Source organism: Propithecus coquereli, unplaced genomic scaffold (assembly GCF_000956105.1).
Source record: "Propithecus coquereli isolate 6110/MARCELLA unplaced genomic scaffold, Pcoq_1.0 Scaffold160, whole genome shotgun sequence".
NCBI lineage: Eukaryota > Metazoa > Chordata > Mammalia > Primates > Indriidae > Propithecus > Propithecus coquereli.
Window position 1 is genome coordinate 1,915,970 of NW_012140525.1, and position 71,797 is coordinate 1,987,766.

Below are 71,797 nucleotides of genomic sequence, written 5' to 3' on the forward strand. Positions count from 1 at the left end.
TAATATCCGAGATGCTAGTACATCTTTCATCCCTTTAAAGGACATAGTCAAGAGGTACAAAACTTCCAAGAAAAGAAATGAGTAACTGATTTTTAAAAAAGAAAAAAGTCGTGTATAATCTTGCATAATCATATCAATAGAGGTCTTCTTATAAGTTTACACTAATTAGCAGACCAATATTCTTGCATTTCAGTGGCACTATAAAAAGCTTCCAAATTTAGAAACTTTTAGAAGACTGTCTCAGGGAGGGAGATATTGGAAAAAATGCTAGTACATTGTCTTTTGCTCAGATAATCCTTTATTTATCCAAGCTGCTGCCCTCATTTTCTAGCCCTTTCCTTTCCTAATTCCTTAAATCTATCTTTCTCCCACTTCTAAAATCAGAGAGCATAATTAGAGGGCATGCGGCTCCACCTTTTATGGAAATAACTATATTCCTTATTTGCATGTGTTTGGACCCATTGCCAGCTGTCCGTAAAAGCAGGAGAGTGACTATATCTCCTTGTTATCCAGACAGATTTTGTTCAAAGCCAAAGATTAGAACAGTGCAAATGGTAGAAAATAGCTTTTTTCTCTGAAAAATACAAGAGCAGTTTAAAGTGAATAGAAATTAGTAGATCGGTGAACTGGAAGGAAACGTTATTGCCTCTGAAATAGCCTTGCTCCCACCCAGCTTTGCATGACAATATTCAGTTTGCTATTATGCACCATGACTTCCAGCCTGCTTTCCAGTCCAAATCAGTAAAGTTCCCTTCTCCACAGTTGGATTTGTGGGAATGAAATGCACAATGCAACCAAACGTAGTTAAACCTACCAGAGAGGACCTTTTTAAAAAAAAAAAAATCTAAGCAATTATTTCTGCCATTAACAGGTATAAAATGTCTTCTAACAAGAAAGTGCAAAACAGCAAATGTGCTTTTGAAATATGCAGCACAAGTTGCATATAAATAAGACATACTAGGAGTCTATCCGCTTCAATTTTATAAAGCAGATGTCTGCTGTCCTAAGCAAATAGTTCAAGTTGTTTCCAAAATATGAAGGCAGAAAGCAATAGAGGTACCATTTACACACTCATTAGTTAGAGAGGAAATGCATCTGCTTTGGAAAATTGCTGCTCACTAAAAAGCAAGTTTCCCTAGCAACGGCTACATCACATAACTCTCAGACCTCTTCTAAGCTATGAAAAAAATTATAGGGAGATATATAAAAAGATTTTTATCAAATATTTTTTATTTTTGTCATGGGAACATTTCCTTTAAAACTCAGATATGCCTAGGGAAATTGAGACTTGCCTCACACATCCCACCCCCGCCCCCACCCCTGAAAATTCAATGTATTAATATCTAGAATTACCCCTCCTTTGGTAAGGAGGGGGTGGGTATCAAGGGAGGAGGTAGGCATTTCTGTTGTCATCCCTCTGTCTGAAAGCTTTCATTATGCTGAAAAACATTTAAAATTCTCTCAAAGTTCATCTAAATACAGTGGGGGAATATCTTAATTTTTCCAGGGAAAAAAACTATAAAATACGTATTTTGGTCATGAGTATTGAAATATGTCTAAAAATAAAGTGGAACATATGAATTTGCTGGCATTTCTGGATTGTTCTGATATGTACATGTTGTTTTAATTGAAATACTACTTGGGAATATAGCATATTTTTTCTCAGTGAATTGTTACATTGTAATATCATATTTGAATGAATTTAATTGCTGATTCCCGTCTTAAGGCCAAAAATAATAGCTTGTTTGAAATGTCTCTTAATTGCACCAGGTAACATTCAGTACAGTTTATCTCTTCCTAAAGGGTCATTTTCAGTAGTGGACCTGAGACAGCAAGCATGAGAGAACCAGGACAGTAGGGGCAGTCTCCATCCCGTTATTTTCATGGTACTCTGAGATAGAAGAAAAGAAACAGAGCAACAGTACATAGATTTAAATTCAAATACACCGTTCTGCAACAACCAAGATGACATTAGCAGAGGAAGAAGGAGCTGAGATAGTCTCAGTACCTGTTCTGTGCCATGCATTGCACCTGTATTTTCTCTTTGGTCCTCACATCAACCCCTTCAGGGATTATTAAAAGCCTTTTTCAAATGAGGATTTTGAAACTCAGAGATAAAGTGACTTGGCCAGCATCACATAGGAGTAGTAGCAGAACTGAGACTCAAACCCAAGTCTGTCTGAAATCAAAGCTTCAGCTCTTTCTGTGTCTCTTGCTCTGCCCCTTAGCAGCAGGGGTTATGTTAGTCAGCTCTTCTTTTTTCACCTAGACTTCTCCTTGGCAGGGGTCACAAACGGTTGAGGCTTTGTTTTCTTCAGCCAAAACGGTTTTATTTTAAAATGTGAATTAACTGCCAAGTGGAAAGCCAGATGATTTCATATAAAATTCTGATTTGGGGCTTCTCCTTAAAAATAAAAGCATAAAAGGATCTGACAGCACCAGGATTCCCTCGTGGCAACCACCAGCCAGAGCTGAGGGAGGCCCGTGCTCTTCCTTCGGAGTTGACAGCCTCCAGGTTGCCCCAGCCTGTCGCACACACGAAGTTAACTGCCTGGCTCCAATGGGCACGTGAGCTTGCATCCCCAGATGAATGGCATCAAACGAGGTCATCTAGTTTTCACAGAACATTGTCTACAAGCAGGGCCAGTGCCCTACAGCCTGGGAAGAGGTGCGGTGGGTGTGGCCAAGAGCTGTCAAACAGAAGGAAGGACGTGAGACTGAAGAGCAAGATTGAACCCGGGGATTTGCTTGTATTTCCTCGTGATCTAATTGAGAAAAGATAATGGAAAAGATAAGATGTTTGAATATTAATCAGAGAACATTTGTGAACCTGTCCTCCACTGAATCATGATGTTCCATGAATTTCAGCTAAGGAGATAAAAGGAGTACAGGTCCAAGAGTCTAAAACCTAGAATTTGTACCCACTCAGTTCCTAGCTCACCCTGTGATCTGTAAGCAGTAGTAAGCCTTAGTTGGCTTCCGGTCCCATATCTGTAAATGGAAAGAACTGGGCTATTGCATGGACCGGAGCCATGCAGGTAATATTAACATCAGTAAAGGCAGACAGTCGTGGAGCCGGGTCTAACCAGAGGACAAGGGGGCAGCCACTCCACTCCAGACCATGGTCATGGGGGGGAATCGGGGCTCTGTGTTGCCAAATTGCCCCACTTTTCAGAGTAAGCAGAAATATGTGTGAGTCTCTGTGTGTGGTGTTTTAATTTGAAGCATCTCACTTGTTATTATAATATATTAAAAAAATAATTAGAAATTTTTAAAACACCAGTTATGCCAACCCTAGGCAGGAGAAACAAAATGTCTCTGGGCTGCACTGGCCCTCAGGCTCTCAGTTTTCTACCTCTGGACTGAACTCGATTTATCGTTAGAGTTCTGTGATTTTCAGTACTGAGTAGTCATCTTTGGGAAGAAGAGAGGGGTGTAGGTGGGTGTGTTTTCAGTGGAAAAGCTCAAGAAGATGAAACGTGTGGCATTTGCTAAGTGGCCCATCTCGCCATCCTCCTTGGAAGCTTGCATCTCATCATCACGAAGCAGGAGATGTGGGCAGATGCACTGTGTGAGCATCACTCACAGAGACTGAGCTGAGATGCCGCTGGAAAGGGGAAAAGGAAGCAGAAGGTGGAAATTACTCTCCAAAGAAGTATGAGAATCACACCACTTCCCAGGAAAGCCAAGAAGGAAGTAGGTAAGGATATTCTTAAAACAGGTACTATGTGCTTTGTATATCTCATGTAGTCCTGAAATTTTTTAAGGTAGGTGCTGGCATTCCCCATCATTATAGCGACAACAATTTAGCATGCATCTTTTATTAAAAGTGATTTTAACACAGGTGCAGTGCAAAGTGATTTATCTTATGCCTTCTCTTACCAGCACTGTAAGAGAGATTTTTTTTTTTTTATGGCCAACATATAGATGAGAAAATTAGGACTTTGGCTCCAAGTGCACAGCTAATTAATTAGCAGAAGGATTCGATGTGAAGTCTCTGCCTACCCAGCATTTGCTCTTCACTCTTTTCTATTTCTCTGAGAAGTCAGGGACTGAATCGAGATTGCATTGCCAGGAAGCAGAGTCCAGATCCCACTGCAATGTTGAGTCCTCACAAGTTCTGGTTGCCTTTTCTGTTGTCTCTCCCCCAGCAGCACCGTGCCAGACACAAGTCCCCAGGGCACAGTGCACCTGAAAACTGTGCTCCCAACTTCTTCCTTGAATTCACAAGCCTCTGTCCTTTGTTTTTCCTTTCTGGAACACAGTGTACACGGTGTACATAATCCCTGGCTCCCCTAGATAGTGAAAGCAATACTAGGCTAAGATAACTAGACAACACTTAACTCTTTCTCCAGTAAGGCAAAAATATTAGAGTGTGAATGACACAGTATTTAATTTTAAAAAACCAAACAAGTATAGAACATCTGAAAAAGAGTGCTTATGCATTGAGTATATTTTCTATTCAGTTTGCCACTTGCTTCCCGTGTGAGAAAAATATTATAGACACTGTTTCCAAATATTAATACAAACAAAATCCAAAAACAAGCAAAGTGTAGAAACTTTTGAGCTAGGTAGAGCCTCTACCAACACTGGCATCACTGAGTGGATACTACGTATCAGGCACTGTCCTAAGCTCTGTATATGTATTATCTCATTTCTTCCTCACAACAGCCCAACTCTTCAGATGCAGGCTCCTTTGCCAGCGTGGATTCCTCAAGTCGGGACTGCATAACTAAAGCAGTTGCAGTTTTATTTTTTTTACAGCTTTTTTCCCCAAAATGATTTGTAGTTGTGTGTGCAGCACTTTGCCCTGATATGTGTGCTCTACACTAAAAACCAAATCTAATATAAAAAAAAAAATGACACAAAATGACCAAGGAACATGCTGAAAGTGACACAGTAAGTGGCGGAGCCAGCATTCAAGCTCAGGCACGTGCTCCCCAAAACAACGCTGTAATGGCCTTGGCCTCTCAAAATTGGCAAGTGACAGAAAGCATCGCCTAATTTGGCCAAGTACGTCATGATTTGCAGGATTTGAAGATTTCTCTTTTCTTTGGTTCTTTCCCATTCTCTAAAAGCACATGATTCACTTACAGTAAGATACTATATAAGATACTGTATGTACTCTTAGTGTTTAAACTATACCTGTAGAAATCTTGTTAATATGTGTTAATTCTTACAAATCAATAAGGCTCTATCGAATATAGTGAGTTGTTCAATAGTATACCAAACAGATGCTGAAAATCATAGACTCCTTGGACAATAGGGAGCTTAAAATTGCATATTTAATAAAGTGTTAACTTAATGGATATAGTACTAACAAATCAGGATAGGTACTTATATGAGACACAGGTACACAGTGTCTGATTAAATATCTGTTGAATGAATGAATGAATGCTGGGTGTCTTAAAATTCATTTATTTATTCATTCAACAAATATTTATTCAGTCAGTGCCAACTATGAGCCAGGTACTGATCTAAGTAATTGCAATGACGAGCAAAACAGATAAACGTCCCTGCCCTCATGAAGCTTATGTTCTGATAGAGAGAAACCAAAAATAAACACAGTAAATAAGATATTTAATGTTAGATTGTCAAAAAAAAACACAAAATACAGCAAAGGAAATGTACTGGGAAAGTTGGGGGTGATTTGCAATTTGAGATAGGGTCGCAAGGGAAGGGCATCCCTGACTTAAAAGAATCCATGCTGACCTTGGCAAAGGTTTTTAAACAATGCTACTAAACGTTGAAAATTTTAGTTCTCTTATGTGTACAGGAAATTTAGCCAAATATATTCAATTAATATATTGGGTATATTTTTGTTTTTGTCGGGTATTTCTCATGTAAGATATGAGATATGATTTTTCTACACTTTTTCAGAATACATTATAGAAAATCACAAAGCATCACAGAAAAATAGGATACATCTGACAAATCACTAAAGACAGGTCTTGATCATTATTGTTTTGCTTATCTATATCAATGTCTGACAAATGGGCTACCGTTTCAAAACTGGATGTATCTCCAAATGAAATCTAAATAAATAAGTAAAATCCCATCTGGAGCCTTCTTAAAAATAATCCACTCTTGCAGATTCTTGTTGTCCTTGTGTGACCCCTGTGCGGCCTGGGTAGCATGTGAGGTGGAGACTATATGACACGGTCTGTCACCCACACACAACCGTCCTCACAGTCAGCAAAGCAAATCATGATGCAAAGCACTTATGGCCACCAAGCAGATAAATTAGTTCTGATTTTCTTTTCCCTCTCTCTCTAAAATGTGAAGACTCACTAATCAAAAACCATTTAGTGCTAAAGTGAAGTGACTTTGCAATATCAAGGTCTTGAAAGTAGATGGTATGGAATTGGAGTTAAAATTCAGATTATCATTCAAGACACAACTATTTGCAGCTAATTCTATATGAATGATGAAAAAAAGCCCTAATCACCTTTCCAAGGTTCACCACCCTTATCAGGGCTTAGTAGTGTGAAATTGCACAATTGGGCTCAGCAAAAAGGTTTAGAGATTCTTTTGCTTAATTTTTATTATCATTTTATTTGCCCACAAACTTTTATCCAGCTTTTGGTCCATGAACTTGTCTTCATTTGTTCATTGCTTCCTACAACATGTATCCATTTTAAAAATAAATAAATATTTGAAATTAGTTTGCTTTTTAAAACCTGCTAAGCATTAGTCAATGTTTCTTTCACCCCTTGTCACATTTCACTTATTTATCTGAAATATACTATAAATTCACTTTCATACACAATATGTGGTTGCAGTCTGATAACTGAAAATATTCAACTTAGGCCTTTAAAAATATATCTCAAACTTATTTATCTGACCATTAAGCCTTCTAAATCCATCTGAATAAAGATCATGTATTTACTATTTAGGAAATCTATAAAGTTATCGTTATAATCAGACACAAATGCATGAGAAGTGAAACCACTCAAGAATTCAGCCCTCAGTCCTGCAGCTCTATTCAAGATGCTTCACTCCAGCCTAATAGCTAAATGTCACAGTTCCATGCCAAACGCATCAAGGACTTCCCTGGCACCAACGTGCCTATTGCAGAATGAGCAATATTTCAGCGTCATCAGAATTAACCATCCACTAAATTCAATCTAATAAGGCCACATATTCCTCAGTGTTTCACCTTCATGCACAATTTATTATAATTTCATATGAAAAGCTAAAGGCTCAGAGCGTACGTTCGCTATCACACTCCGAAAAAGAAAGCCCTTCTCCAGAGCAATTTTAGACCCTGGATAGCAACTCACACTGTAATTGGATGTCTTCTCAGAGCGTCTGACAAGAGTTCACATTGAAAAAGAGATTAAAGACAAAATGTCAGGGCTTACTGATTGTGAGAAATTCTCCTTCAGGCCTTCAGCAACATGATGAGAAGCCTCAAACAAGGACTCCCAGGGCCTTTCTGAATGAGTCACTGTCCCTGGCTCTCTGGAGCTCCCCACACACGCTAATGGAACCAGGGAAGACAGTAACTTCCTTGTGTCATTTCTTTCTTTTCTTTTTTTTATTTCAGAATATTATGGGGGTACAAACATTTTGGTTACATGTATTGCCTTTGCACTGCCCAAGCCAGAGCTACAAGAGTGCCCATCCCCCAGACAGTGCGCTCCCATTGGTTGTGAATTTACCTATCCCCTCCCCCCACCTGCCTAGCACCGATGAGTGTTTCTTCTATGTGTGCACCAAAGTGTTGATCGGTTAGTACCAATTTCAAAGTTAGATTGGAAATGCATCTAATCTGCATGTAGGTCTTTTCTTAACTTTTATTTTTATTTCTTTCTTCTGTTGTACAAGAAAAAAAAACCTATAGACATTGCAGTTTACATAGAAATTGAGAAAGAAAGTAAAGAAGCAAAGCGTTAAGTGGGGACTGTCAGGTAAAATCTAACACAGGTATTAGAAACATTAACAAGGACATCAGGCGCCCCTGCTGCATCATTTTGCTGGCCTCTAGTTAAAATAGTGCATGTCAGGTTATTTTAAATTCAGGATAAAGGCAAGCTTGAGACTTTATAGGAAGGTCCTAGTTAGATGGAGGTGACACAGATACAAAATTTCCACGTTTAGAAAACAAGAGCCTTAGGGATGGGGGAGGGGAGCTGAATCGTCCCCATGCTGGTCTAATTCATTAGGTCCGTCACTCGTCGCCAACTAAATGTGCTGGCTGTGTGCTCACCTTATAAAAGGGCTTATGTTTCTCACTGGAAAAGCAGAACCCAACCACAGGAGTGTTATTTTCTCAGCAGTACCAGTGTGCAAACAAGTATCTACACGGGCAAAGGCAGCGCCCCTCTCGGCCAGGTTCCCAGCAGGGCTGACGTGGTGTTATGGTACTCCCCTAGTCCTGCACACTGAACAATAACTCGAATACATCACAAGATCACTGTCAGTCCTCCTTGGTTAAATGGGCCTTTATTTTTAGAGAACAATGGGAATTATAGGAAACTGGAAGCCTTACATCGCAGAACTATAAATAGTTGCTGTTAAATGCTGCCCTATGTTTTTGTTTTTCAATCTTAAACTGAAGTCGATATTTGAGATGGGTTGGACAGTTTATGGTGCCCCAGTGATGTCATCTAGATGATTAAGGACCTATTTAGTTTTCCAATCAGACAAATCACCAGCTCTCAACAGAAATTTTAATCAGAAGGATTGCTTGCTGTGCTGAGATCGTCCCCAGCGAACAGAACATTACTGACCTTTCCTCCACAGGAAATTTAAATTTGTATCATTTGGATGGTCAGGATTTCTGCCATTTCCCTGCGGATGGAGATTAGAGATGAACTTTCAGGTTCAGTCACACATTAAAAACACAAACACATAAGCTGTGAAAAGCCAGAAGCAGAATGTCTTTCCCCTGATCCAAAGGTCACTGCTGTTTTCTCTCATTCATTCCACCTGACCGCAGGTTCCTATGCTTACTGCCCCCATTTAGGGAACTCAGACTGGAAAATAGCCACACTTATGGGTCCTCACTATGGTCGCTGCATCAGGATTATCTACTATATTTAACTTTTCTCTCTCCTTTGTACGTTAAAGGAAAAATGATTTCCCTTGTGACAGAAGAGACCTAAAATGACATTTTAAAAAATTGTGTAAATGAGGTTATATTTATCAGAATAGTTCTCGTTTGGTCTAGAAAGTTCTTGACTTCTCTTACCAAGGGAAAAAGAAAAAAAAAAGTCCTAGGTAAAGATTTCTTAGAGAAACCTGCTGCTCTCAAACTCAGCAATTTCAGGGCACAAACTCATAAAATAGCTGTTTCAGCAAATATTAAGTAAGTAGATTAGGGAATCACACAGAAAACAGATCCCTTACCCCAATCGAATAAAAAATCACCTAGAAAAGAACAGGAAAGCTGGTTACCATGATCTCTAATATTAAATTTGTAATTATTTTTGTATTTTCAAAACTGTATTTATAAATTGATGTAATTATGAAACAACAATCCCTAGGATCCTACACCTATCCATTTAATGACTTAGGACTAAGAGGGGAGAAGTTGGAAGGTCTTAGCCTAGAATTATACCAAAACATGAAGCAGATTTAATAACTAAAAAACTCAACATTAAAGCTTTACTACATCTTACTTAAAAGGTACTATATGAAACCAAGGTAAGCCTACATTTCTACCTCAACATTTATCCTCTAAATTACTTTTTAATTTAATTTACTTAGCTAAACTATAATATCTGATTTCAAAGAGCATATATATTTAATTATCACTACATATCAGGGAACATTAAAAAATATTTTAAAAGTCTAACCAGTTGTAACTAACCTGTACATCTAGACCAGGAAGCAATTTCGATATGCTTTCTAAAATGTATGTATATAAATTATATAATTTCATTAATTTTACAATCCGTATAAAGGATGCTTTGTAGTTTATCCATGGAAGGGCAAGAGATTTTTCTTTCTTTGTTATTAAAGAAATTTAAATCAGTGAGCTAGATGCTGTTTTACCTTGATAGGCAGATCTGATTATGCATTATTTTTATGAATTGCCATCACCATTAAAATGAAGTATAAATATGAGAGAGAGGAAAATTATTTCAAAATTCAGCTAGAAGCAAATGCCCAATGGCTTGACACTTTTCTTGGGAACTCAGATTTAGATCTGACATCAGCCATACCACTTCTGTTGCACAATATCAAATACAAAAGGATATCTTGAGAGAATCACTTGCTCTTTGAATCAGGAAAAAAATGCTCAAAATTATTTTTAAACTGAGTTTTCATGGTCTATGACATGCCATGACATTTTTTTTAATGAAAAAAAAGAAAAGTCAATAAAAATGAGCGATGCAAACTCCCTTTATTACTTGTCAAAGGTGAATGGATGTCTGTTTCTTTATTCTAAGTAAGCTGGAGAAAAAGGAGTAACCATTGCACCAGACACTATGCCAAGTGATTACCTGTAAACTTAGCTTACATTCGCAATGATAAATTTAAACACTGAGTCTCAAAGACAGTAGCTCAAGGTCACACAGCTAAGAGTGTCTGTGCCAGGGTTCTAGCCCAAAACCCAAACCCAGGTCTTATCTGATTTCAAGGCCCATGTTCTTTGAATTAGCATATTCTGCTTGGTTTTAGATTGGCCTGGCTCTGTCCAGTCCTGCAGCTTTCAGTGTGACAATGAACCTTAGCAGTGCTGAATAACAGAACTGCGCGCAGGCCAAAGATAACCGCTTCCCTAAACTCACATTGCTCTTTCCTGGGAGGTTTTCTGCCACAGCCCTGCTCTGGGAATTCAGGGTAGGACTCTGGTCTTTCTTGGAGTGGCTACAAGAAGTGCTCAAGCTAAACAGTGCATGCAAAGAGATTTTAAAGTCATTCCAGCATAATTGTCCTAATCAACAAAAATCCAACTTCAACGCAATCAAACTTTTCAGAAGAAAAGATTGTGTGGGAGATAAACAAATTGAAGCATAAGGTCAGGCTTTCATTACGGTGCTCCGGATCCTATCACCTTGCTCTAATTCTTGCATATTTAAGCAGTCACGTTTTTTTCTGACTTCACAGAAATAACAAGACATTTTAAAAATCCCAAGATGGTTACAAAAGCACTGTTAACACACACTGTGCATCCACATAGAGCCCACGGCACTGAGAACAGTGAGATAAACTTGGAAGTCTGCAATTGAAAAGTTATTTTTAAATCTAAACCAGGTGATAATTTAAAAAAGGGGAGGAGGTGACTGTTCCTGAACCAACTTGGATTTTTTTCTTAGTTTCCATATTGTTTGCATTGCTCCTTTCATTTCTGACACGATTGGTACCATAAGGGTTTGAACAAATCTAGAGCAATTACCCTCAAACCCTCATGTGTAGGCTGACTTGATTGTACTGAGACCTCTTATCTATAGACTTTTATAATATTAAGTTAAATTATTTATTTGTAAAGATTCTTTATCTGCTTTTAGAACAATAATTTCAGTTTCTTGAGTCGTACATCAATGATAGCACGTAACTATTGTCAAGTTGTCAATCCAATGATAAAACTGTCATGACAACCCAACTCCATGATACCTTTGCTTATATTTACACAAAACGAAGAGCATACAATACTTAACTCAGGGAAAAGTCAAAGGCCTTCTGACCACTAACTGTCATCTTTAAGAGCCATCTACTACCTAATGCCAAAAGCATTCTGTGCATACAGTAGCTTCTCAATACATCATCTGAATAAATCTAAGCACTTTTAACCTAGGAACTGGTCAAAGGAAAAATATGTGTGTTCTATAATAGTAACTGACTTCATAACAAAGCACTGATAGAATGAATATGAAGCATGGCATCTATTAACCTGCAGGCCTTAAGAAGGAGAAACAAGGCTTCCCAGGTATGCTAATACAAAGGCTGTGAATGGGCAGTTATTTATTGCACAGCCCACAAAACGAGACTCGTTAGTACAAGTTTTTGACAGAGCAACCAATCACATAGAGGGTTGTTATAAACCATGATTGCACAGCTAAATTTGTATGAATGGAATGCTCCTTTGAAAAGCTTTTAGGTACAAAATGTTTTGTGAAAATGTCTGTAATTCCAAAAACATCCAATTGCACGCTCACAAAGCCCTCCTCCACCCCAATTTTCCACTGCCTCCACTGTTTTTATTAAAACTAGCAGCTACAGAGGTGTAGTGAATGCAGATTTAAACCAGACAGGCTATTTTCCACTTGCAACCAAATAAATATTGATTTTTAAAAAAATCTTTGCCATTTGTCCATCTTTTAGCTACATCATGATGCCTTAAAGGGAAGTATTAATATCATTTTGAGACTGTCAGAACGAAGAATTCCACCGTTGTGCATAAAAAAGACAAATTTGTTTTTACTTCAGAAGCTATGAAAAGGTAAGCTGTACCAGTCACAGGAGATTTTTGGAAACAAAGATCAACAGATAGTTAATATATTTCTTTATGAAAAATGAAGACAAGCTGAATTCCCAACAGTCTTTGTCAGAGTCAGTTTACACAGTGGCTACACGACAAATAGGGGCATTGTTAGCAACTCAAGAAAACTCCAGCAGAAATAACTGAAAATTTTCCCTCTGGGTTCTCAATTTACCGTAGGCGAAAACAAAAAAATACACACTAGAAACCAGATTAGGCATTGAAATGACAGCAAAACAAGTCTAATGGAGAGATGTAAACATGTAGGTTATGGTACACAGACTAAAAAAAACCAGAAATATTTTTCTCTGTAAGAAGACTAAGGAAATGATGAAAATGGATCCCTTTTCAAATTAAGTAAAAGTAACATGAGTGCCTTACAACTAATTAGCTGTAGGTAACTGTAGCAAAGTTAACTATAGCAAATAACTGTTTCCGAGGTGCGTTACACGACCTAGTCTGATGAGAGCTGGTTAGTCCTAAGGATGGAGAGCACACTGTATGGGTTACTGGAGAAATGCTCCTTGGCCCACATCTAGCCCAGTGCCTTAACGCTGTGACAGCCAGAGCAGGCAGGGCCCAGAGGGTTGGGGTCAACTTTGTCTCTTAGAATTTGAGGCAGCATCAGGAAAAAGTGGAAGGAGTAGGCGAGGGAGAAGAGGAGGAAGCCACTTTCCAGACGTACTTTACGTCGTTCATGTTATTTATCCTTTTTTGCCAAAATTTCTGACAACAAAGTGTATCAGAACAAAGTCTCATATTTTACTCCTCCCCTGCCTAGTATAGTACGGTATAGTATAATATAGTATAGCTTAATATAGTATAATAACTGTATGAAACTTTTTTACCTGTCAGTGCAAGAGAATCGAATCAACCTCTGGAGAGACATATTCTGTATGGGTGTCATGGGCCAAGGAATAAGATTAGGAATTTTGCTAATCCTCTAAAAAAAGGTGTTAAATGATCAGAGATGGATGCCTGAAAGAACTGTATAATAAGAAGTAGAAAGCTCTGCAGGGTAAAGAGGTATTATGCTCTTAAAAGACATGACTAAAAACCATTGCCAAGAACACAACCTCACTTGAGGCACAAATAATGGATCCTGCCAATGGGATATTCAGCGAATGTTTCACTACATGGTTCAAAAGTCTCTACCTAAAAATACAATGAGTGTACAAGTGCAAACCTCAGAAACCTACTGAGAAAGGGGGTTCTGTTCTAGTATCTTTTATTTCCCAAATATATCAAGTCCTTAAAATAGGAACCAGAAAGCAAATTCGAGAAATTAAAGAATTACCGCACTGGATAGAAAATTACTAGCAAAGATATGTGGAATAAGAATCAAAATAAAACTGTCTATAAGTAGCTAAAAATGGTCATTTTTTAATCTTACTAAATCTCAAGCCTATGTTCAAATATTAAATAAAATAAAATTCCAAGAAGGTAAACTGGACTCAATGAGAAGAATTTTTATGTTATAATGGATTGTTATAAGTGTCATATTTATGTTTATGTTGTAAATGGCCATTTAGATCATTGGCTTCAAATCTCTTATGGTCATGAGATTTAAAAAGAGTTTAAAAAATTGGGTTGATATTCTCCAATACATGTATATTTACTTATATATCTTATGCATTTACTGCTATACTAGTAAACTAAATACATGATGCATAAAACAAATAAAAAATGTAAAAGAATAAGGTAAAAAAATACTTTGTAAGGAGGTCTAATATTTTCTTCCCACACCCAAGTGGATCATTTTTACATCCCTCAGGATGTCAACAGCCCACCTTAGAACACAGAATTTTAGGTCATTAATTGGGTGTGAGGGACAGCATATATTCACACACCACATACACACGTTTTATTTTATCTGAAATACTTAAATTTTAAATGCAGTACTTTTATTTTACTATCTAGAACTTTTTTAAAGCAGTTGTGGGGAGAATAAAAACACAGCAAATCAGGAGTTTCAGATTCTGGTTTTATTACTTCCAATGGCTGTACTTTATTCAGCAACTACTATGTGACAGGCATTTTACATTACATACATTATATCTAATTCTCCTAAGAACTGCAAAGTAGAAATTATTATTCCCATTTTATAAAAAAAAATGAAATTAAGGCTCATGTTAATTAGCCATATCTTACAAAAAAGTGTTGGAGCCAGGGCAGGTGAGACTTTATCTTTAAAACCACAGAATCAAAGTTGGGCGCAGTGACGCATACCTGTAGTCCCAGCTACTTGGGAGGCTGAGGCAGGAGGACCACTTGAGCCCAGGAGTTTGAGGCCAACTTGGGCAACATAGTAAGATTTCCCATCCACCATCTCTAAAAAATAACTAAATAAATAAAACCACAAAATCAAAATGGTCACAATCATAGGACACTTTATGAGAAGGGCCAAACATACTAGCTTTTTCAGTATTTATTTATAGCTGGCTCCTTAAAGGAAAGAGAGAGAAACTGAGAAATGAGTTGCTGGCTTCTAAAAATTACTTTAGATTGAAAAAAAAAAAAAGCCCCCGGGCATATCCACTTGCTCCTTCTTCTCCCCACCCCCTACACCCCCAGCAAATAGTCCTTTGAAGTGCTAGAAAGAGGCCTGCAGAGAACTCTGGGAGTGGTTAGTGACTAGACAAAGTAGGCCCAGGGTAATGGAGTCATCAGAAACCTTAGAGCCTCATGAGCGCCGTTTCCCAGAACAACATCCTCTAACCTCAAAAGAGAACTTGTTGAGTTTTGGCATTCTACTCTGCACAAAGAAGAAGATCAGTGGAGGGAAAGTTGGATTTCCTCCCCAGTCTTCTCACCAGGCTGATTTTGCAGTGGGGCACTGCTGACTTCCTCTCAGGACCCAGAGTTTCCAGCCGTGGTGTTCCCAAGTAGGGCCCAAAAGTGGACCCTAGGTCCCCAAAGCTTGTTTGTCTTCCATACACAGGTGCAACTAATACCCGTGCAAACCACCAGAGACCCACAAAAGATGAGAGGCTCCTTAGGCTGGGGAAGGTACTTGAAGGTAAAAAGATTGTTGGATCAGAAGAAATGCTGATTGTAAAATTTTGTTTGGGAGTTTCAGTATCCTGATTTGAAATTTCACTGCTAATTCTTCACCAGAAAACGTGGGTCAAACTACGGTAATGACTTGACATGATTTCCTTTTGTGAGGATTTTTAGAAATATAAGTGACAGACACACTTCTGTCCAGGTTGGTTTACACAGGAGGAAAGGTAGATTGGATGAAACCTGGAGACTTTTCCGGCTTTGTATTCCCATATAAGCATTCTTTGCTGCCTGGGAGTCCCTCACCCCTCCTACCCACTTGGCAAACTCCCCTTCACCTTTCAGGCTCAAGCATAGCTTCCCTGGTGAAGTTTTCCCCACACATAAAGTGGAATTAGGAACTTCCTCCTTCGGGTGCTCAAAAAAATCTTAAATCTATGATTATTGAGAAGCACTTATTTTAAAATTTAACTATTTGCTCTTGACTATGGCTTCTGGGTCTTACTCACCTTGTAACCCCATAACTTCTCCCTGAGGCTGGCACATAATAATATTAATATATCATAATAACACAACAAATATTTGGTGGATGAATAAATAAAGGTTGAACCCATGGATTTTAAGGAGCATCACTTCCTACAGATAAATTGAAGTACTTTGGTCTCAGTGGTTCTATTTCAAACAAGGACTTGTTTTTATACATTTTTATATCAAATCCATCACAGCTCTCTGAGCATTCCAGTTGTAGCCTCCTAATATCACTACATCTGGTTGTCAATATACAAAGGAATCTCTTTCATTACTAATGGGACTATAAATCTAGCATAACACAAATGAGGTAGATTTTACAACTTTTCTATTCACAAATTAGGAACCATTATCATTTGTAGTATTTCTTATGGTTTCTCCACAGAGTGACCTGGCCTGGTGGGGAAAGTCACGCTTCCAGTGGTTTATTTTCTGGTATCTATCCCAGTCAAGAGGCTCTTAAAAAAAGGAAAAAAAAAAAAAAAATCAAGGAAACTGAAAGAAAATCAGAAGGAAAACAAACAAACAAAAAACCCACCATCCCCATCTATTTCACTTTGAGAGCTTATCCCAGTAAACATTTAAGAAATGAATTTCTGGGTGGGGAGGTGGGGTGGAAGGTAGTTAGGCAGTGTTATACCACATGTAATATAATATGCTCTTCTTCCCTAAAAAAAAGCCAATTCGTCATGTTTAATATATCTTTTTCAACTACGGCTGGATTACCTTACCTACCCTACCACTAAAGTGTATTTTAATCCTATAGATATCCTAATCCCTTAAATTTGTCCTTGTAACTACATTAAAATCTTATTAGATGAGCACGACACTAAAAGTATGTGAAACGTTACAAAAAGAATAACATTACCCAAATTTTGTAAGTATTAGAAATCTACCAACTAATCCAATACATTTGATCATTTCAAAAGATAATCTATATTAGGGAACTTCTTGAGCAAAACACTTCCCATATAATTTTACGTCTTATACAAATTATAAGAATACACATTTTTAAATGTGCTTCTGACCTTAAATAATTAAGTAAATCTCTCTATGTCACCCGTACCCTACCCTGCCCCAGAATAAAGGGAATAGCAGTGCCAGGGGAAAAAAAAAATCATGAAAATATCCATTTATTTCTTGATTCCCTCATAGCTCTCTCCTCCCGGACTGCCAGCTCTAATGCTTCAGTTCTTTATCCCTCCACCTTAACTCTTCTAGAAAGTGGGTCAGTTCACCTCAGCAGGCTACCAAGGAGACAGATAACAACTGAACATCATTGGCATGCCCTGATGCTTCTCAGATTCAATTATTTTGTTAAGATTTTGCCTTCCCCATATTTTCATCTCTCCAGACTTCCCTATGAAGGTACTTTTGAGAAAAATATCTTTATACTTCAACTTTTATACAGATCAGCAATGTCAGTAAGCACATCCAATAAGCCGGCTAGGCTGAAGGAAAATTGAGCAAGATTGTTCTTTCTCAGATTTCAGTTCCACAGGATTTAAGCTCCCCTCTCTTACATTACTATTTATTCTACAAAACATTCACTTGATATGCGACTTTATGCTATCTTCTCCCTCTCCCCAATTAATAGGCATGTCCTTGAACCCCTCTGTCCCCAGAGTGCCTGTAGGTGCTCAGTAGATGCCATGTGAGTGACAGTGTGGGATCATTCTCCTGTCCTCTGGCTGGAAGACAGGATTCAGAATGGTCTACTCAAAAACATTCAGACCATTTTTCAATTCACACAGTAACCTGTTGCAGAGTTTGGGTATGTGGTGGGTAAAGAAGTTTTACCTCCTGTGTAGCAATGCTGATCAGTTTGGTAGCAGCTGCCTAAAATGCTAGGTTATAATGAGTTCACTCTGGACTCTGCTCTGATGGATTAGTGATGTCTGCCACATGCACAGGTGAGGAACACAGTGGTACACATGCTCGGTATTTGCCATCCCAGCTTCAACCACTTAGCCAAAATCTAAATTTCATGAACTTCAGAACTTCTTACTGAATCAATACCTTTTCCTAAGTGAAGCATTAAGTCAGGGATAGAAGATTCAAAGTCTTCCAAATATATATTTCATGTGTAATCCTTTTACATAAAAGTTTGGTGAAGAATATCCTTCCTGGTGAATCAGGCAAAAAGGTCAATTTCATGAATCCACTGTTCCCTCCTCTTTCCACTGGCACACAGTAAGAATCCTTTCTTGAGAGCATTCAGAAGAAACTTTGAAAGTGCCACTAGGTTTTCTACAATAGCAAAAACATCAAAGCTCTTTGTTCCAGAAGCTACCCCAGCCAGGATCACTTAAGGATTCCACTGACTATATACAGCTACTGTCTTCCATTACAGTAGATGCCGAGTTCCCTTTTTTCATCCTGTGCTCTCCCATAAATCTGTACATCAAACATAACCCCAAGATCAAGGGTGATGATGTTCAGATTTGGCTTCAGACTTTTTCTCTGAAACCATTTAATAAAACCTTGCACAAAGTCATTTCACAATGGCAAGAATACAAATTCAACATCTCCCCTAGCTAGGGCAAGGAAGTGTCCTAGGGGCTCGGCAAACTCAAAATAACAAATCAAACTCATTCTTCTTTTGATTTGTTTCTAGTCTTCTGGGCCAGAAAAATCCTTAATGTTTTTCTAATGTAAAATATCAAAGAAGTCCATTTCGTAATTCTTATCTAAAGAAGTACATTACAAAGTGAAGTGCATTATTAAGTGCTGACAGCCTCCACTTCTAGCTTTATAATAAGCATTTATTTTATTTCCAAGGCAATCTTCCTCATCAATTTCCATTTCCTTAATCAAATTATATTGTTTAGAAAGGCAGTTTTACTGAATACTTGCTGTCCTCTCTGCATTACAGAAATGTACATGCCTGCTCTCCTCCCCGACTCTTCTAGAGCATTTATGCCATTTATAAACAGCAACAGTTTCTCCTACTTTCTCTACATGAGAATAAACCACTTAGGCCAGGGTCATTTAAAAGATTTCTTAAAAGAAGTTCAATGATCATAATAAAATAAAATCCTTTCTGAGACAGAAGTATGTTAGAATGAGAAAATAAATAACAATATGTTGCTTTTTGTAAGATTTCAAGAAATATTTTCTTTAGTGAAAGACCAATTTGCCTTTGAATGTTAATTCGGAATCTTTGAAAAGCTTCCCAAACCCCATATATTGAAATCATTTAAATAAATATCTCAGGGAAGGAAAAAGATACTAATACAACGACCTACTGTAGGACATAAGGAGCAATGTACAGGATTACATGGGCCCAGAACAGTAGCTCAACTGCACCAGAGTCCAGAAGATCTGGGGGTTCTGAAAAGGTTTACATGTTAATCTGTCCCCACAGGCTTTTCTTCCATGACTGCTGACCACAGGAGACCTATATCCAGAGCTACAAAATGTAGCCAGATGGAAGTGAGAGGAGCAAAAAAAGCTCACCTCAGATTGAGGCTATTGCAACTTGATGTATCATCTGAGCCTCTAACACTAGGTACTTTTGCAAAAAAACAAAAAAATTCAAGTTATATGGTGCTGCAATGTTTAAAAAAGAGCACCGTAAGATAACATCATCAGGTATATTTTGACCAAAAGTGTGCCCTGTTTAGTATAGAATATTAAATTGAATAAAAAATAAAAAAAAGAGTTAAAAATAAAAACCATGTTAAAATGGATTTTTTTTTTCAGCTAAAAGAGATACAGCCTCTTCTTTTTTTACAAAAATAGGTTACTACCTACCACAGGAGCACAATTTCATGAGGTGCAGAGAAAGACAGACTGAAATGATGAAAGAGGTCTCTGTAAACATATTTTGAAAACTACTGACATAGAGGAAACCAAATTTAAAATTATGTATCTTTACTATTCAGAACATATTAATAGTAAACATGCCATATGTCATACTTTTAACCTCTTCATTTTTGCCATAGCCCTTCACCTGTCTTTAAGTAAAACAAAACAAAACAAAACAAAAAAGCTACATATTTTTATTTAGCTCAAGAAATTTAGGCACATGGGTAGGACAGATTTCACAAGTATACAGCTGTGTTTCCTAATAGACTGAATACATATCATTGCATGAATACATCCTTTATTTTAAAATGCCAACGAGCATCAAAAGGAAATGTTCTGTTAGTATTTTTGTTTAACAAAAATAGGGCCTCAAAATAAGTGCTTCGGTAGAATTCTTCAACAGTTACTAGCCTGTTCCCAGCGGACCTAGTTTAAAGCACCACACAACAATGTGTGTTTACATCACCCTTTTATTTCATAGTTAGAAATAATACAGTTCCACAGGGTAAATCATCAATAAATAATGGTGTTTAATCATTAAACGTAAAAATCCCAACTCTTTGGCATCTGACAGGATTCTATTTCTTGTCAAACTAATGACTGTACAGATACAGTTAATCTTAGTGATCATTCATCAATACAATATGTTACAAAGGTGCAATTTACTTTAAAATGTACAACAGCTAAAAATTTTCAGCCCACCAAGAAATCTGATCATTTCAGTAAGACATGGGCCAACCTCCCCAAGGCTCTTTCATATGGTTTGCCTGAATGAAAGTATAATAAACATTGATTAAGAGTTCCTAGGGTTTTCTAATACTTACTCTGCTCTAAATAGAGTTTGCCATTCACTCTGGCTAAAGAAAAATCACAATTGCACCAGGAATGACCCACTCATTAATTAAAAGGTGTTCTTATTTTATAAGCTAGATTGCTAACACCTAAGAAACTCACAGCCCCAAAATAAAACTTGAAGCAGTTCTATGCTGCCAGAAATGCCAATTCAGTAATAAATTGCACCTTCAAGAGTCAAAAAAAAAAAAGAAAAAAAGAAATAGAAATGTTTACAAAAGTTAAGTTACATACATTTTTTTTTTCCCAAAATATATTCAAGAATAGTTGAGCTGCATTTGTTACTAAAGCCAGGGCATTATTTCTTTAGCAACAAATTAAACCAGTGCAATTGACATAAATTGTTAAGTAATCCAGGATTAACCCATTAAAACTATAGAAGCACTTTAGACTCCTACACTAATCCTAGAAACTGGAATTTCCATGAGTGCTTGTGTTGCACAGAACTAAAACTGGAATGACCTGATGCCATGCTGAATGGTATCACTTCATACTTAGTTTAAGCATTCAATAGTAGAAATCATAAGATCCTCCATTAAAGCCCCATTCGCTTACAGAAAATTCAGATGCAAACAGTGTTATGCCTATAATCCACAATTAAAAGAATCCTTTCCATTTTAAAGTTCTAGATGAATTTTAAATTAGAAAATAAGCACTAAGGAGACTTTTTTCAACTTATGAAGATTTCATATTGGAAACTTTCTGGAAAAGCTTCCCCCCCCCCATTGTAAAATAAATACTTTGTATCCCAAATTTAATTGTATTAAGACACACTTTAATAACGCTATAAAGAAATATTTTACAGCCATAGAGATCAATAACTTTCCATGCGGAAATAAAAAATTCATTGCTCAATATTATTGAGGCAAGTAAAGAAAGATTATTCTCTTGTCAATCTGAAATGTTAATATTTTTCAGTGCAAAACCAGTTATAAAATATTTAAACTCAATATTTAAAAATAAAAAGTGGTCCAATTCAGCAATGTTCAAGTTCTAAATTTCATAAAACAAATCATTACATACATTGTATAGTAAAATACAGAGATTCAAGAAGTACTTGAGTACTTAAGATATAAATTTCTAATGAATCATACCAATTCAGCAACAACCAAGCAGATAACATTCCCAATTTGAGTGTCAGAATCATAAAGATGAAATTACTGTACCAAAGCCTTTTTTCCTAGCTAAACAGCTATACAAACTAACAGTCAACATTCTGTTATCTTTGCAGTTGCGTGCTCTAGAATGATATCCCCCCCAAGTACCTGTGATTTCATTCCTGTATTCAAAATTTTATCCAATTTTTATGTTCCAAGAACACTTAGCTGATATAACCATCTATAATGTGAAGAGTCATGTACAGAGTACAGCAGTGGGTTTTTTTCTAGCCAAGTGTAGGCTGACCTAAACTGGTTTAAACTCTCTGTAAGTCATTCATGTATTATTCCTAGCAAACACACGGTCCCCTCGGAGGGTTAGGTGTTGAAGCTGGTACTGCAGCACTTCTGTGTCAGCTGGCTCCTTGATGTTCATTTTATCTAGATTGAGGTAGTCTAGAGATTTGGAGTGAGCCCTCTTACCTTTAAGAAGACAGAGAGGCAGAGGCCCATGGAGGGCCTTATAAGGTTCATAAGGTAAAGATTTAGTGCACTTGTCTCCTGAGCTGGGCATGCGCCTTCGCCTCCTGCCGTTGACAGCTGGAATCTCGTATGGCTGGTAGTACCTACTTCTGGTTTTATACAAACGAGAGGAACGGGCAAGTCCTGCATCCAGCTGTTTGGAGCGCAAGGAAGGCATGGCTTCTCCCTTGCTCTCTTCACCTCCTGTGCACTTCTGGGCTAACTTCAGGAGTTCCTCACCAGTTGTGAAGCCAACCAAATAGTTAGAGTCCATATGGAGGATCTGGTAGCCTGACACAGTCCTCCGCATCGGGGAGCAGGGGGTGCTGGAGCAGCGGGGCTTCTCTGCCTCCGCCTTTCCCGGGGAGCTGGCCTCGGCCACGGGGAAGGGCAGGCTGCTCAGGGTACTTCTGGACTCTCCATTAATATCGACTTCCATTTTAGGCAGCAGTCTGCACACTCCTGAAAGTGAACAGACTCAGATTAGCAAAGTATAATGCACAGAACCTTGGGCCCAGCCAGATCCTTTTAGAAGGCTCAAGGAGTATGAAATAACGCTTGCCAGAAAGACAGCCTATGTACCATCGGCAGATTTTTATCTATGTCCATTAGAAGTTTCAGAGAAGACATGAAATGACCACTATCTCTCTACCTTCAAGAACTCAAAAGCAGGTTAAACGGAGGTCAGAAGTGCTACAAAACCGTTCAGATGGAGAAGCAAATAGAAAACAATGATACTTCTCTAAATGCAGCACTCCTTTCAATCATGCAAAGTATATTCCTTTACAGATCTCAACATTAAGCAAATAAAAGCAATCATACACTTTCACAAGAATCTTCAAAATATTTCTGGCTTAAAAGTTAAATTTTTCCATCATCTAATATTTGTGCTCAGAGCTCTTGACACCTGCAATTCTTTTCAACTGTGTTTAAGGGACATAAAATAAAATGGATTGAGCTGATCAATTTCTGCAAAGAATCCAATTTAGACGGAAAAAAATACTTTTAGGGTATGGAGGAGTCTTAGGTGGAAGTTTTTCCCAACCTTGTAAATGTTCCTCCTTCCATATCCCCAATGAATTATTTAAAGAAAATCATTTTATAGTTTAAAAGTTAATCCTAAATTCCATACATCATATTATTTTTAATATTAAAAATATAAAAAACATCAGATGTCATTTTACTTGACTATTTAATCATAAAATAAACCATTGACTTGACAATTATTTTATGTTATAATACCTCAGGCACTGTATTTTAGAATAGTTTCATAAGTGGCAGAACAATTCACAATGAATACTAACATTGTTCCTTACAATTATCACACTACACAGTTTGGGAAACTGCATTGACAAGAAGTACCAAAAATAATGGTTAGCTTCCTAGGAAACTGCAGATAAATCAAATTTTGGAAAATAAAATATTAAGGGAAACAATGACAATGTCTTTTCTAAGAAACTAGTTGTACTTGCTCTTCAGCTGGAAGTAGTTAACAGTTTTAAGTATCTCAGATTGCTAATCAGAATGATGTCAACTGATTTTAAGATGAAAAAGTTACTGAAATATTTATTAAATAATTCTTAAGAATCCTTTTGTAAAACAAAGAATCATTTCCTAATTGAAGTATTTCCTAAAGTTTGGGTATTCATTTTAATCCAAGCAATTAGAAAGCTACAAAAGAAAACCAGAACCTTATTCCTCCACTTGCTTGCTCTACTTTCCTTCATTAGAAGACTGCAGAAGTTACCAGATGCCATCCTGTCCTCACTAGGGTCTCCATCCACAGCATGACTAAGAACATTCACAACAATTCCTGAGATAAAGCAAATGCCAAAGGGATCAATATAGTTTTACTATTTACTCTATGCCTGAGACTACTTCCAATTTTTATTTAACTAAAATACTCTAGTCCATCAAGCTTTTGAGATTTAAAGTATTCAGCTTTATTTATTTTATTGATGTAAAATTAAATTTACATTTGACTGTGCAATTTATTTCTCTATTGACAGGATTAGAATAGTAGGTGACTACCAGCTACTTTGATAATACATGTAAGATTTCTCAGCTAATAATTCCAGAGAGCCATAGGAAGCCTCACCAAATTTTTATGCTATACAAACATTTACTCTCAGCCAAATGACAAATTAATCCTTCCTTTCTCACTATTCTATAGCACAGAAAGAGCACAAGAGGAGGACAAGGCCTCCAACCTACATAATGTGACTGGCAGCTACAGGCAGGAACCATTTCTCTGATACTTCATTCTGAAAGGCAAGAAGGGGAGGGCCAGTGAGGGCAAGACAACCATGGCACAAACTGGGTGCCACACTCAAGGAGAGTTACCAAGCAACCCATTTGTACTAACAGAGACTCTGGTCTAGGTATCTCCCGAATCCAGCACCCCATGACAACCCACGGATTTCCACCAAACACCTTATTGTATTCTCATTTGTTATATTATAAACTTCTTTAAATCCATGAATTCAGACCCCACTCATTCTGAATTGGTAATAATTCATACAGAAGCTAGGCTGAAATTCATCTTTTTTTTGTCTATGAGATAAAATATCACTAAGCAAGTTAATAGCATATAAAGTTACAGTAAAGAGGAGTGGCAACAGGCTTCTGTGGTCGACAGACTCATCAAAAGTTTGATCCCATACTAAGCCAATCCTACTGCATCAAGGCAAACCTTCAGGGATTCTTAGAATCTTTTGGGGTTGGGAATAAAGATGGAAGGATACAAAGGTTTAGAGATAGGCAGAAATTATGTATTTAGCTAGAAAATAAGTACCTGGAAAATTAGAAAAATGAAGAAAGTGAAGAAATGTATAAAGGTCAAATTTTGATTTTATATGAAATAGACACTATTGTTAGAGGAGTAACTATCATCAGTTAAGTTTCTAATAGCCAATAAAAAATATCACCTGGATCGGGCAGAACTATCCAAATACGATCTTCAGGCATCTACCTACTGATTTAACACCTACGTTAAGTAGAAGATATAGATGTGGTTTACAAACTGGGGAAATTTCAACCAAACAGCCTGAAGTATGAAACCTACCATATTTCATTGAGGCAGACAACACACTCACTGTAGGAAATAACACCTAACCAGAAAGTTAAATAAATAAGAATTTCTAACATCCTCTAACATAAATATTCAACCTAGCAACCAAGGCCAATGCAAAACAGGTCAATATTCTAGGTAAAATTTCTGAATGAGGGTCTCACTGCACTGGAATATGAAAGGCTCGTTTTAAATATTACATATAGAGCTGCTACCTGCTGATCTTCTGATAAGCAATTCGAAGAGCTGGAAAACTGCACTTTTTAGCTATCAAACATCAGTACTTTTGTTCCAAACTAAAAATAGTGTATTCTCAAAACTAACAGCTCTTTAGGCGGTTCATTGGTCTCTGCAGTGTATTGCCATATGTACAAGAACAACTTCAGGTCTTGATATTCATGTAAGGAATATGAATGGTAGAACCATGACTTATAAACTGCTTACATTTTTAAAGGAATTCTTTTTACCTGTATATTGCCCTTCTAAAGAACATCTACTTAACTGTGTGGCACCAAGAGAGCTAGGCGGAGGCTGAGTTTCAGAAAAGAGAGCACCGATTGGCAAAAATTTCATTTTTAGTTGGGCGGAATGTTAATGAAGCAGCATACCTCCCATTCTTCAACTGTGACAGAAAACACAACTTTTTATGCTACTACATTCCTGAGAATTGCCTCACTGGCTTTAAATATTGGGTCAAGATCCCGAGAGCAGTTACAGGAATCAACTTTCTCAGGTTATCTTTTAAAAGGGCAGAAGCTCCTTAAGAACTGTCCCAACTTAAGAGGAAGAAGTCTAGGTACACCTTCTAATTCTAGAATTCTACCAAAAAAAGGATGACACTAAAGACAGTAAAAATTGAATGGTCTCAAAGTCGACATATCTTGATACATGGACATCAAATACTTTCCACAGCAAAATTTCTTATTAAAAGGCATTCGACGGGAAACTTAGCTACAGTGGCTACAGCTGGAGATGGCCTGTGTTTAGCAGTATATTCTTCAGATTTTACCATGAAAAAATTGCTTATGGACTTGTTACTTTTAAGAAGCCTATTCATGACTCAGCATTTTGTTTTATATTACAAAATATAACCTTGTATCCAAAAAGCATACTGCCAAGATAAATAATTACAAAGTACTCATAAATATTACTGCAGGTGTGTGCCACAGGCACCAGGGCCTCTGCCATGGCAGCACTAGAATAAACTGTGAATCAAGGAATCAGGTACAATGCTAACTCTGCATCACAGAGTACTAAAAATCAGGGACCACAGATACCCTTCTTGTTTCCATTAATGCCGTTCCTATATATTAATAGTTTAAAGCAAAAATAAAGACTGGAAACAGGCCGGGAGCAGTGGCTCACACCTATAATTCCAGCATTTTGGGAGGCTGAGGCAGGACCACTTGAGGCCAGAAGTTCAAGACCAGCCTGGGGAACATAACAAAACCTCGTTTTTACAAAAAAAATTTTTTTTTTTTTTTTGAGACAGAGTCTTGCTCTGTTGCCCAGGCTACAGTGAGTGCCGTGGCATCAGCCTAGCTCACAGCAACCTCAAACTCCTGGGCTCGAGCAATCCTTCTGCCTCAGCCTCCCGAGTAGCTGGGACTACAGGCATGAGCCGCCATGCCTGGCTAGTTTTTTCTATATATTTTTAGTTGTCCGATTAATTTCTTTCTATTTTTAGTAGAGACGGGGTCTCGCTCTTGATCAGGCTGGTCTCGAACTCCTGAGCTCAAACGATCCACCCGCCTCGGCCTCCCAGAGAGCTAGGATTACAAGCGTGAGCCACCGCGCCCGGCCTACAAAAAATTTTTAAAAAAGTAGGACCAGGCATGGTGGCGCACACTTATAATCCTAACACTCTGGGAGGCCAAGGTGGAAGGATCGCTTGATGTCAGGAGTTCGAGACCAGCCTGGGTAAGAGTAAGACCCTGTCTCTACTAAAAACAGAAAAAATGAGCTGGGCACGGTGGTGCGCGCCTGAAGTCCCAGCTACTTGGGAAGCTGAGGCAGGAGGAGCACTTGAGCCCAGGAGTTTGAGTGTGGGGTGAACTGTGATGACGCCGCTGCACTCTACCTGGGCAACAGAGTAAGACTCTGTCTCGGAAAAAAAAAAAAAAAAAAGAGCAACAAAATTTCTGCGAATAGAAAAGTCTAGAATAGAAAATAAAAAAGAATAGAAAAGTCAGTTTGCAGTCGAAAAATGCTTTTAAAACTGAGTTTCTTAAACAACTACCAGGAACAAATATAATTTTTAAATGACATCTAATGGTCTTCAATAGCAAATTCCCTCGTAATACAACCAGTAACAACAGCACTGACATATTTATAAAACAGAAGACTTGGCAGTGATCATAGGTGCTACTGTATGTACTTCTTAGAAATTTATGAGGAACCAACTATAATACATGACACTAGACAAACGTAATGTTAATTGTAGAAAAATGTACACAGTGCACATTTTAAAAGCATTAAGTACAACATGCAATTATGAATTCTGGCTAAAACTAAGGCAAACAGTTCGAAACCACAGCACACATGTAGGAGAACCTGGCGTATCAGAATGAAAACATTCAAAAGACTACAACCTGTATGGAATATGCACAGCTTTGAATGCTCTCCAAGAGGCCAAACCTCCTAAACTTTGGGCACAAATACCAATATTTTGAAAATACAACCTAAATGTCCTCAGCTCCTGAGACCAGCTTTGAAAATAGTCGGTAAGCTTCACAACTGCTATAAAAAGAATTCTTTTCCAGAAACACTGTATCCTAGTATCTGTATTTCATCTAAGAAACCCAAAGAATTAATTGCTTCATTAACTTTCCTATGTTTATTTATGTATCAGTAAAATGCTCATTAAAAAAAATCCAACTCTTGAAAGCTTTAACTTAGATGTTGAAAGACATAAAATTCTATTGTTAGACTCATTCCATCAACTTAAAACATTGCTGTTTTTGCTGTCTTCTCTTAAAACATCTTTAGTCTTCTCTGTTATAGACTGAATTAGTTTATCAAAAATATTTTTCATGATTGGAGAGATCTGGTAAAGTCTGGTTATAATGTAATTCTCAGGGAGAGAAAGGAATGCAAAGGTTTCCAAAAAGATGAGAAAGGTGATTTAGCACCAAGATACCTCCAGGTATTGCCTGTAGCCAGCTCCCATGCTACAGGGTGTTTGAGTCAGTAACACACTCCAAGAAATAAGATTTATTTTACTAGGCTTTAGGACTGGGGCTCCATCCTACTTAATAAGTTTTTTAACTGTGCAGAGATAACGCAAAGAGCTCTTAGAGTCCACGGACATTTTTTATAACCACCTTTTCCTTCCAGATACTTTCGAGTCTTTTCCTTTCCCCACTAGCTTACTCCAATGATTGCTATTTCTTCTTGACACCTATAAAAGCAATATATGCAAACTGAAAGCCATCCAATGAAAATAATTCATAACGATGTAGTGTAAAGGGCAAAATCACTCTTCACCCCCTACCAATGCCGGACACATCTAGAGAAAACCCCTATTAATATTTTGGAGTATCCTTCCTTTTCCTGTGCATTTATAAACACCTGAGAGTGGGTGATCACTTCTTCCAGCAATGAAAACATGTAAGTACATACATATATATGTACACATACACATATTCATACACATATATACACATGAGACTATTTCTACAAGAAATTCCAGAAGTAAAAATGCTGAGGCAAAAAACAATGTATTTTTAAAAATTTTATATCAACAACCACAAAGCCTTATATATAATTATTCATTTTTTTTACATGGAGAGTGTATTACTTTGTATAACTAAAAATTAATATAAATATCTTTTAAAAGTATAATCTATGCACTCACCAGGCGAGTGTCTAATTCCCCTTTTATTGCCTATAAATAGGAATTATCAAAGAAAGGGAAGACGATGTACCCAAAAGATAACGTGTTTGATTTTTCCAAAAGGGATAAGATAAATGAAAAGCACATCATGTCCATTCTTTGACCTCAAATCTCCAATATTATTTTCCCTTATAACAATTAGACATTTCTTTAAAGAAATATATAAACTAAATGTCAACTTTCCTTCAAAAAAAAGGAAGGTATATGTAAAAGAAAAACATAAACAGTGTACATTTTAAAAGCACTTGGTACAGCATGCAATATCCCAGCACAAAGATCATGGCTGAGACTAAAGCAAACAGGTCCAAACCACAACACCTGTGACGGAAGCGTTGTACACCAGGATGAGCAGTCAGGAGTCTACAATCTGTATGGAATCTACAGTTTTGAAATTCTCCAAGAGACCAAGCTTCCTATCTACTTGGCACAAAGACCAAAATTTAGAAAACATAACCTAGATGCCTAAGCTCCTTAGACCAGCTCTGAAAATAGCTGGTAAATTTCACAACTGCTATACAAAGAATTCTTTTTGAAATTGCCTGCTGAGACTTTTTTAAAATAAGGTTTATCAAAAAATTCACTCCCAGTAACCAAAACACTGGCTCCATATGCTTTAACTGTTTTGCAGCAACATATAGCAATACCACATAAGAGAAAAAAGATATGAATATAAATGTGGTTGTGCTAACAAAATCCTTTTCAAGGGGTACCTGAAACAAACCATTTAGAATAGAGATATTCTTTGAGAAATGGTATCTCCTAAGCATGACTAATGCTAGTTTAGTGTTATCTAGAATCATCTAGTTTTAATGCCAGAATCATCTTGGAGTTCACCTAGCTGGAAGCTTCACCTCCATTGATACAGAAGAGGACACTGAAGCCATGAAGACAGGGGCTTGCCCAGAGCCATGCAGGTAGTTAGTGGCCATGATTACATCCCAGGACCCCTGGCCCCAAGTCCAGTGTTCCTTCCATTTCATCATGCTGTGTTTCTAGCATGTGGTTCCCAAACTTGTCTATACATCAAAATCATCCAAGGAGCTTCAAAAAGTACTGATGTCTGTGTTCCACACCGGATTTGTGATTTAACTGATCTGGGTATAGCCTGGGCTCTGAAAGTTTCAAAAGATCCCCAGGTGATTCTAATACGAATACAGGTTTGGGAACTTGTCAGATAGAATTTATCAGACAGAAGAATTTCACTCCTGTAAGTTCCTGCCTTGTTTTTAATCAGTAATTATTGTATAGTCATGTTGGTGAACATAATTTTTGTCTGCTTATAATTGCTAACAACCTATCCCTCGGCCTTCTAATTTACTGTTTCTAATTCACTGTGGGCTGAAAATATCTGCTAACCAAATGTGTTAAAAGTGGATATAAAATAAAAATAAATCTGTGCTGAAGGAGAATCAGGCTCCTTCATCTGCATACACTTTGGCATTGTTATTTTAGCTATGTAGAAGCTTTTGTCAGGTACAGTTACTTTGGAGAACAGTTTGGTGGTTACTTATAAAATTGAATAAATGTTCATTAAACAACCCAGGTACCCCACTCCTAGGTATTTATCTAAGAAAAATGAAAACACATGTTCACACAAAGACCTGAACATGAATGTTTATAACAGCTTCATTCACAATCACCAAAAACTGAAAACAATCTAAGTGCCCATCAACAGGGAAACAGACGAACAAGAGTGTGTCCATCCATATGATAGAATACCACTCAGCAATGAAGAGGAGCAAACTGGGAATACACTAAGTGAAAGAAATAGATAGAAAACACTATATACTGTATGATTCCATAGATATGACATTCTGCAAAAGGCAGCGCTATTGGGCCACAAATAAATAATTGCCAAGGACTGGAGACAATGACCAAGGGGCAAAAGGGAATTTTGGGGATGATGAAAATATTCTATACATTGACTGTAGTGGTCATTACATAATTGGATATAATTGTCAAAATGCATGAAACCATACACCTTAAAAGTGTGAATTTTACTATATATGTTATACTTCAGTAAGTTGTTAAAAAGAAATCTTTTTCATATTTCCAAGTTTTAGATCGTCCTCTAAATTTTAAATTTTTTGAACTGTATAATCTCAGAATCAGAAAGAATCTTAATGGTTGCCCGGTGTATGTCTGAACACCTCCAATGACAGGCACTCACTACCCCCCACCTTGGCTCATTTCACCTTATACAGCTCTGCTAGAATGTCATTTTATTTACATTTATAACTATATCTTTATATACATACACACATACAGTCAGCAGTCTGTATCTGTGGGTTCTACAACCGTAGATTCAACCAACCACAGATAGAAAATATTTTTTTTAAAAAAATTACATCTACAGAACACGTACGGACTTTTTTTTCTTGTCATTATCACCCAAACAATACAGTCTAACAACTATTTACATAGCATTTACACTGTAATAGGTATTTTAAGTAATGTAGAGATGATTTAAAGTATACAGGAGGATGTGCATAGGTTATATGTGAATATTAAGCCATCTTATACCAGGGACTTAAGCATCCTCAGGTTTTGGTATCTGGGGAGGTCCTGGAACCAAGCCCCCATGGATATCAAGGAACAACTGTACACACATATGCATATATAAAGATAGACATAGATATATATATATACACATATATATATTCCTATAGCTTCTACCCATTGCTTTATTGTGCTTTATTCCAATTAAATGAGTTGGTGACTCAGCCACATTATTTCTTACTCAATATTCTCTAAAATCACTTTGTACTATGGTTTTCAAACTTCAAGATCTTTTCCTCAAAACTGAAAACTTTACCAATGCTTCCTTTTTTTTTCAATGTTTTAAAATGCATTTTCATAAATCGGATAGGTTTTATCAACTTAACAAAATTAAATTGCTTGTTTTCCCTACCATCCCTTTGAATCATTCTGCTGCTGACTTCTCATTTAGAAATCACTTACTAGGAAACTCTTCTTTTTCCAAGGATTATGACCTCTCTATACGATTCAAAGCAAGAACCTACAAAGATACCGGCCAAGCAGAATGACATACAAAAGCATGAACTCACACTAATAAGGTTTTGAAAATGCTGAAGATCCATAAAGATCATTATTAAATTTTTTCCCCTTCAAAGACGTGGAGCCACATGGACAACTCTGTCAGCAAGACACACAGAGGACATACTGAAAAAAAGACAACTAAAGGAAGACGACAGCATGACATATTTTTACCACTTTAAATTTATGGTGTGATAAAAGGAATGTCACACTTGCAGTGAACTGCTATACAACGAAGTGAAAACGATGCTCCTTTCTGCCATTCTTTATATGTGATAATATAAAAATAGAATTTTTTGCAAATTATTTCACCAATGATTGGAGATTAATGTTTTTACTAAAATTTCTCCCAAATTGGAGTAACTACCTCTAACTACCACACTTTGAAATATTATGGCATAAGATCTCCTTTATCTTGTATGAATTTAGAAAAAGGAAAGTCTACTGAAAGAATCAAATATTTCAAGTAAAGTGATGCTAGAGCATAAAACAATAATTTCAGTTCTCACCATTAAAAATTTTATAATTACAATATACATATTTGCAATAATACACTGACATTTCACATTCACTTGTTTATTTATGTAGTCCTTAGAACACATTATGGTATTATGTTCATACAAATGGTTAACAAACAGAAAAAGCAAAATATAACTCACCAGACTAAATCCCAGAAGATGTCACTGTACAATTTCCAATGAGACCCAAGGGAACACAGGCATAATAATTTTTCTGTTCTACTCCAGATACTAAACATGAAATACAAAAATAAACCTTTAACAAGTAACACAACTTATAACACAATTATATCAATTCTAACTGTAATATAGAGTGAAACTAGCAGGAGGTACTAACATCAGATACAGTTATATAGCATATAATTACTAATTCAATTAAAGTAGTTCTGAATTTCTTCAACTAAATGAATCCTCAAACATTTATATCATGTTCATTCCTCTGCATTCTTTTGCTGAAACTCTACCTAGAGATTAAGAACAGCTAACTGGCCTAAATAAAGAGATAAGAAAAATTAAGGGTTGAAGTGCATTCTAGTACCATTCACATGTTCATCAGAATCACGGTATTCTATGGAAAAAAATAATGCTGAGGCTGGGGTCAAAAGAACAGGTCCTAGCTCTGGCCTTTCTAGGAACTCTGCTCTTGACTTTGCATAAACAGCAATTTTTAAAATGAGGACAATAATACTATCCTTTCCCCCTAATGCAGTTGTAAGGTGGATCAAATGAAATGAGGTAGTTGAACATGTTTTGCATGCTGAAAAGCCCTTTACAGAATGTGTGATGCTATTATTATGCAATCAATTTTTGATATCTACTCAATTTAGCCATAAAACAGCAACAATAAAAATCTTCCATAAGACTGCTGTGAGGCAAAGGACCAGGAGGTTCTTGGAAAACAAGAAAGAGAGAGAAAGAGAGAGAGAGAGAGACAGAGAGAATATGACTCAAAAACTACTTTTTTATAGTTACCACCTTGCTTAAGGTTTCTGGCATCTCCTGTGTGCCTGGATCCCTCTTACCTGGGAAGTTAATGTGTAAGAGAATTTTTCTTTATCTCCTCCCCCTCCCCCTAGTTAATTGGGTTAATTTGCTCAGACCAAGAAAACTCCCCAAAGTCTTTTTCTACCTATGATATAAAGGTTTCTTTGGTTGTTGGGCTTTCCGTTGATGTGTTCAACAACAGAAGGAAGCTGGGGAAGGCTCAAATGAACTGAGTAACTTCATTTTACCTACACAGGTGCACAGAGCCTGAAAAGGTGGCAACAGTATGACACGTTCTCAAACAGAGACAAACAGAAAGGGGAAAGGCAAGGAGTTTGGCACTTTATTACTATTCTTACCAGTACAGAAGAGTTCCATCCAAAAGAAATGGGTAATTGCTGAATTACAGATATGTGCTTCCTCAGCTTGAGACACTGCAAGGAGCTAATGCACCAAGAATTGTCATTCCAAGAAACTAGCATGTTGATCAGCTTTTGGAACTTCTTTAGACATGGATAACAGACACACAGCAAACGCTCCCTTTCATTTCTTTTGCCACCAACTATTTTCAAATTGGGTAACCAAGAAATCTAGATAATTAAGCCTTGGTTCTACCCCACAAATGGAGGCCTCTGGTTTTAATATAAAGTGAATTGTCACGTAATAAAAACTGTTACCTAGAGATAATTTTTTTATTTAATATAATTATTCCAAATAATTTCCCCAATACCGATGTTATAAAGTTTACATTGATTTTGTATTTAATGGATTTTTTAATGAGGAAGGGAAATCAAAAGAATAATATTTTTGAGCATCTTCTATCTGCCAAAAGCTATACGCAATTTATATCATTTAATCTGAACTACTCCATAAGGAAAATATTACCCCCTTTTTAAAGTATTCTATTAAGTAACACTATCTGACAGTCAGAGCAGGAATCTGAACCCCAAATGATCTGACTCCAAAGCCCATTTACTTGTCTTTATACTCTGTAGCTTCTATTCGGTGATAAGCCCACATGTATAACCTTTTACACAAAATCACCTTCCTGAAAAATGTATAGTAATTAATCTCTGTAAAGGGGATCCTATTCTAACTGTGTGGTGAGGCACTTTATCTAAAAGCTTTATTGTCGCATTCGTGAAACAGTTAAAGGGAGGTAGTTTTAACTACTAGCTGCAAGGTTATTTCCAACTTGAAAAATATTAGGATTTTAAGGCACATAGTGAAGCATCTCACACAAAATCCTTCTAAATCATGGACTCTTCCTCCCAAGAGCCTCTAGGATTTTTTAAAAAATCGTAAGTTATAAGGTAGAAAAAAATTTATCAACCAATACTTGCTGGTTATATGGTTGAATGCCAAATACAGATATATATATATATATATATATATATATATTTCTGCTCTATTTTTCAGGGCTTACATCTATCACAGAGACAGATTTCATTTAGACTCTTAGAAATTGAGATTGAAAACTGAGAAGGAACATTAGAAAAATGTGAATGTTCGGCCAGGTCCAATGGCTCATATCTGTAATGCTAACACTCTGGGAGGCCAAGGCAGGAGGATCACTTGAGATAAGGAGTTCAAGACCAGCCTGAGCAAGTGCGTGACCCCATCTCTACTAAAAATAGAAAAAATTAGCCAGGTGTGGTGGTGCTCGCCTGTAGTCCCAGCTACTCAGGAGGCTGAGGTGGGAGGATCGCTTGAACCCAGGAGTTTGAGGTTGCTGTGAGATAGGCTGATGCTATGGCACTGAGAGACTCTGTCTCAAAAAAAAAAAAAAAACAAAAAACGAAAAACAAAAAACAAAACCCAGAATTTTCTCAATTCTAAACAAAGAATAGTTTTAAAAGTCTTAAATATCATTCAAACTTTCATATAATTGGCCTCATGTTATTTGGTGACATAGTCTTTCTTTCAAGCTTTTAAATGCACTAGAAAAATATTTACACTTTCAAATATTTTTTCACCACCACAAGAAAAAAAATCAACCAAAACTTCATTCTGAATTTGAAAGCAGGGGAGCCTTAAAGTAATTATCCAACTCTTGCACTGGAGCTGATGTGGAAGTCTAGGAAATGGTCGGTAATTTCATAGTAAACAAAGTGTAGAAACTGATTATCCCTCTTATGCCAGTGCCAAGCCAAAAATAGAATACAAACACAGAGTCCAAGGGAGCAATACAAAGTGAAACAAGGTGCAAGAGCTCCATTCCATTCTCATCTTTACTCATTTCAGACTTGGTTATGTGTGTAACTGAGTGCTATCTGTGCACAGGTGCTAACAAGAGGATAATGATGAGGATGAAGACAGTGAAAAAGAAAATACATAAAGAACAAGACCAGAAACTAACTACTATAAGAATATACTATCTTTAATAAGAGACAGCCTATAAAGAAATCTACGAAATTATAGTTAGGATTTTACCTCCATCTCCCATCTCCATCTCCTATTAATAACAACTAAAAGACTGTCATATAAAAGTCTTCAAAATGTGTACCTTTCAAATAACACACATTTTTAGAATACTTAAAAAATCTATAAGTCTCTTAACACTCACAGTTGATTCTGGCCAACACTTTGAACATGAAGGTTTCGAAAGGCATCAATAGATCTCCTCTCAGAAAGTCAGCAAGAGGGAAAAGAACCAATATGAAATTCTTAGAAGATGGACTCAATGCTGCACAGAAATACAGACTGCAGTAAACAGAGGAAAGGTGATAGGATATAATGCTTCCAGTTGTAAGAAGCTGAGACAGAATGCCCTGGGACATTAACCTGTATGTAAGCAATAAAATTTTTTTAAAAAAAATTAAACATGCCTACAGGCCTCTGGATAGGAAAGCCATGGGTAACTAAGCAAAAAAACACCCAGCACTTGACTGCAAGTGAAGCTTCTACAAATAGAAAAGTTTGCAAACATTAACCAGCAAGTGTGTCAAATTTCTCAGGTAAAGTAATGGTTATTATTACAGGTAAATAAAGAAGAAAGGCCTTTTAAAAGTAGGGTGACCATATGTGTCAATTCATAGTGGAGGATATCCTGGCATAATTATTTACAGCACCTCCTTTAACTTTCAAAACTGTTTCCATTTGGCTATTTTAATTGTTATCCTATTCAAAATATACAACAATGGAAAGGCAATGAATTCATAAGAAGAAAGAAAGAAAGAAAGAAAGAAACACCCTTCTGCTTACACAGTGGCTTCTCCTACAGATCTGAGTTTTTCTTTGGGTGTATCCACTTAGGTAGTCAATTATTCACTTATTCAGTTATTCGACAATATTTCTTGAATCTTATTAGATGTCCCTGCGCATACAGGCACTGGCACAAATACAGAGTAAAGCTTGAGACCAGACCAAAAGGGGAGGCAGACAGACATGGAAATACATAAATTTAATAGATATAATAGTAAACCTCAACAGCGCTGGCAACCCAGAAAAGGGAGGTTTTCCCAAAAATACACAGTGTTTCATATGGTAATGTTCAGGTCCACACAAAATCCCTATACAAAAAAAAAAAAAAAGCCATAAACTGTAGGCTTCAGTATAGATCACTAAGTAGCAACAGAATAAATTTAACAAAATTTATCACAAATCATATGATTATAAATATGAAGGCAAGCACATAGCCCTTGTGAATTTTGGTAAATAAATCCCACTAATCATTAAAGATTATTTATGAAAGCAAGATAAACTTTAGGCAAACAAATTGATAAGAGTAGAAGTTATAAGTTCTAATTCTAGCTCCCAAAATATGAAAAAAAAAATGGAAAATGGCAGAATTCTCAGAGTGGCTATTAAAGAAGAGACCAATAATGAAAAAGTGCTTGGGAAAAAAATTACATTATTTAAAATTTCCATTCAGACTAGTAAAAATATTTTGTAACCACTAGTCTCAGACTACTTTAAAACAAGTAAAAGAGAGATCAAAACAAGTAAAAGAGAGACCAGAACATCTCTAAAGCAACAGAACACTGAGCAGAAATAAAATGGTTTAACTGTCACAGTACAATATACAATGAAAACAAAATGCTTAGTTGTACCTACATGCTCACCTTAGAGGTTACTTTCAAATAATCTTACTTTACCATTTACAACTTGAAAAGAAATCCTCAATAGTTTTTAAGAAGAGTTGTTAAGTAGGGTGTGACTTTCTGAAACCATCCTTGACCTTACAAACAAATCATTAACCTCGCCAACGTGGTAAGACAACCCATAATTGGTTCAGTAAGACAAAAATTCGTTTCTCTTTCTAATATCAGTTCTTTTAATAGCAATCCACCCCCTTACAGTGCAGCATTCATTTTCTTTCCATTTCTGCTAGTAAAATTTAAACCTAGGTTACTCATATCATCTTATCACGTGAAGTCATCCTTCTACTTTTAGAAAAATACTCAGTTTCACTGCAAATATGACTGAAAGTAACTGGAACTGCAGGTCTGCATGCAGTCTTCAAAAGAAATTTGCCTCTTAGGAAGCATCATCAAAATGGGATAGGTATACCCGGTGGAAACAGCTAACCTTCCAAAGGAAAGCTTAAAACCAGGTACTCATTTTGATAGGCTGGTGACAAAATCAAAGTTCTCTCTGGAGGAAAGAACTTTCTCCCACCCAACGCCCCCCAGGCTAAAACAGCAAAGACATTTTGAATCCTGTATATAAAGTTTTATTACTCTCACCACATTAAATATTTTTAAGAGTTAATTTTAAAACAGCTCTCCAAAATATACAGAGAAAACAAGCAAATTCACTCACTGTTATGTAAGATCAATACATATATTATATTCTGGAACAGTAACTACTAACAGCCTCATTTGAATTAAATAAACCAAAATGTTAGCAAATGCATATTCCATACACAGTTCTTATCAAATTAAGAGGTCTCTGTGCTCACTATCCTGTTCATTTTAAGTTTATTATGCATTTACAATTACTTAATAAAAACAGAAAAATCTGTGAAACATTCATTAAACAAATATTGTAAGCATAAATCACGGTCTTGAATTAATAAAGTAACCAAAAGCTTCTGCAAGAATAACCAATACTGTATTTTGAAATTACTGAAAAATAAACTTTGGGAAAGGGTCATTTCTATCTCCCTAGTGTCTATGCTGCACTACATAGGATTATAGAAAATAAAGCAACCAACAACGCTAAATTGTAGCGGAGTGGCTCTGTGAGAGAAACAATGTAAAATAAAGAGTCTAGTAACATCAGAAATGTTGTGCATGAATTGTTCTTTCGGCTAGGAGTAACAAGCTCACTGTAATATGCCTCCATTCTTCTGAACCTCCTCAGATGATTAAAAAGTTCCCAGCTCCAGCTTTACCTGTGCACCACAACCACACACATACACACAAACCTTCGTTCAACGCAAGTCACTAACCCACTCGGGTGCAAACTGGCGTGGGTGGAGAAGCAGGGAGTCCCTAAGGATGAACACTTGCAAGGGGAAAAGGACAGGGCCATCATTCCCTTCGCGCTCCCATCTCCTTTCTGGCAGAGATTTGCAGATTCCACCACTAGAGAGAGTTTGGCAGCTTCACAATGGGGCCGCTGCTCAAGGTCTGACTGCCGCCCGCCTCGAAACCCCTTTCCTCCGCTTTCCACCCGCTCCGAAGTCCATCCGCGACAGGTGGGGCGAAGCCGGCGATGCCCAACGACATCTGCCGCTTACGCTTCTGGCCAGCACCGGGCCCCAATCCACATGCGGGCACCCAGCCGCGACCGACCAGTTCGCCCCCGCTGCACCGGCAGACGTTCGGCGCGCGCCGACGGCCTTGCACCGGGTTGCAAGTGTGGGCGAGTGGGGCCCGGCGAGATCAGATCGCCTGGGCTCGCCCCGAGGTGCTATCTGGCCTGGGCAGTCGCACCCTGCGCGCGGCCGGGCACGCGGCCAGAGGTGCGGCAGGCCCGGGAAAGAGCTACTTCTCAGTGGGGCCCCCAGGCCCGCTGCCCCGCGGTGTGGGCACGGCGGCCGGGGCATCGAGCGCGCGCCAACGCGCCCGACTTCGGCACCGCCGCACCGCGGGAGAGGCGCTCCGGGTCGCCGAGTTCCCGCACCTCCCAGGCGAGCGCACGCCGCGCGCACACGGGGGCGCACGCCCCCGCACACTCACTCGCGCTGCACACTCACGGCGGCTCCGGCCCCACCCCTGTGCCGGGGAACCGCAAGCTCCCCGCACCCCGCGCGGGCCCCACCCAGTTCACCAGACCCCAACCCCCTTCTTGGGCGCCCGAGAACCGGCCCGCCAAGGCCGGGGGACGCTGGGGCCGCCCCGTTGCCCATCCTGGAGGTTGGCCTGGCCGGGGTTCCCCAGCACCGCGCGGGCACAGGGCGCCTGGCCCCAACATGAGGCAGGGAGGAAGGGGCGGCGCCGCGACTGGGGCTGGCACCCGGGATCGGTGACTGGGGCAAACCTCCCCCCATCACCACCACCTTTTCTGCGGCACAAAAGGTTGCAGACGGAGCCGCCGTCCCCGTGCAACCTACCCGTGGCCCAGAGCTCCGTCGTCTCCGCTGTGCCCGGGGCCGCGGAGCCGGAGACAAGGGCGGGAGAGGCGCAGGGCTGCGGCGCCGAGATCCGGGCAGAGGCCGCCAGCCGAGCCAGCCGGGTACCCTCTCCTTTCCCACCGCGCTCGGCGCCAGCTACCGCCCGGCGTAGTCCCCGCCCCCTCCTCCTCCTCCTCCGCCCGCCTTCCCGCCTCCTTCCTCAGGCTGCGGAGGCGCAGCCCGTCAGCGCTGAGCCCGCCTCCTGCGCCCAGCTCAGACACCCGGACGAAGGGCGGGCCGGAGGGCGAGAGAGAGTCGCTAAGAGGCCTGAAGAAGTGGACGGGGGCGGGGTTGGCGACTGGGGAGGAGAGGAGGAGTCGTAACACCCCTCCCCAGTCCCAGCCCGTACTCCAACTAAAGAGCTCCAACTCGAAGGCCTGGGAACACTTAGCCTTCCCTGGTTAAGCGGTGTGCTGATGTTGTCATTTGTGCGTCTCTGCTTAAAGGGCTTAGCACTGAGCAGAAGTACAGAAGACTAGAAGCCCATGAAAATGCAAATTATAGCATCAGTTTTAGAAAACTACTAAATATCCAGTGAATGTGTGTTGCAGGTAAAGTTCAAATTCAGATTCTGATTGCATTAGCTAGTTTTGAATCTGCAAAGACTTTGATCTTTTCCATTCTTGTAAGAGATTATTTTCTTTGATCAAGATTTTCTTTTCTCAATTCATGTACATCTCCTCTGCCAAACTGGTTAACTCAGCGATGAGAATATTGACTGACATTTATTTAGCTCTCGCTATGTGCCAGGCCTTTTTACATGCCTTTCCAAATTTACCCTTCAACAATTCTGTAAGGAAGTAACCAATTATGATCCACATTTTAAAGACACAGAAAGTTTAAGTAACTTCCTCCAGGGCACATAACCTAGTAAGTGGCTGAGCTGAGTGTATACACAGTGAACCTCAAAATTGTTTATAAATGTTATAAATTTAGGTAACAGTCTCAAACCAAGAGAGTTTGTTGGGTTTTTTTTTTTTAACAAAAAGTTTGATCTAAACACGAAAGACATAATATTAATGTATTTGGTGTAGATCAATAAAAATTTAAACAATGTTGCTCAAACTTGTTCAAGAATACATACGTGTCCCTGATCATAAGAAGACAAATAAATGTGAACACCCCTACTTCAACAGAATGACTCCTCAGCTGGAAGACATGTCATGCTATCACTTACATGCCCTAAAATAAGTATGGGGAGGTAGAGGGAAGAGGATAAGTATGGGGAGGTAGAGGGAAGAGAAAATTTTAAGGAATGTTCTCTAAACAATTTTAGAAAACATCAGTTACTTTTTTCCCAACACATATATATGTAACTTCTCATTTATAGAATGTGGCACAATGCTGTATGTGTTGAATAACTAGATAAATAAATGGACTTTTTATTTGTATCAGTACATTAGAACACACTGAAAGCTATTTCAGGTTATCTGTTTAACACAGTAGTGTATTGTTCTAAAGATCATTCTCATAAAACCACCTCCGAAACATTGTATATTTTATATTCAGAAACTTAGTTTCATTTTGTCCTGTCTGAAATCATATAACTTTTTCTGAAGAATGCCTTGTACTTGCCCTTTGCTCTGAAAGTCTGGCATTGTTTTGTAGCCAAAAGCAATAAAGTTCTGATTTGCCTTTGAGTTTATTAGGCTAAGGCTAGCCCTCTAGAGAGGGCATTGTCGCCAAATTGCTTCCCTCCCTGGGTGGTGCTCTATGCTCCCATCCTAACCCTGACTCTTCACCCAATCAAAATTTGGGTCAGTTCTTGAGTGTCACAAAGAACACCTAATAAACCAATTCACTGGGTAGTAGTGGTTGATAATAGCTTTATGTGTGGCCCCATCAAGGATATGTCTATGCCACCTAAAGATTCTGACTGGGTGTGGCTTGAGGGCAGTGGTTGAGGGGAGTGTGAGGGGTGGAAGTAACACAGAAGCCCTTCCTAGAAAATTCCTGGGTTCTATGAAGATCTATTCAATCTGTAAGGAAAAATGCATACTTATAAAGGATTAGGCCCAAACACAGAATAGACCTTGTGACCTGAAAGGCCTTCTAAACCTGGAGGCTTGGAAGCTCCATCTCAGATGCCCCCTGTGTAATTTACATCTTTGCCTCAAGTCATCCTTTCTAGAAAATCACTTTAAAATGTCAGTTGTCTGGGAAGGATTGTACTACACTGATATAAATTCCGTTACCTAGCAAACAACCAGCTTAAGTGAACAGGAGAGGTGAATTTGATAACAATGTAGTGATATAAAAAGGAAACTACAAAACCAGAAGTGCAAGAGATACCACATTGCCTTCTTTTCTGTAAATCAACTTGTTCCAGGGAGGGTCTAACCAGGAAAATAGAGATCACTTCAAATATCTACAGAGATAACTGAATGCAAGGAATTGGTAACACTAGTGATAGAAAAATTGAGAAGCTAAACAGGGGATGGCGAAATAACCCAGAAATTAGTAACTGCAGCCACTAGCTTCAGAAATAAGAGAGGAGGCAGGGTTGCTGGAGCCCAGGGGCCAGGCAGCATGGCCAGCCAGGAGGGAGCTGCCTCCACAGAGGAGAAACAGCCCCTGCCAAAGAAGCAGTCTATGGAGGGGAAACGAGGAATGTTCTGCAGATTCTCCTCTCCGCCTGCCCTCCAATCTCCTGCCAGTGCCTTCCATTGGCCAAACCTGATGCAGCTGCCATGGGAGCCAAGGAAACAGCCTGTAGGTGTCAGTTCCTCAAGACACCAAGGAGAATGGGGGCAAAGCATGGAATGTGAATCTGCCTTTCTTAAGATTTTTCCTCACTCTCTCCGGTAGGATCAAAGTTCCAAGAGCTTGTGGTGATGGCAGGAAGCGGGGGGGAGATCCTTTGGTTTATACTCATTAGTCCACAGAGGTTTCCTTTGTCTCTTCCTAGAGCTGTCACTTGTGGCTACAATACAATATGTCCTTAGATGGGATGGCCCTGCCCACACAGTCTCGCCCTTCAGCTCCAGCACCACACTTGAGGCCAGAGAAATATCCAAGGTCTCGGACCATCCTGCTAAGCCTCACAATGACTGATCCTCAGTCATTTATATTTCAGGTCTTACGATGCTCCTAGAGTTTAGGGCTCAAATGCCACTGCCTTGGGACACATTGACTTCTGTTCTCTCTTTCCAGCTACAAGAGAATCTCTTTCTTAAGGAAAGGCCTTCCTTTGCCTGCAGACTCTGTCCCCTCTCTGGGGCTTAGGCCTTTGCCAATAAAAGCTAGAAAAAAGAAATGTTCTACACGCAACTCCTTTATGCCCTGCCACATATCTCCCCCAAGGCAACAAATGAGTAAGTGCAAGATGAAAAAAAATCACGAATTAATGTCTCACAGTATTATCCAGCTATAGAAGTAAGGTAAGTACTATGGACCAGACTGAGATGAAGGCAGATGGAAGGAACTTACTTTGGAACATGTTGCATTTGGTGGCTGTGGCACATCCACATGGAGGTGTCAGCGGGAGGCTGGGTATGTGGAGGGAGGTGAGGGCTGCCCTTCAGCTCCCACTAGACCACTTGAAATCTCACACTCCCATCCTGCTTCGTCATCACTTGAGCCTGTACACACTTATTTCCTGTTGATGGAGCATTCTTCTCTACCCCTGCCTCTGAGTCTGACTAATCCCTACCCATTCCTCAGATTTCAGTGGAGGTGTCCCTGCCTCTGCAAAGCGTTTCCTGATTCCTCCTTTCTCCTTTGCTACCCTAACACCGCACAGTGCTGAAACACACTGTCTCCCCCACTAGACTGTACGTTCCCTGAAGGCATGGACTATGTCTAACCCTCAAAGTAAGCCCAGAGACTGACATATAAAGGGTGCTCAGTAAATATTCAGCTGATTTTACCTGAGAGGAGAGGAGAAGAGCCTACAGATAAGGCCTGCTGGAGTCAGCTTTTATCTGACTCAGGAGAACCGATGGCTACATTTTCAGGAACTTTGCAAGCTGGTTATTAAATCATTAGTAGCTTGAAATCAGCTATGGTAGCAGTATTGACACCATGGAAGTTGGAAAATTCCATAAACAGGGTTTCCCACTTATCTCTAATCTCCCCACCCCCCAGAAAGCCAGTTTACCAGCATACCATCTGGCAGGGGTCAAAGGTGTGTGCAGAGGAAGAAGGTGGATCAGAGAATTAAAATCTGTGCTTTCAGAAATATTCTTTCATAGAAATAAAATATTATTAAATTCCATAATTTCCAAAGACAAGTCTATTTAAATTTTAATTGTATCAGTAAAAAGAAGATAGAAAATAGAGGAGGAAAGAGAAAAGAAAAAATGAGAGAAAGTAGTATATACATCACTGGAGAAATCACTTCTCAGTTCTGGCTCTGACAGTGGCTTGCTGCAGGACCTCTGGCCCACAATTGAGTCACTAAATTATAATCCTCTTAAGAAACTTCTCTAAGTTGTGTCTCTCACAATACCTAAACTGGTATATAACAGGTACTCAAAAGCTATCACCTGAATTTTGCCAAATTAAGCTTTACCCCAGTTCCTTCATCTGTAAATTAAGAGATGAGAGATAGGGTTTTAGAGAGGGCCTGAGACTCCAAACAACTGATGTACAAACTTATGAAACTTAGTCCCATGCACAGTTGAGGAGGAATTTGGGAAATTCCCCTCCACGGGGCCTGAGAACCATCTGACCTTACCAAGTCACTATACTTGCATCATGAAAGCAAGTGAAATCAACAAAGTGTGATCATTATTAGTTGTTCCTAATCAAGGTATACAAATATCTCTGATCCCTTCCCAGAAAGTTGCCAAATATCTACAAGGAGAATGTCTCTAGAGATTTTGCTTGCTTGCTTTTTTATGTTTGTATGAAAGAACAGGCAGAGATTTACTTGGTGTTTCAAATGAGGTAAGAAAATTGTGTTTGCATATCATCATTGGTCTATAATTTCTTCCTTGGGAAAAGTAAAAAAAAAAAAAAGGTCAGTACTCCTTATCCTTAAACTTCCCCTCTGTAACACATACACACACAATCATATGCAGACATTAGCCAAGTTAGGACCACAAAAACTGGGCAGGCATTAAGGCTGGGCACCAACTCCATCTGTGAGCCAAACCAGCTCAGGGTCCCAGAACCATTTAGAAAATCAAAAAATTTCTCCTTCAAGCAGAAGCCTGAAACAGTGAAGATAACATCAGGATATTCCTTGACACTGCATGAGATGGGAATAAAAACAAGGCTCTGTATGTAGGAGTCCTATAACTTCCATTTTATTGCCATAAAAAAAGAAACAAAATGTGGTTAGTTTAGTTGACCCCAAAAGAGCCCCCTCGCCCCATACTGCTGACTTGTTGTACTGCAAGATACAATAGCTGTGCGCAATATTCTGTAAATTTTTATTGAAATCATTGTAGCAAAATAATTTATGCAAGGTTATTCATTACAACATTATCATAAGAGAAACAACCTAAAAGTTCATTGATAGAAAACTGTTTAAAGAAATGATGGTACATCTACTTAATGAAGTACTACGCAAATATAAAAAAGAGTGAAGAAGCTTTTTATAAACTAAGATAAAGTGATCTTCAGAATATAATAGAAAATAAAAATAAGGTGTAAAACAATGTGTTTTGTACCCTATTATTGTACAAAAGTGATGAAAAGAGTTCACTTTGTTGAAATTAAATAGGAAGACTCCTCTTTCTGCAGAGGAATAGACATACTTTGCCCTATTCTTCCTACAAAGTACAACCAAAAATTCTGGACATTATACTTGAAACAAATATGAGAAGATTCTGAAAGTCTTCTGAAAGGTGGAGAAGAAGGCAGACCTTCTAGGGATATTGGGGTCCCCAAAAAGAGACACAGTAGTAAATTCCCTGGGTTTTCTTTTTGCTTCATATATCACAAAATTGAAGTTGAAGCTGGATAAGATAGCAACCTCAAATATCAATGGGTGCAGACAGAAAAAAATAAAAGCTCCAATGAAACCCCACTTTCTCTAGCCAAAAGACAAAGAAAGGGGCAGACTAGCAAGACAGAAACTCCAACCAAACACAAAAAAAGTTATTTATTTATTTATTTATTTAACTGTGTCCCCAATCCACATCAGTAGAGGCCAAGTGGGGGGCCTAGACTTCCACCCTTGCCAGACAGGGAACAGTCCAACACCTAGGCAGTGTCAGAGAAGGCTAAGTGGGGAAGAGAAATTTGCTCACCCCCTGCAATGCAAATAGAAACCACATGTAAAGGCTGGATTTCCATCCCATCTAGCAGCAACAAGACATTCCTCCCACTCCTCACTGGGATGGTGTCAGAAGAGGACCAGTTTTGTTAGTGGTGACAACTTGGGAAGCAGTGGCAAAGCATTCATACTTCTTCCAAACAGAGTGATGTCAGTAGAGGCCTAGTGCAGCGCCCGAAGAACTCCTACCCACCTCACTCCCAGCAGTAATGAGGAGTCCCCGCACCTTAGTGTTAACAGAGGCTGGGTGGAGAACCTGAGGCATTTATTGCCACCTGGTAGTAATGAGACAGCACTTTCTCTTCCTCTGCCACGGTGGTGTCAAAAGAAACCAGCTAGATTAAAAGCTTTAAATAAGATCCAGAGTCTCATGATATAATGTGCAAAATTTCTAGGTTTTAGTAGAAAATCACTCACGATACCAAAATTAGGATAATCTCAATTGAATGGATAAAAAGGCAACAGACGCCAATATTGAGGTGACACACGTTAGAATTATCCAAAAATAATTTTAAAGCAGCCATCATAAAATGCTTTAATAAGCAATTAAAATATGCTTGAAACAAATGAAAGAATAGAAAATCTCAAGGAAGAAACAGAGAGTCTCAGCAAAGAAATAGAAAATATAAAGAAAAATCAAATGGAAATTTTAAAACTGAAAAATACAATACTAAAATAGAAAAAAATCAATGGATGGGTTCAACAGCAGAATGGAGAAAGAATTAGTAAATTGGAATATAAAACAGTAGAAGTTACTCAATTTAAACAATAGAGAGATATTAGACTGAAAAAAATAAATGCAGTCTCAGGGACCTGTGGGAGTATTACAAAAAAATGTAAACATTCATGTCATTAGAGACTTGGAAGGAAAGGATGAAGAGGATAGTGTTGAAAAAGTACTTGAAGTAATGGCTGAACAATTCCCAAATTTGGCAAAAGACATAAACCTACAGGGTCAAGAACCTGAGAAAATCCTAAAGAAAGATAGACTCAAAGAAATACCAAGACACATCATACTCAAACTTCTGAAAACAAGAAACAAAGAAGAAATCTTGAAAGTGGTAAGAGAGAAATGACACTATACCTGTAGCAGAAAAAGAACTCACATGACAGGTGAAAGAGTAAATTCTTTCCCCCTGAGATTGGGAAAAATACAAAGTTGTTTGTTCTCACCACTCTTATTCAACATAGTGTTGGAAGTTCTAGTCAGCTTTACGGTAAAGCAAGAAAATGAAATAAAAGACATACAGATCAGAATGGAAGAAATAAAGCTGCCCCTAGTTGCAGATGACGTGATTCTCTATATGAAAATCCCAAGAAATCTAAAAAAAACTCACAAAAACACTTAAAACTATGAAGTCAGTTCAGCAAAGTTGCAAGATGCTAGATAAACATACAACGATCTAATTATGTACCAGTAATAAATATGTAAAAATAAAAATAAAAAAACCCAATATAATTTATCATTTACAATCGCTCAAAAAAAAGATACATGCTTAGGTGTAAAGCTAATCAAAGATGTACAAGTCTTGTGTGCCGAAAACTACAAAACACAGATGAAAGAAATAAAAGAAGATCTAAATAAATTGAGAGGTATATTATGTTCATGGATTGTAAGATTGATTTAGTAAAGATACCAATTTAATAATTTATATAGAAAAGCACAATGCCTAGAACAGCTAAAACAATCCTGGCAAAGAATAAAATGGGAGGAATAAGTCTACCCTATTTCAAGACTTAATATATACCTATTGGAACAAAGTATTAATGGAGGGACAGACACACAGATCAATAAAACAGAAAACCCAGATAGACTGACACAAATATGCCAAACTGATTTGTGACACAGGTGCAAAAGCAACTCAATGGAGGAAAGATAGACTTTTCATCAAATAGTGTTGGAACAACTGAACATCTACAGGCAAAAAAAAAAAAATTGAACCTCAACCTATGTCTCACACTTTATACAAAAATTAACTCAAAATGAATCACAAACTTAAATATAAAACACTTAGGAAAAAATTAGGCAATGTTTGGAATCCAGGGCCAGACAAGCAGTTCTTAGCCATAACACAAAAGCATGATTCATAAAAGGAAAAATTAATAAACTGGACTTCATCAAAATTCAAAATATTTGCTCTACTAAAGTTAAGAGGATGAAAAAATAAGCTAAACCCTGAGAGAATATATTATTTGTGGACTATAATAAAGAACTAGTACATAGAATATATAATATATGTCTTAAAATTCAACAGTTAAAGCAAATAATCCAATTAGAAAATGGGCCAAAGATACAAAGAGACATTTCACCAAAGAGGATATATGGATGGCAAATAAGCATATGAAAAGTTATTCAAGATCATTAGTGATTTAGGAAATGCAATGTAAAACCACAATGAGATAATCTTATACAACTATTATAATGGCTAAAATAAAAAATACCAACAAACCAACACCAAATGTTGATAATGGTGTACAGAAACTCAATCACTCATACCTTGCTAGTAAGAATGTAAACTCATATAGCCACTACGGAAAACACTTTGGAAAAACAATCTGGAAAAAATTAAACATGCAACCACATATCACCTAGCAATTACACTCCTGAGCATTTTTCCCAGAGAAATGAAAACCTACATTCACCCAACAACCAATACCCGAATGCTTAGAATGTTTATCTTTATTCATAATATCCAAAAAGTAGAACAAACAGGTGAATGGTTAAACTGTGGTGCATCCATATCATGGAATATTGCTCAGCAATAAAAAGGAACAAAATAAACAGACAACAATCTGGTTGACTCTCCAGTGAATTATGCCATGAGAAGCCAATCTCAAAAGCCTACAAACTATATGATTTTATTTACATAACATTCTTGAAGTGTCAAAATTATAGAAATACAGAACAGATTAATGGTTGTCAGGGGTTAAGGAGGGAGTGGGGGTGGGAAGGAAGTAAATGTGGCTATAAAAGGGCAACATATAGGATCCTTGTGATTATGTAATTATTCTGTATCTTGGCTGTCTCAATGTCAGTTCAATGTCAACATCCTGGTTGTGATATTGTACTACAGTTTTGACATACTGTAATATAGTATCATAAAGCACTATACTATAAGCTACCATTGGGGAAAATCGGGTAAAGAGTATATGGGATCTCTGTATATATAATTTCCTATAACACCATGTGAATGTGTAATTATCTTAAATAAAAAGTTTTTAATAACCAAAGAAGGATAAAAGTGACAAATATGCATATTTAGAACATATCCCTAGAAGCATACCCAAGAAGTGGAAATATTAGTTATCCTTAGGAAGAAGTTGATAGCTTGGGAGCGGGGTGGGAGATAAACCTTTTATTTTACATTCTTTTGTATGTTTTGAATTTTGATTACATAAAATAAATGTCCATGCAAAAAATAAAATTTTAAATATTAATTTTAAAATTCTTAGCCAATCAAAGCTTGAGGCCTTCTAATGGTTAACAGTCTTGATTCATCTGTTAACTTTCTAGTCAGAAATTATGGGTTTTTTTGCCTTTCTAATTATTAACCTACTACAATATTGCAGCTTCTTGTCATTCCCACATAGCCAAAATCCTTATCTTTTTTTAAGTATAAAAATTTGTCTGTACTCTCATTGTTTTCCAGAAAAAAGTAGTTAATAGAAAAACACTTTGTTCCTATTGCTTTTAACTATTTGCACATTTATGGGTCCGTTGGAGCAGCCTTGACATCCTACCATGTCATCAAATTACTTTACAAGATACAAGGTGATAAAATCTCTAGAAATAGCATGGACTTTGAAAGCATACAATCTAGGATTTCTAGTCATGTGACCTTGTCCAAATTATTTAACCTACCTAACACTGTTTCCTTATCTATAAAGCAAACATAATATCCATTTTTCCAGATTGCTTTCAGTATTAATACAACTTATATAGAGTACCTGGAACATGGTAGCAGCTCAAGAAGAGCTAAAATTATTGAAAACAAAAGCTTTAGTAACAGAAAAACCAGAGGCTCACCAAGAGAGTACTTTATGGACACATATCTCGGAAAACAAGGACACCTGTTGAAGTAAGCTAGGGGGAACTAACGTGGCTCTGTATAACAATGTAAAGTGTATCCCATCTTTCCATATTACATTGCCGTTAAGGAACAGTTTCTGTTCCTTATTATGAATTTAGACTCCTCAACTCTGAGATTTATTGTTCGTGTGTGTGTGTGTGTGTCAACCATTAGCTACCTCTAGGAAGGATGAAAAGGTGCCTTAAACTTTAGGACACTCCATATTTAGAGTGCCAGAGCCCACCCTGGACTGTTCTGCTGAAGTCCCCTCAATGTTGTTCCAGACTGAATATCTCAGAAATTGAAAATATATATATTTTATGAACTGTACTCTTTGGAGGAGGGGAAGGAACTAGAGTAAGACAAATCCCTGTGGAGATGGACGATAGAGTTGTACTGAAAAGGAGAAGGGTGGACATTGTACCACGGCAAAAGGCGGCAGGAGAACCAGACATAGAAATAGTGTGTGCCCTTAAGTGACCCCCGGAGGGGCTTAATTTGTCTTTCTGTTTCGTTTTTTGGAATAGGGAAATTAGGGTACAATTTAAAAGATTTTTTCCCATCTACTGTAATTAATTTTCTTTAATTACTCACAACTCTTCAGGGAAAACTGCTTCACCCATACAGCAGCCTTGACTGCTGGTGCTCTGGGGGAATTAAGCCACATAGTAATAAAAGAAAGTATCGTATTTTGATATCACAGAACATGGAGTCCAGGATGGAGGACAGATGGGAGTTCCAGAAGGTAGAAGCCTACGGTGGAACTGGGGGCAGTGGAGGGGACGACGCAGTGTGGAGAAGTCGCTGCCAAACTGAGGGCCTCAGGAATGGATGTGAAACGAACTTTGTCCTTCTCAAATCTTGTAGAGAGAGTTGAGTTTGTGAAATGGGAGGAGGCTGCCACATAGATTACACCTGGTAGACATAAAACATCCAACTCAAGACAGGAAAATCACCCTTAATAAAAGTAACCACAGTTCCCACAGCCACCTCTCCCCTTCTTTTCTTGGGTGCTTTCTTTCATTACAAGTGAACTTACAAAGTCAAAGAATCGTCAGCTGTGTAGTCACCTAACCAAATAAGACAACAAATCAATCCGAGCCCATTTTAACAGGTTGGTGTCTATTAAATCAGTAGATTAACATTGGTAATATGCTGTATCTGTACAAGTTCCCACCTTGATTGAGGATGACACCAAGAGAGCCACAGTTTCATAAGGCACCAAGACAGTGTCCATCAAACCAAACTTATGAATATATAAATGACATTTCCTTGATGTTTCCATATTTCCAAATTACTTCAATGGCCACACATGTCAAGATGTGTTTCTGAAATGGTATAGTTAAAGAAAATTTTTTAAAAGATAAATCTTTTACCGTAAGTTCCCAAGTGCTATTTTGAACTTCCCACAATCACATATAACTCTAACATTCACTTCCTGAAGTATTCTGCCTTTGTCAATGCACAATTTGCATGCACTAACTAGTTCAAATTATAACCAAAGGACAGTCAATTGAAAGGATTTTCCTATACTCATTTAAATAATAGTACATATATGTTAATGGGCACCACAAGGTAATAATCATTTCTTAGACTTAACTCTTAAGAGATTTTTATATTTAAGCAATCATCCTAACCAAGTATTCAGCAGAATTCATGAAAGGAAGGCTTACAGGGTCATAATGGTATGGATCCCAATGTTCACTAATGAAGTCTCACTACATTCACTTATGACAAAGACAGTCTTATGACAAGACTGGACTCTCCTTTTTCTATCGTACATGACAAAGGCTAGGAAACATTGTTAAGAGGTATGTCGTTAAGGCTAAACTAGTATTCAAAAAGTACCTTACGGTTTCTTTTTTCTCTTACCCTGTGCTACAGTTTGTGATTGTCCAACTAAAAAGATTAATTTATCCATTCCCTGGAAAAATTTACTATCCAAAGTCACACAAGATAAACTTCGAGTAGAAAATCTATTTAATCACTTCTTAAGGGAAACATTTCTTTACTGGCACCAATGTGATGTTAGAATCCTGCTTATTTAGAATTCAGGTAAAAACCACACATACCATGGTAGGTTTGAACAGATTATCAAGTTCCCTTGTTGGCCCATTTGGACTCCTCTTTCCTAAGCAACACTGAAGACAAGAGCCCTAGGTTGTTCCCCAGCCCAGGTTTTCATGCCTCCAAGCTACCCTTTCTGTTCTTCGAACACCTAAATATTTATTTGAAAAAGATGCCTGTCTTACAGAGAGAGCCTGTGTTAACCTCTCTTCTAACATCTGGCAGCTTCTAGCCTTGTAAGGAAGTGGTACCTTCACCCACCACAATTTAGCAAGTTTAATCAAGTTATCATGTTAAGTACCATTAGGGAACAGTGGGATGACCATGACTTCCTTATAAAGCACTGTGATTTTTGCACTATCACTGTATTGATTATTTTTGAAATGTAAGCCCATCCTTAATGACTCATCAGCCAGGAGTCATAAGTCTGCTTTTTGGTTAATGTGCTCTTTAGTAACATAACCACCTCATAGACACTCTACAATTTTTTAACCCTTTCATAGTCACCAAAGGAAAACCTTTGTTTCTCAGTGATAAATCATTATTGGTAGAAAGAATTCGGTCTTGAAATCACAGTGTGTGTGTTTAAAGTTGGTCTTTAACACAAATCTGGAGCGTGTGTGTGTGAGAGAGACAGAGACAGAGGCAGAGAGAGAGAAAAAAATACAGAAATAGAGAGACACAGAGAAAGAGACACCAAAACAGAGACAGGGAAACAGAGACAGAGAGACAAAGAGAGAAGAGATGTTTTTACATTCCTGGAGTGATTGCTAATCATCCTTCTGCCTTTAAACCTAGCGTACCTTTACCACATCTCTGTAGTCACATTTTTTGTTCTTGCTTTCCATTGCTATAAATCCTGGACTAGCAATTTTCTTTGTTCCCACATCCTGGTGACATACAGTCAATAGCTTTGTGGTCCAAATTCTTTGCTCCCTGAAATCTACCCCTTAGGATTTTCGGCACAGAGCTTCTGAGCACTGAGCAACTGTTCACCAATCCTCAAGGTTATGTGGAAGGGATAGGTCAGTGACCATAGCTTTTTTCCTTTCTTTTACTCCCAATATCGTTCAGTGCTGGTACATAGTAAGTGCTCAATAACTGTTAAGGGAGGAGGAGATGGAAGGAGGGGAGGAAGGCAGGCAGGCAGGCAGGCAGGCAAGCACATTCTGCAAGCGATTTGGCAAAAAACAAATAAAAGACATGAGTGCTTACCTTTTAAGACATGGTATTAAAAGGTTGGTAGTAAGGAAGTCCCAATAGTTACGCAATCAGATCCAAGACTTTGCTGGTGTGTGTGTGTGTGTGTGTGAGAGAGAGAGAGATAGAGAGAGAGAGAAATTTTAATACCCATTAGGGTGGTAGTGGTGATAATGATGATGTATAACAATGAGGATAATTCTAACTTAAAACTGATTTTTAACTGAAGTACCAAAAAAGAAGAAGAGAAAGTTTTGGTTGGCTATAATATACTACTCACAATCATTTACATGAACTGCTTGCTATCTAAGCCAGGTTACTTTGCAACAAAATAATGATGATAAACACATTTACTTCTTCCACATCCCTTATAAATGTGTTTCCCAAGGTTCAAATTCCAGTCTTATGCTATTTTTTTTAATATACTCTCTTTCTTGGAGATTTAAGAATCATCCATCATGGTGTCTCTCATACTTCCTTTAATATACAAGTTTAATAAATATTGAATGATTGGTGGACTAATTAAACATAAGCTCAAGACTAAACAGTGATTTTAGAAATTACGGATTTAATATGCATATTTAGTGATCTCTAACACCTGAATAGCCGAAATCTTCAGCATTCTACCACCTTTTTCTCATATTTCTTTCCTCTCCACCTTTTCTTAACCTTACAGCTTAACTTTACAACAGAAAAATTAATTACAATGAGCTGTCCTTTGAAAATCAGAGTTTGTAAGTAATGACAGCATGAGGTGTTCAAATTACGAAAAAGTAGACAAGAAGAGAAGGATTATTTTTTATTTCTTGATATTAAATCATGGAATGACTGTCTGAATCCATTTTGGATTGCATTAACAGAATACCTGAGACTGGGTAATTTATAAAGAAAACAGGTTTATTTAGCCCTTTCTACAGGTTGAAAGTTCAAGTACCTGACCCTAGTTTCTGGTGAGGGCTTTTGTGCTGTGTCATAACATGGTGAAGGCCAAAGGAAAAGTGAGCAAGTGAAAAGAGGGAAACCTCGAGGGTTGTCCTGGCTTCATAACAACCCACTCTCTCAGGAACATTCCTGTGAGAACTAATCCAGTTGAGGAGAGGTGAGAACTCACTCACTACTTCGAGAAAGGCACCAAGCCACTCATGAGGGATCCACCCCAAACACCTCCCATTAGGCCCCACCTCCAACAGTTGAGTGGATAAAAAAATTTTGATATATACATATCATGGAATACTATTCAGCATTAAAATAGAACAAATGATAGCCTAATGTGAGATTTGGTGGGGAAAAACAAAACCATATCCAAACCACAGAAATGACTAATGTCATTTTTAGTTGTCTCTAATTAGTGTTACACAAACAATGCTAACTTCAATGCCAAAATAATTTTGGAAACAGAGTTTATTTTATTTAGCATCTTCAATTAAAAACTACAGAGAGTGGTACTCTTCATAAATAGTAGCAACTTTTAGGGCTACAGGACCAAAACAAACTTATTTTTAAAATGCTAGAAGATATTTTCATTAAAAGCCTTTTACATGGATATGTAAATAATTTGAGAAAGAAAATTGTTCACGGATTCATTTAAAAAATATTTATTGAACACCAATTGTGTTTCAGGCATCTGGTTAGTGAATTCACTTTGAAATCTCTATCCGCTAGGTACCAATGAACAGACTCTTAAAAATTGATCTAATCCATTTAGATGGATATAAATTCTCTGTAATATGTCTGTACGGATGTGTGCGTGTGTGTGTATACATACACACACACACACACACACACACACACACACACACACACACTCTTTCTCCATATATGTATACAGAGAGAGAAAGGAGATTGTGGCTGCTGTTTTTGTCACTGGGTTCCATGGATGAAAAAAATCATTTTTTCCTTGCATTTTTTATTTAGTTCAAACATGTATTAAAGGGAAATTATGACTTATATGTAATCAAAGATAAAATTTTTACTCTTTGCCAAATATTTTTATAGAAAAACATATTATACGAACTAGATTTTCAAGTAACATTTATTGAGTGTCTAATCATATTGCTAAATGCTTTTATGTTTTATATGTTATGTAAAAAATTAAAAACCATGCCTGACATAAAAATGTACTCTTTAAGTGTGAGCTATGAATATTTACAGATTTATTGAGGTGTAACTAAAAAATAATAAACTGTACTTATTTAATACTTCATAAGTGTTAATGTATGTACACCCTCCTGAAGCCATAACAACCATCAGTATAATGAAGATATCATCAGTCCCAAAAGTTGCCTCTTGCCTCTTTGCAATCCTTTTCTCTCACACCTTCACACTTCTCTGAACTGTCAACAGCCCCTACTCTCCCTCCATCCGCATACCCAGTGATCTGCTTTCTGTCATCAGATTTGTTTTCATGTTCTCAAATGTTACATAAATGAAATGATACAGTATGCATTCTTTTTTGCCTGGCTCCTTACACTCATAATTATATGGAAGCCCATTCATGTTGTTGCACGTGGCTATCATTTGTTCTTTTTTAATGCTGAATAGTATTCCATGATATGTATATATCAAAATTTTTTTATCCACTCAACTGTTATAAAGTTGCTATGAACAAGTATTTGTGCTCATATGCTTTCATTTATCTGAGGTGATATGTAGGAGTGGAATGACTAGGTAAAATGATAGGTATATGCTTACTTTTTAAAGAGGCTATCAAACTCTTTTCCAAAGTAGTTGTATATTTTACATACCCACCAGCAGTGTATGAAGGTTCCAGTTTTTCTTCTTCCTTGCGAACACTTAGTATCATCAGTACCTTTAATTTTAGTCATTCTAATAAGAATAGTGGTATCTCGTGGTTTTAATGTACATTTTCCTAATGACTAATGATGTTATGCATTTTTTAAATGCTTATTTGCCATCAATATATCTCTTTGACAAGTATATGTTTAAATCTTTTGCTCAGTTTTAATTGGTTTGTTTTCTCATTATTGCATTTGGGAGGTTTTTTAAAAAATATATTCTGGATACAAGTCCTTTACCAGATATGTGATGTATAATTCCTCCTCAAATTATGTTTGTCTTTTCATGCTCTTAACAGTATCTTTTGAAGAGCAAAAATTCTTAATTTTGATGAAGTCTAATTTAAATCTCAGAATCATCTTATGTCTATAAAATAACCTCCTCTAATTTTGCTTGGGATTGCATTCAAACTACAAAACATTTTGAGTAGAATTAACATCTTAATGCTAGAGTTTTCCAGACCAAGATTGTGGTTTGCACTATCTCCCCATTTACCTAGATCTTTCTAAATTTCTCTCAGTGATGTTTTATAGCATGTCGTGAGCATCTTCTATCTCTGATTTATCTAATTTATCCCTAATTTACGTTCTTTGATTTATGAATTGTACTTTTTAATTACAATTTCTATTTGTTGATAGTTTATATAAATACAATTTTTTCTTGTATATTGACCTGATATCCTGCCACCTTACCAAACTCACTTTGAATTCTAGAAGATTTTTTGTTGATTACTTACAATTTTCTACATAAAAAATCATTTTGTCTGCAAATAAAGAATTTTACTTGCCCTTTCCAATATGGATGCTTCTTATTTCTCTTTATTGCCTGATTGCACTGGCTAGAACCTCCAGTACAGTGCTGAATAGAAATGATGAGAATGGACATCTTTGGTTTGTTCCTGATTTTAGGGAAAAAATGTTTAGTCTTTCACCAATAAGTATGATGTTAACCACAGGGTTTTGGTGCTCTTTAACAGATTGTGGAAGTTCTTTTCTAATCCCCATTTTTGAGAGGTTTTATCACTATGAGATATTGAATTCTGTCAAAGACTTTTACTCATGTATTGAGATGATCATGGTTTTTCTCCTTTAGCCCAGGAATATGGTGATTTACACTGTTTGATTTTCAAATATTAAATCAATCTTACATACTGAGATAAACTCCATTTACTCATGATATACAGTCCCTTTCACATGTTGTTAGCTTTGATTTTTAACATTTTGTTTAAAATTTTTCTACCTATATTCATGAAAGATGTTGATTTCTGATTTTTTGTTGTTGTAACACAGTGGTTCTAGCCTGGTAAAATGAGTTAGAAAGTATGCCCTCCTCTTTGGTTTTCCAAACAAGCTTGTTAGAATTGGTATTATTTCTTTCTAAAATCTTTGGTAAAATTTACCAGTGAAGCCACCTGGGCCTGAAGTTTTCTCTGTAGGAATATTTAAAACTAGAAATTCAATTTCTTTAATAGATGTAGTACTATTCAGGTCATCTGTTTCTTCATGAGTAAGCTTTGGTGGTCTGTGTCTTTCAAGGAATTGTTCATTTATTCTAAGTTGTTAAATTTATTGGCATTAAGTTGTTCATAATAATTATTTCTTATTCTTTTAATATTTGTAGAATATCTAAGTATGTACCTCTCTTCAAATCTTGGTAACTTGTATCTTCATTGTTTTTGTCTGGTGAGTATACCTAAAGGGTTTATCAATTTTATTGAATTTCTCAAAGAACCAGATTTTGGTTTCCTTAATTTTCTCAATTGTTTTTCTGTTTTCTATTTAATTGATTTCAGCTCTAATCTTTTTTTTTTTCCCAAGCATGAAACGAAGTTTATTGAAGAAGGACAGGATACATTTATAGAGCAAGAGCAAGATATAGGTTTACAGAGTAGGATAAGAGTAAGGTATGTTCCCCACAGAACGGCGAGTGGGCCCCTCCTCATAACAAAAAGGCTTCAGCTCTGATTTTTTTTTTTTTTTTGAGACAGAGTCTCACTCTGTTGCCCTGAGTAGAGTGCCGTGGCATCAGCCTAGCTCGCAGCAACCTCAAACTCATGGGTTCAAGTGATACTCCTGCCTCAGCCTCCCAAGTAGCTGGGACTACAGGCGGATGCCAAGACACCTGGCTAATTTTTCTGGAGACAGGTCTTGCTCTTGCTCAGGCTGGTCTTGAACTCCTGGGCTCAAGGGATCCTCCCACCTCGGCCTCCCAGAGTGCTAGGATTACAGGTGTGAGCCACTGCACCCGGCCTCAACTCTGATCTCTATTTCCTTTTCTTTGCCTATTTTAGGTTTAACTTGATCTTCTTTTTCTAGTTAAAGTGGAAGTTGAGGTTATTGTTTTGAGACTATTGTTCCTTTCTAATACTGACCTTTTCCTCTAAGCATGGTTTTAGCCACGTCCCCCAGATTTTGATACGCTGTTATTTTCATATTCGTTCAGTTCAAAATACTTTCTAATTTCTCCTTTTTTCTTTAACCTGTGGGTTTTTAGAAGTGTGTTATTTTAGTTTGCAAATACTTGAAAAATTTCCAGAGATCTGTTACTGATTTCTAATTTAATTCCATTGTGGTCAGAGAACATACTTTGTATAATTTGAATATTTTAAAATTCAATGAGACTAGTTTTATGGCCCACAATATAGTCTACCTTGGTAAATGTTACTTGTGAAAATTATAAAAAATGTGGATTCTGTTCTTGTTGGGTGGAGTGTTCTATAAAATTGCTCAGGTCAAGTTAGTTGATAGTGTTTTTCAAGTCTTCTATGTCCTTACTGATTTTTTGTCATTTTGTTCTATCAATTTTTTGGTTTGTCTGGTGTTTGGGCTTTCCACCTCCATATAGATTGAGATGATACACTCTTGATCGGGTGATATCTCATCTTCCTCATGGTATCACATATGGAGACATATCTGTTCTTTATTGATTATGGTAATTTTGATCATTAGGTCAAAGTGTTGCCCAATTTCCCCATTCTAGAATTACTGATTTTTATTAATCCCTCTTGTAATTAATAAGCAATTTGTGGAGAAGCACTTTAAGACTATGCAAATACCATACTCCTCATTAACACTTCTTCCTGCATACATCATCCATTGATGATTTTTATTATCTTCAAATGGCTTGGGGGAAATATATATCCATATATGTATATGTATATACACAGAGAGAGAAAACACTCAAATGGGATAAAATGTTAAGAGTAGGCAAATCTGAGTAAAGATTAAGAGTGTGTGTTCTTTATACTATTTTTATTTTTGCAATATTTTGTAAGTGAAATTATTTCTGTATAAATATGGTCACAAGACTTATTATAAATGCTATATCAAATTTAGAATAATATATGCATATATATATATATAATTTAATAATGGTTTAAAAGCCAGATGATGTTAACAAAGATCAAGAAGGGAAGGAGGACAAGTATGAAGAACTATAAACATAAAAAATTCTCATCTGTTAACTGGACTGAGTCGAAAAAGTCAGTTTCAATCTTGCATAATTAGAAATCTCTTTGTTCAACTGTAAGTTGAAACAGGAAGTGAAAACCATACAAATCACTGCAGAAGATAAAAGCAAAAGAAACATATTCTTTATATGGAAAGATAGAGAACAAAGAAAATGGCACCAAAATATACAACAAAAAACCTAAAACAAGATGACAGACATTAAAACAAACATTATAGTTATACAAAGATTTTTAGGGACATGGGATTTTTAGACAACATTCATAATATAACATTAAGTAAAATGTGTAAGACGTAAAATGTATTCAGAATGACCTCAATTATGTTAAATACACACACATATATTCAACATAGAAGAAAAGAATATAAATAAATATATGAATGTAGTTGTCTTTGGCTGGTGGTATTACACATAATTTTTACTTCCTTAATTATAATTTTATGTTTTTCAAAATTATCTGTAGTATGCATAAATTACTTTTATACCAAAATTAGTTACATTTAAAAAAAGAAGAATGGAGCCTTTTCAATCTCTTTCTATATCTGGAGCTAAGTTTGATTAAATTGTGCATGAAATGATATCAAGACCTTCTCCGTAACATTTTTCATGAAAAATGTGAGTCTGCCCCTCAGGCAAAGTGTTTTATCACTTAAGTTGTTTTACCTGTAACACTATTCCCCACATCAATTTAGTTTCATCTTGGGTATATAAAAGGTCATATCAAGAAGTTATAGTAGTAAACATTAATGTCAGTCAGTTTTGATTAAGGTGGAGAATTTTCTTCCATTTCAGAGGACCTAGAAGAGGGATAGTTTTTTCTTTATTTGCCACTTAAGTTTGAACTATCCAGGGACATGGCGTCACCCCCAGTAGTGTCTTGTCTTCTACTTTATGGATTCACAAAGGCAGCATAGAGCAACGATAGAGCAGGATAGAACGTGGACACTGGAGTCAGATGACCTGGACATGAGTCCTGGCCCATGAGTAAGTTAGTAAACATCTTTTTGCCTTAGTTCCCTCATCTGTGAAATGGGGATATAACCCTACCTTACAGGGTTATTTTGAGAATTTAATGAATACTTACAACATGCTCTGAACAGTGCCTGCCACATAGTGAGTAGCACAGAAGTCTTCATTAAATATATGACAATCACTATTACTAAATTATAGATTAAGGCATTTCCATCTTCCTTCAGTCTTTTGCCCCTTATAGGAACATGAAATACTTATTTCTGTATCTTGTCTAACACAGGATTGTGATATACTACATTTCTCCATTGGACCTCCACTCCCTTTTGGCTTCCCAATCTTCCAGCTACAGTGATTTTCAGTCCTTTCTTGATCCTTCATCACCTCATCAGAAGCTCCCTCTCCTCATTCATGCCGTTCCCTTGCAGCCCTGCTCTCTTTAGTAGATCATGGCTGGGGATAATCTCTGTGCTAACTTATTTACTGTTGCTACTTTGAACAGGGCCTTTCTGGAGACAAGGCTTTCATCCTATCTTTTCCAGAGTGGTGTTACACAGAACACTGGTTAGAGAAATGTTAACAAGTCCTCTGAGAGAAAATACGTTCTGACCACCTACAAAGTCAGTAAATATGCTGGGTTTAGCAAAATTAACCTTTGCAATTTCAAAGACTTTATAATATGCTAATGTATACATTCCAGTGGGGGAGGACAAAATATACAGCATTTCCCAAGCTTATTTGACTACTAGAACCTTTTGCTTTCCCTCTATATTAACACCTGGGAGAATTGGCAGAACATCACTTTGAAAAATGCTGCCTTTACTGAAAGGAGTAACATTCTACAGTGAAAACAGACCAGTCTTATGCAAAAGAAATGTTTCTGAAGGAATCATTCAAATTACACTTTTGCTTTGATGGCCAGTACTGGTTCACCACCATGATCCCAGAATTCATCCAATCCCCTTCATCCCTTCACAGGCATTCATACATACACTCAGAAACCGTACTGGATCGGCACCACTGACTTTGTTTCCTTAATCAAGACAATACAATCTTACCCGACAGATTCTCCTGCTCACAGGTTTGTGAGGATCAGAAAATCCGAATTTGACATTCAAGCAAGAGACTTTTCCCACCCTTTGTGCCCTAGAGGGCCGAGCCAGCCCCCAGGTGTGGATGGATGTGAAGGAACTAAAGAGTAGTAAGAGTTTAGCTTGGTCTACTCTTTTCAGTACACTATTTTGGCATCCTTGGCCATCTTCATTCAGTCCTCTGTGTAAGAGCTGTATGACTCATAACTCATAGTCATGTAAGTTACAAGGGCTAATAAAAAAAAATGACGAGAATAGAAAATATTTACTATGTTAAATATTAAGCACTTTATCTATGTTAACTCTACTTTCACTCTACTTGGAGGACTAAGGATTTTCCTGTTTCTGGATAAGATCTCAGGCGGACCCCATAATAATTTTTATAACCTTAATAGCATAGATACTCTAATCCCCTCTAGGCACAAGAATATTCTCATTTTAATAATTAAAATGTTCAGTGCAGTGCAGAGTAACAATGTTCCAAACTCTCTTCAGAGTTAAGTGTTCCTTCTTTGCCCCAGCATGGGCCTGCTTTGGACCGGACATCTGCAGATGGGAAGGAGGGCCTGGTGGGGCAGTTTTCGTCCTCCTTGCCCTTCATAGCCTCCTCGTGCCCTCACTTCAGAGTTGGAGTTGGGGTAAGGGTGAAAGGTGAAGTAAGGAACATGAAAGTCTACCTGTCTGGCACTGATATAACCTCTGGGGCCACCCTGGGTGATGGATCCTCTGGGCTGATTCTTTCATGGAGTGCCTCAAAGACCTTGCTGCTGTGGTCCTCAGACTCTGGAAAGCCTCATCCCAGCTGGACATCGCTGTTCCTCCTGCATGCTTTCTTCCATTTGATTGGCCATCGCCTTTGTGGGTATCACACTGTCTCTATGATTCTTAACATCCTCGGAGTTCATATATGGTCCATGAGAAACACTTGTGACTTTTTGCCAGTCAGCAGAAGTGTCCCTTACTTCCAGTGCAGCTCTCTTATCCTGGCTCTGCCACCTCAGGCCTAAGCAGCTGCAGGCTCTCCCACAGTCTTTATGTACTTCCATGCCAGGAGACTCATGTCAAGCCCTCCCAATGACTCTCTTGAAGATCCCTTTCTCATTTAGGTGAGAAGGAATATTATTCACCCTTCACTATGGTAGGGATGCACAGTCCTCCAACAACTTCCTCTAAATAAATTATCTTTAAAAACAAACCTTTGTTTCCACTTATCCATATGCTCTTAAATGCTTGCAGCGTGTAGTGTGCTAAGGTTTGCAGTTTTGACCACCCCCTTTGCAGGTTCTACGTCGGTGGACAGTCCATCGAATATCTAGTTACAAAATGTAGAGATACTTTGTTCCAGGCCTTTGGGGATTCAGTGAAAACAGAGGTAGAGAATCTCACTTTAACATACTGGTACACAAGCTGTATCTGATACTGAATGATAGAAGAAGTTCATGAATGCAAGGATTTCTGTCCATTTTTAAAATGCTGTATTCCCAGCTCCATGAACAAATGCCTGACATATAGCAGGAGCTCAACAAAACTTTATATTGTTAATACATGCATGCAGCATTTTACAGATAAGAATGCTGAAGCTTATAAAAGGTAAGTAACTTGTCCAAGGTTATTCAGCCAGTAAACCATGGAGATAGGATTTGAATAGTGAGAGAAAGCAACTAATGTACTCAGGTGTTTTATTTACAGTTTTATTATGTGTATATTTATGTGACCTGGTATAAAATTACTTGCATAGAGATTTTAAATTCATCTTATTTTCACAGAAATCCTCTGGAATTTGGTTACGCTCTATTTCAGACAGTCATGCTGGCTCATCAACCTGACTGACTATATGGCTACCTAACCTTGGGTGGCCACACTGCCACCTGGTGTTAGATATATGAATTGCAAGTTCAATACCCCTATATTACAGGCCTTTAAGTCTATAATCTTGGTTTTCTAACATTTACATCCATTAACTCATTTAATCCTCATAACAACTTTACAAAATAGGTACTATTTGTATATTCATTTTATAGATGAATTTATACAGTGGCAAGACCGGGACTTGATCCTAGACTATCTAGCTCCAAACCTTACTTTTAACTATTATTATATAATCTACTGTTTCTCTGAGGTAGGAGCATTTAAGACTTTCAGATTCAGGAATCAACTTCTGAGTAAGCGAAATATCCTTTTATTAGATGACAATGGTATGTAAGAGGGTAAATTTGATTAAAACATGAATCAAGTACAAGTAGATAGAACAGTTATTCATAACTATTTTCCTTTGTCCTTAATCCTTAATTATGCTCTAATTATAGCAGTGGTCCCCAACCTTTTTGACACCAGGGACTGGTTTCATGGGAAGACAATTTCCTACAGATGGGGCTGAGGGGTGGGGGGGTGATGTGCTGACTGGTACCAGTCTGTGGCCTGGGGGTTGGGGACCACAGAATTATAGGATATAGTTTCAGGGAAAGCAAACTTTAAAGTACAGAACATTTAATTATTATATTAGTTATCTAGAGCTGCCATAACAAAATACCAAACTGGGTGGCTTGAATAACAAGAATTAATTTTTTCCCAGTTCTGGAGACTAGAAGTCCAAGATCAAGGTGCTAGCGGGTTTGGTTTCTTCTGAGGCCTCTCTCCTTGCCTTGCAGACGGCCATCCCTCAGTTTGTGTGTGGTCTGTGTTCAGATCTCCTTCTCTTAAATAAAGATATCTGTCATATAAATGAGGGTACACCCATATGACCTCATTTTACTTTATCTCTTTAAAGGCCCTATCTCTATATACAATCACATTCTGAGGTACCAGGGGTTAGGACTTCAGCATATGAATTTTGGGTGAACACAATTCTGCCTTTAACAATTATATTTAATTTTAAGGGACTATCATCGATGAACTCACTCTATTTCAGTAATGCCAAATGTTTTAGGACATTTGTTTTCTTACTCTTTGCTATGGTTTGAATGTTTTTGTCCCCTCCAAAACTCATGTGTTGGAAACTTAATCCCCAATGAAACAATGTTGGAGGTGGGGCCTAATGCGAAGTGTTTAGGTCATGGGAGGTCCACCCTCATGAAGGGATTAATGCAACTATAAAAATGGCTTTTGGGAGTAGGTTCTCTTTCTCCTGCTCTTCTGCCATGTGATGATGCAATACTCCTCACTTCCAGAGGATGCAACATTCAAGACACCACCTTGGAAGCAGAGAGATCAAGACAATCTGTTGGTGCCCCGATTTTGAACTTCCCAGCCTCTAGAAGTGTGAGAGAATAAATTTCTGTTCTTTATAAATTATAAATTACCTAGTCTCAGGTATTCTGTTATAGCAGTGCAAAATGAACTAAGACACTGTTTTACAACTTTATGTTATGGGGTTATTAATAGCTCCATTAGCCATCTAGCTAATGCTAGGAGGGTGAAACTCAAAATCATTTTATTATTTACTCACATAATTTTTCTTCCTCATTTCTTTGTATTTTACTGCTAGTTCAAGTGAGAAAAATGATAATCTGGTATTTCACCAACCATAACAAAGCCTACTCTTTTTTTTACCATCTCTAGTTCAACAAGCAATATGCAAGAATTCAGATGTGATATTATTGTAAAAAAATGAGCCACTAGGAAACATTTGCCTCATTACTTTATAGTTATTTCTCCTAAAGTTAATACTAGACTAGTCTAATGGTTTGAAATAGAACAACCCCCCCTTACTGTATCAGGAAACCAGATTACTACACATTATTAATCTAATGTCAAAGCACATCTTTAAACAATGAGCAGGGCAAACATTCTTAGTGAGACCAACCTTTAATCTTGTACCCATTATTTTCATAATAGCTTAGATCTTTAAAAATTAAAATGCCTTGCAATTTACAGGGCACTTTTACAGAGTTTTCTTCTTAATCCTCACAATATGATTTGAAGTAAGTATTCTTATTCTCATTTTACAGCTGAGGAATTGAGGCTCAGAAACATGTTTGTGACATGTCCAGACACATAGCTAATAAGTAGCATGGTCTAGACTAGAATGATGTTTGATTCCAATCCAGAGTCAGCCTATTTTAAAGGCTTTCCTAATGTCCATGCTAATGTCAATTTCCAAATTACCTTCTTTCCCAAGAGATGCCTTCATGAAAAAAGGATTTTATGGTAAAATAAGTTTGGAGAGAATATTGCCCATTAAATTTGGCATTAAAAGAATCACAGACTTAACATTTTTAAAGGCTGTGAGGACTCCTGCACTAACGAAGCCCTTCTAATTTTATTTAATCTAGGTTTATTCCCGGATTTAATAGATCATTGAACTTTTTTCCCCTAGTAATTGCTACTAACATCCAGAGGACCTGTTCTAAAAAAATAGCTTATTATCACCTATTCAAAAAGGGCTGAGTGCTACGAACACCAGAATGTGGGCAAGCAATATTTCAGATGAGAGTTTAGCAAAGATTAGTGCCAGAAAGTGTTCTTAAAAGAACAGAAGGAAGTATATGCTTTTGGTTTTTAGTTCCAAGTCAAAGAACTTGTTACATTATAAATGCCATGATATAACCATTTCTAAACTTTTATCTCAGACATATAGTACAATCCACTATCAAAAATATGTGTGTTATCGACATTCATTTCTCAAGTCAGTTTCATTAACCACAAACAATTGTTTGTAAGAACTGAACAGATTAAGTCTACTTTTCTATTTAGTAAGCAGCCTAACACTAGGGTACTCTGCTGCAGAAAGATCATTTGAAAAACCTGCTTTATAATTAAGAGACTTTTCGACATCATCACGCACTGATTTGACCAAAGTCCAATACAGGATTTTCTTAAAGGGTCACACACATGCCAATAATATACAGATGGACTTCAAATATATTTAAAAATAAATTTTCTTGCAATTGGAGAGAAAAATAATCATTTTCTATGTTGATTTTCTGACTTAATTCTCTTTCCTTTTTCTCCCTCTTTTAAACTTATTTTCATTCACCTACTTTATGGGTCCAAATTCCTTATCTCAGAATTACATAGTAAATAAATTTCAAGAGTCAGGGAGAGTGGGTAGAAATGGATAAGCGTTGTATGTGTCTTTCTTTAGTGCAACAAGAGCCCTGGTACATTTGGACAACCATAAATACAATCCATCACAGAGGTGCATATGAATTTGGCAGATTCTGCTCCCCTCCTCTCCATCACAGTGGAATAGGAAAAAAACTAGAATCTCTATTACACAATATTTCAGTTAGGTTTTTTAGATAAGTATTTTATTTTGGTACTAGATTGCATTCTTAGCTCCAGGAATCTTCCCCGATTAACTCCGTTTATGATTAAAAAGTCAAAAACAATTTTGAATGATTCATTTTTTTCTCCAAACATTAATATTTAGTTCTTTTCTGCACGAGTGCCTGCATGTGTACACACACACACACATACAATTTGCTAAATTATTTCTTTCAAGAAAATTTGAAAACTCAGCAGCCAGAAAGTCTGAAAACAACTTGTAAACTACTAAATTACAGTGAACTTGGATTTAACCCTACAGTTTTCATTCTTTATTCTCATCCCTAAACCATGGAATTTCACCTTGCTCTAACTGATGCACCTTTGTACTTCAGAAAGAGATACCTAGCTTACTGTAAGCTGTCACCCGTGAGTTGCTTTCATAGTGGAAATTTTTACTAAAGGTCAACTTGTATCACTGGAACAAATAAATCATAACAGCTAAGGCTGAAATGTCATAAATGTCCTTTTACTTTCTTCCTTGAATTAGGCTAAGTGGTAGCCTTTTGCCTATTCTGTGTATTGAAGAAAGAATAGTATCTTACCTTTGTGGTATGCTTTACAATTCACCAAGCATTCTCCCATATATTATCTTATTGTTGCTTATCACAAAAAAAAAAAAAAAAACTGGCAAAGCAGGGAAAGTAGATATTATTCCCAGTTACCAATGAGGCAATTGAGGTTAATGGACGGACAGCGATTTGCCCAGGGTCATGTACCAGTAAAGGTAACGGATAAGACAGATGGGCCACCCAGATTCTCCTTCAGTTCTCTCCTCATTATCACACTACAAAGAGTTGAGATGTAGGCTAAATAATGATAATAATGATGATAATAATAATAATAATGAACAAAAATGAACTGTATTTCTTGAATGAAGACTCTTGAAACCCAGTCAAACTAGTAGAGTTTCTGTGCACTAATTAAAATACTACTTGTAATTTGGGAACTACATTTTCAATATCTGCATCATGAATTACAAAAGCTAAATGAACTATAGCCACTCAGCAAGGTTAGAAAATTAAAGTAATAAACTGTGAGAGAGAGCTAATAATTGAGAGATGATTCTGTGAAACAGAAATGCACAGGGGTTGGGACACCTGAATTCATTTTCTAGCTTTGTCAATGACTTACTGTGTTTCCTCTGGCAAACTCCCTGGGTGCCAACTTCCTTATCTGTCAAGTAAGAATAATAATACATGCTTTGCTAACCTCCCAGGGCTCTTTCTAGAACTCAGCAAAATAATTTATGATGCAGCTAAAAGCAGTATGTCTCCATACAAATGAAAGGCCTGCAGTTGAGTTACTTGACTAGAACTTCAGCTATTTTAACCTGTGAATAATAAAAAGGCTTAGGATTTTTTATTTGTGTATTTTATTTCTGGTAAAATGTATAAAATTCAGAAAAATGTAATTAAATAATTTTATGTTCCTTTCTGATATTCTAATGACTATTCCCATCTACTCTATGATTTTGCTTGTATTTTTGTTTTTAATAAAGGTGTCATGGAAGATGAGATGTATACTCAAGGAAATAGTTAATGGCTCATCTTTAGTTTGATAAGAATGAAGAAGGTATCGAAAATTGGGTATGTTTCAATCCAAACAGATTTTGTCATAAATTGGTTTCTTCAAACTGAAAACAGAAACAGAAAAGCTAGGAATATATTTTGTACAGTTTTGGCAATCAACTTTTTAGTAATACAAGTTGAACAACGAATCAAGGAAACCATCTTCTATTTATACAATGTCATTATCTAAAAACAAAAATAGAGACATAGACTAATGGAATACAACGGAGAACCCAGATATAAAACCATCCACATACAGCCAACTGATCTTTGACAAAGCAGACAATAATATACACTGGAGAAAAGAGGCCCTATTCAATAAATGGTGCTGGCCTTACCCCAGTTAGAATGGCTTTTATTAAAAAGTTTAAGAACAATAGATGGTGGTGTGGATGCAGAGAGAAAGGAACACTTCTACACTGTTGGTGGGACTGCAAATTAGTACAACCTCTATGCAAAACAGTATGGAGATTCCTCAAAGAACTAAAAGTAGACCTACCATTTGATTCTGCAATCCCACTAGAGGGTATTTACTCAAAGGAAAAGAAGTCATTTTATGAAAAAGACACCTGCACTTGAATGTTTATTGCAGCACAATTCACAATTGCAAAGATGTGGAATCAACCCAAGTGCCCATCAATTCATGAGTGGATTAACAAAATGTGGTATATGTATACTATGGAATATGTATACTCAGCCATGAAGAAGGATGAATTAAGGCCTTTTGCAACAATTTGGATGGAATTGGAGATCATTATCCTAAGTGAAGTATCTGAAGAATGGAAAAACAAACACCACATGTAATCTCTATTAAATTGGAACTAACCAATGAGCACACATATGCACAGAGAGAAGTAAAACTCAGTGAAATTAAGCAGGGGGGAGGGAAAAAAGGGGATGGGTGAAAACCTACATAATGGGTACAATGAACACTATCTGGCTGATGGTCACACTTATAACCCAGACTCAAGCATAACAAAAGTGATCCAATGTAATCAAAAACAATTGTATCCCTGTAATATTTTGAAATATATAAAAAAGAGTAAGTATTAATACATCTAAATCAACTGTGCAATAAAAGGAATTTAGTCTATGTAAAAACATAAATAAAAGCTGGCAAGATTCCAGAAAAGTATAATAACTTCATATGTGGATTAGAAAAAGCTGATAGTAAGATAACTCATTTTTATTATAAGACCAATTGCTAAGCTCTAGTTAGGAGCAAGAGCACTATTCAACCTTCAGATGCCTAACCTAGAAAGCCTGGAGAGTTTGTGTTATTTGATAAAACTTAGAAGTGATTTGATACATAGAAATTTTCAAAATCTTGAGACTTTTCAAAGGTGGAAAATGGTAAATAGTGGAATTATAAATTTTTTAAGGCGGTTATAGAGCAAGATATTGACACCAAGGTGTCTACTTTCCTTTTTATTTTTAAGTCAGATATATAGCTACTTTAAATTTTATTATTTTATTTGCTTTTTACTTTATTTACTTTGCAGAATATTTTAATTTTTAGAATAAACATTGTCTCTTAATCTAAATTTGAGTATTGAGACTCAGGTAGATCAAAAATATCAATTGATTATCACACAGCTGGCAATGAACAGAATAAGGAGTTGAATTGTACTGTCTACAAAGCCCATGCTCTTCCTACTACTCCACATTGTATCCCTTTACAACTTTTCATCCCATAATTCCATCTCTTATAATTTACTGAGAGAAATAATTCATCAGAGCAAACAAGCTATAGAGAAAAAAAGGAAAGAATTCAACTGCTCTACAATTAGGGACATTTAAACAAATTATGGTACATCAACTAATGGACTGTTACACATGTGAAAACAATGAGATTTCTCATTAAATGAAAGTTGAACTTGTGCAATTTATCTACACCTCCTTCCCAAACCACTCCAAAACAATAAGAAAGGAATAATAAAGAAATAATAAGCCATAAAGAAAGTGCAGATGACAAAAATGTGCACATGAGAGTTGTCAACAAATTTCTGGAAAGTAGAAATCACACAACAATCGTGATCATAAATTTAACGAGCAGAGGCAACTGCAAACAAATGCACCGCAGACAGGGACATCAAAGAAAAGCAAACTGGCTGCTTCAAGAAATGCCCAACTGCTTGGGCATGTGGTACCGGGGAAGGCAAGAATCGGATGGGGTTTGAGTAAAGGTTGTGAAGACACCAGTGGTTTTCTATGCTCACTCTTCCTCCTTCCTCGAAGAATTTGAGCATGACCATGTGGCCAGGTGATTCAGCGAAAGGCAGGGGCATAGGTTCTAGAAAACATGAGAGCTAATACAAGGAATTAGGGGAAACAGACTGAGTGCATCTGGCCTAGACTAGTACAGAATCTGTTAAGTTTTTTTAATGCTCTCAAGGGTAGTTTGGGGACACAAAAAGATTAGAGAGCAGTTTGGTTTTTAAAATGCTTAATTTACTAAAGTTACAAATTCAAAATCCTTTCGCGCTCAAGTTCAACTTAAAGATAACTTCTATTTATAAATCTAGTAAATTTTAATTGCTTTTGAAGGATCCTTTGATTAATATTCAGTCTCATTTATTTGATGAGTTCATGATACTTGCTTAAGCTTTTAAAACTGCATTCTAAATGCTTTAAATATCTAACAAATATTCCTAGGTGCTCATGTAATTTTTCTAAATCTAATAGATTTTATTTCAACTTAAATCAATCACATATCTTAAAATTGGAGTCACAAGGCTGAACT

At 37.3% G+C, this 71,797-nt stretch overlaps 1 protein-coding gene across 2 annotated transcripts; it reads right to left on the reverse strand.

Moving 5' to 3' along the window:
• Positions 1-19,953: 19,953 nt before the first annotated feature.
• Positions 19,954-40,427, reverse strand: LOC105807627 (chromosome unknown open reading frame, human C5orf30). 2 transcript variants are annotated; one of them, XM_012641058.1, is made up of 3 exons: positions 40,272-40,427; positions 32,927-33,016; positions 19,954-22,707 (listed from the first exon to the last, which is right to left on the reverse strand). In XM_012641058.1, exon 3 carries the CDS (start codon positions 22,682-22,684, stop codon positions 22,061-22,063), a length of 624 nt encoding a protein of 207 aa, XP_012496512.1. In that variant the 5' UTR covers positions 22,685-22,707; positions 32,927-33,016; positions 40,272-40,427; the 3' UTR covers positions 19,954-22,060. The 2 variants fall into 2 exon arrangements, with proteins under 2 accessions (XP_012496512.1, XP_012496513.1); XM_012641059.1 differs by lacking the exon at positions 40,272-40,427 and adding an exon at positions 39,389-39,757 and having other exon boundaries at positions 20,228-22,707.
• Between the last annotated feature and the right edge of the window lie 31,370 nt (positions 40,428-71,797).

What these genes read in the sequence shown, in the direction of transcription:
- LOC105807627 (XM_012641058.1), bottom strand. Translation starts at nt 22,684, where the DNA reads ATGGAAGTCGATATTAATGGAGAGTCCAGAAGTACCCTGAGCAGCCTG.